General features: G+C 45.6%; 1 protein-coding gene across 1 annotated transcript; it reads left to right on the forward strand.

Moving 5' to 3' along the window:
* Positions 1-18,869: 18,869 nt before the first annotated feature.
* TBX22 (T-box transcription factor 22) lies at positions 18,870-38,494 on the forward strand. The gene is made up of 8 exons (XM_053274233.1): positions 18,870-19,008; positions 20,253-20,406; positions 25,512-25,613; positions 28,681-28,855; positions 30,218-30,382; positions 32,307-32,371; positions 32,909-32,994; positions 37,425-38,494. Exons 1-8 carry the CDS (start codon positions 18,870-18,872, stop codon positions 38,036-38,038), a joined length of 1,500 nt encoding a protein of 499 aa, XP_053130208.1. The 3' UTR covers positions 38,039-38,494.
* The last annotated feature ends 33,595 nt before the right edge of the window (positions 38,495-72,089 follow it).

Raw genomic sequence — 72,089 nt, forward strand, 5'->3', positions numbered from 1 at the left:
AAGGATCCTCTGCAAGGATCAACTCATTTTAATCCATTATTGGAACATGGTCAGATCTCCCCACCCTCTCCCACCCAGGTACAAAGAAATCTAGGGGCAAGGCTCTAACCTGATTTGAAATGGTGTCGATCCATAATAACACAGAAGAACAGCCTCTCTGTTCCAGCATCCTGCTTCCCACAGTGGCCCACCAGATACCTCTGGGGAGCCCACAGGCAAGAGGTGAAGGCAGGTGCGGCCCCGCCCAGCAGCCCCTCTGACGACATGTGATGTCACGCACACAGGGTGTGCCTGAGCCCCGAGATAAATCCCCTCCCCGCCCACGAGCAAGCTCTTGCCCATTCTTCAGGCAGTGTTTGCTGCCTGAAAGCATCTATTCCCCTTTCTCTCCAGGGAGAATAGATGCTTTCAGGCAGCAAGTGCTGCCTGAAATGACAGGGAAGCGCTCACTCAGGCTCTTTGGAGCTCAAGGCCACAACACCTTTGCACATGATGAGAATAGATGCTTTCAGGCAGCAAATGAATAAATATAAAATAAATAAATATAAGTCCGCCCCTTTGCTGCCTGAAAAGGACAGGCAAGCGCTGGCTCAGAGCCCAGGCATGGGCCTGCAGAGTTTGTTTGGGGCTTTCCTGGAGCCCAAGCCACACACCCCTGGGGGCTTCAGTGGCCCCTACCATTGGTGACCCGAGTTCTTTGAACCCATTTGCATAATGGTGGCTACACCCCTGGGTGAGGGCATGCCCTCTCTCCTGCTGTTGCTCCCCTGCGACTGGTATTGAGAGGAATCCTACCTTTGAGGCTGGAGATGACCCACTGGCACCAGATGGGTAGTAGCCACTGATAGACCTGTCCTCCATGAATCTGTAAAAGCCCCTTTTAAAGCCATCCAGTCCTGTTGGCCATAGCCACATCCTGTGGCAGAGAATTCCATAGATTAATTATGTGCTGTGCATGGAAAAATACTTCCTTTTGCCAGTCCTAAATTTCATTGGTCGACCTCTGGATGTCAATCCACATTGACCCAATTTATTGTATGTGTTTATCTATCTATGTATCTATCTATCTTTATTGTTTACTGTCCCAAACATCTGTCTCTGGGTGGAATATAAAACAATATAAAACAAGTTAAAACCACAGCGGGGGGACACACACCTTAAAACAATGTAAAACCACAATCAAATTAAAAAGCTTGGGTGAAGAGAAAAGATGTAAAGTACTTTTTTTAAAGTTGTCAGAGCCAATTTCAGGAGCCCATTTCAGTTAGAGAAAGTAGCATGGATTTACACCAGAGTAACAGAGCCAGCAGAGGCGCTGTTACCCCTGGACCTCCGGGCCAAAGTTCAGGGCCTCCACACTCCCTGGGGCCCCCCAAATTCTCTTTAGTCTGTCCCAGGTGGTGTAGTCACCGTATGTATGTATTGGGGGGGGGGGATACTATGAGATTTTCCTGGCCGCTAACCTGGACACCTGACAGATTTCCCCTTCATTACATGTGACAAGTAGAAACCCACCCCACCCCCGTCAAATGGCCTTCAAGATACTTTTCATTTGCACAGAGAGAGTTTGCATTCACTTACATCACACAGGACTGTAATCTGTTGCTCCCAGTTCATACACTCCCCCCAGGGTAAACTTTGATAGAGCACATTAAAATGTCATTCAAAAACCCTTTTTTCATCCCCTCCATTTTATCCATATGAGTTAATTTTGCTCTCTCTAATTCCCCTATTATTACACAAGCATTTTTTAAAGTATTCTGAGAAGATTCAGCACATGTTGAGGATTTTCTCATTCAATTAATGGGGGGAGAGAGGCTGTGAGGGTTCTTTTCATTACTAGAAAGGAAAGTTTTTGGAGAGAGAGAACGATTCCTTTATAGAGGCTAGCAATCTTACTGCAGAGGTCAACAGGAAAAATGTAAAACATTGGGATTTGTCTTACTGAAAGATGACATCCAGGAAGAGTCCAGAAATCCTCTGCGGTCAAAAATAAAACTACAGATGAAAATTGTGTTTCGGGGAGGGGGGAATGTAGAACTGTTTTCTGAAAATTCCTTTGAATGCTTGTAAGAATATTCACCTGCTTTCTTTCTTGTTCAACTTCATTTTTCCACCATCTCGTTCTGCACCATGTTTTCATTCTGGTTTATCTTCCTAGATCAGCCACATGGGCAAACCTAACCAATTGGAGATTGCACAGTCTTGAGGCTATGTAGCCAATCAGATTTGACAATGCCAGGCAGGGATGTGCAAATCAATTTGAATTCAAATTGATTTGACTCGAATCTGGGTGATTCAAGTGATTCAATTTCAATTCGAATCACCTCTTAAAAGGGCAATTTGATTAGAATTTGAATCAAATTTTCAAAATTCGATTTATATTCTATTGGAGAGCCGTTTGGCATCTTTAAAAAACTATTCAGACCCCCTGGTTGGTTAAAAAGGCACCCAAACAGGGTTGAATAAATTTGAATTCAATTTGAATTCACATCAATTTTTCAGACCAAATTTTGATTTGATTTGAATTTAAAATGAATTTTTGGAATTTGATTTGCATTCAAAACTCTTTTTTAAAAGAAATATAAATCATTTTTGCACATCTCTAATACTGGGTTCATGCTTAACGCACAACCTGAGGTTCCTTCAGCCCGAGATATGGAGGGGAACCTAAAGGTGGCAGATCAGAAGACCACATACCTTGGTTTGTTGGAAGTAGCTGATTTGAGCTAGTTACATCCCTTGGCCAGGCCTCCCAGTGAAGTAACATGCTACCCCTACCTGCCTTGCACTGACCTTCAACTGGCAAGCCTTCCCTTCGCAGCCATTGGTGCAGATGGCAAAGGGGGTGGGCTCACCTGGATCAAACCAGAGATTCATGACCAGCATGGGTTCAGACATAACATGTAGCAGCACTTGGTCTGGCAAGCCAACTTCCCAATCTTTGTTACATATCTTGGTTCACTCTGGCTGTTATTCCCCTGCAACTTGTATTGAGAGGCATTCTGCCTCTGAGGCTGGAGGTGGCCTTTAGCCCTCAGACTAGTAGCCACTGATGGACCTAATTTATCCAAAACCATCTTCAAGCCATCCAGGTTATTGGCTGTCACCACATCTTGTGGCAGAGAATTCCACAAGTTGATTATGTGTTGTGTGAGAAAGTACTTCATTTTGTCGGTCATATTCTTGACAATCAGTTTCATGGGATGACTGCTGGTTCTAGTGTTATGCCATGGGGAAAATTTTTCTCCATCCACTTTCTCCACCCCATGCATGATTTTCTAGACCTCTATCATGTCTCCCCGCAGTCATCTTTTTTCTAAACTAAATAGCCCCAGGAGTTGTAGCCTTGACTCATAAGAAAGGTGCTCTAGGCCCCTGATCATCTTGGTTGCCCTCTTCTGCACTTTTTCAAAACATCAGTGAGGGCAATCAGAGTAAATTGAGAGTCAATTGACTGTTACCTGGTTCAGTCTCACATGGAAAATCCCAACCAATCAGGGACCCCAGAGTGAACGAGATGCCGTCACAACACAATTTGGTTATGTGACTACAACTCCAAGGACAAATGTAGACAAGTCAGGAAAAGGAAAAAGAGTTGGAACAATAGAGCGCAAATATAACTAACGAGGCAGCCATTTTTATCAAAGGGGAGGGGGAACTTTTCAAGACTGTCAAAATGCTCCCCAAAAGTGGCGAGTCATTTTGGCACAACCTTAATTATAATGTTTGTGAATTTAAGACAGGGGGCTTATTAAAATTCTCGATGAGGCAAATAAGATGGAGAGTGAAATTATAGCTATGCTATGGGATGACTTTTGAGCACATCGTGGAAAATCACTTGGGCATGACTAACAATGGGCTACTTGGGATAATTTCTGCCAAATTTGTACTACTTTTAAAAAAGATTTTATTAAAGCAAGGCCAGAATCCAAACAACCACCCAATGGGTTCGGTGCACCAACGCCCCCACGCCAAACCACCCTTTAGAATAAATGCATCCTTCAACAGTGAGACAACATGTTATTTTGTATTAGAATCAATTCACACACACACACACACACACACACACACATGCAATAATTGGTACTTTGATTCATAGCTTAAAATCCAGTGCACATTTCCACAATAAGTGGTGCTAATATTACCAACAGCCAAATCCTAGATATGTTTACTAGGAAGTAAGCCCTGTTGATTTCAGTGATGTTTCCTTCCTAGAAGCATGCATAGCACTGTAGTCCAAACTCCAGCTAGAATTCCTATAAACAATCATAATTGCATATGGCAATACAGGGTACCACAGTGAAACCAACCTTTTTCAAATGGCAAAAACAGACCTGAAATGTTTGCTGGCTCAGAGTTCTCCAAATTGGGAGGAAACGATTTCTGAAAGTTCCACCTTAGAACTGAAAGTTCATATCTAATTTATATCTGTAATGCTGTATACATCCAGGGTATTATATCGGGGATGATAGAAAAGATAAAGGTGTACTGTGACCCAAGTTATACATAAATGCTCTTTCTTTCTTTTCTCTTTCTTTCTTCTTAATGGAAAGAAAGAAAGGAAGGAAGGAAGGAAGGAAGGAAGGAAGAAAGAAAGAAAGAAAGAAAGGAGGGAGGGAGGAAGGAAAGAAGGAAGGAAGGAAAGAATGAATGAAGGGAGAGAGAGAGAGAAACAAAGAAAAACAAAGAAAGAAACAAAGAAGGGAAGGAGGGAGGGAAACAAGGAAAGAAAGAATTAAGGGAGGGAAAGAAGGAAGGAGGGAAGGGGGTGGGAAAGAAGGAAGGAAGGAAGGAATAAAGGGAGAGAGAGAGGGAGGGAGGGAGGGAGGGAGGAAAACAAGAGAGGAAAGAAAGAATTAAGGGAGGGAGGGAAAGGGAGGGAGGGAGGCGGGAAGGAAGGAAGGAAGAAGAGAGAGAGGGAGGGGAAAGAAAGAGTGCTTTAGTCAGCCAAATGCTCCTCAAACAAAATTAAGAGTGCCATTATTCAGATGCTACTGCTGGATAACCTGCATTCATTTTTATCAGACTTGTGTATTGCATCTAATTGTTGCAATTCACAATAAAAAGGACAAAACCAGGCCCAGGATTTTTGGAATACTAGATGAAGTTTGATTTCGGTGCCTCCTGTTGCCACCTGCCAAGCCGAGAAGTGCACAATCCCAGCTTTCACCTGAGCTGTGAGGTCAAATGACCAGTCTGCATGGATGGCCAGTAATGGTTTCCAGTCTGTTATGGGGATAAAACTCTAACCCTTCAGAGATGTAAAGATGCTGCTGTTTGTTTGGAAATCCAGTCCGAGACCATTTCTTTTGGAAAATGAATGTGGAGGCAAGCAATTCAGATGAGAGAGAGAGAGAGAGAGAGAGAGAGAGAGAGAGAGAGAGAGAGAGGTTTATGAAACTAGCTATTTCTAGGGGGCTGAGGGGCAATGAGCAAACAAGACTGTGGATTTTGGGGTGCAGAATTTGCAGGCCTTTTGGGGAGCAGGCTGCAGCATTCTATCTGACATTCTTGCACCCTGTGCAGGACTTCAGGGGTGCGATACAAGAGGGAGAGAGAGGATAATGGGCCACCACTGTATCCTGGCACTGTTTATGTACCCCGTCAAGAACTGGTTCCCGAGATGACTGTCTAGGTCTGCCTAGTGGATGGGTCAGCCCTGCATGTTCATAAACCCAACACCAAAGCTATCTTGATATAACTGAATGCCCAATCACGGCAGGTTTGCTTTTGTGCAGTGTTTTATCGATATGCACATGAGCAATATAAAAGGGAGGAAAGACACGAAGGAACTGCGTGATATAAAGGGGAGGCAAACTGCATGCTATAACTGCATGATATGAACTGCATGATATAAAGGAGAGGAAATACATGAAGAACTGCCGCAAAGTATGTATGCCCAGTAGTCTAAAATCTGGAAACCAAAAATAGAACCATGGAGAATTCCTAATGCACCAGTTACACTTTGGAAACAAAACCCAAAAGTTCAGAATTCCAAAGATACAGGGGGGAAATTGAACGTGAAGAATTGGGGGGTGGGATTCGATGTATGATGCAAATATTTTTATGCAGCAATCCTACACTTAGAGATTATTCACACAGTCCAAAACTGTTCTACCTGGGTTTGGGAGCTGTATGTGTTCCCAATTTTTGATTGTGTGGAAACAAGGTAGGAGGAAAACCCAGGTAGAAGTGATTATGTGGAAGCAAGCTAGGGGCAAAACCTGGGTAGCTTCTCCTACTGTGCTTCCACACAATCACTTCTACCCAGGTTTTCCTCTTTCCTTGCTTCTTCACAACTGAAAATTGGGAGCACATACAACTCCCAAACCCAAGTAGAACACAGTTTTGGATTGTGTGAATGATCTCAGTATCATAGATAATATTACCTATTGGTATATTGTGGACTGATAACAGAGTGTGTAGTTAGGCCCAAAAATTGTTAATTTGCGGGGAGAAGCCAGGACTCCTCCCCCCCCCACAAACCCATTAACACCCCCAAGAAGAAGAGAGCATGTACACAGCCATGGAATGACTGGATGATGATTCTGAAAGGAGGTTATTCTTCTTCCTGTCAATCAACAGGCCACAGCCAATAGCATGAGTTGTTTAGAGTGAGAAGCATGAAAAAAAGCACTGGGAAAAATGCGTGAGGGAGGAATTTCAACTCAGATGCAACATTATGAATGAGATTTCTGACCTGACACAACATTTTTGCTGTGGGTCCCACTCACAAACCCTATTGAACAAGTTTAGGATTGGAGAATTGTCCTATAAAATTTTGCCCTTTAAAAAAACCCACAATTTTTTTTATTATTTTCAACCAGCACAGCACATGTGTTAAAACTCTATAGCAACGGACAAGAACAAACAACAAGAACCCAAATATAAGCTAGCAATTGAGAGACATTTGAGACAATATGCAAGTCCAATATTGAGAAAAGACCGTTGGTTGTTGAGAATTGCTCTAACCCAAAGATCTCTTAATTTCAGGATTCCAGTTAACACAAAACCCTGCCGTCTGCAAGGCTGGTTTCCCTGTGGTGCCATTTATTGCAATATGTAATTAATATTTGTTTATGGGATTTGCAGTTCAGTACCTCAACATATCAAGGGTATTAAAACCATCACATTCCATTTTAACAGGAAAACCAAGTTCAACAGAGGAATTGAGACTGTCTGTAAATTCTGTAAATTGAAAGATAAAGGCCACAATCCATGCACACCTTCCTGGGAATAAACCCCATTGAACAAGTGGAACTTGCATCCAAGTAAACATACCTAGAAACTGGACTCCAGTTGGATGATTTGTCTGTTTCATGATGACAGAGGACATACCATCAAACCATTTGCTAAAGATCACAGAAGGAGGTTCAATGATCAGTCTATGAGGATTGAGGCTGCCTGTATCCATTGGAATAATTAAAAAGAAGAACAATAATGCATTAATATGACCTAAGCTTCTAAACCATTCCTGATTATATCATCCCCAACTATGTTTTGCTTTTGTTTAATTCTTCACCGTAGGAAATTTAAAAAGTTTGCTTGATCCTCGGCCAAGTCCCCCCCACCCCCCAAATGTGTTGCAGTGGTAAGGAAATAAAAGATTACCCAAATAATTTTTTTTAAAAAAAAATAACATGTCATCTCAGCAGAGATAACAGTTTCTTCAGAATGTCCTCAGCTGGCTTTAATCAGTATAAGAGAAGAAAGGAAGACAGCAAGTGTGTAAGCTCTTTAAAAACCCATATTTCGTCTTTTAATCGTTACAGTCCATCATCACCAAAACGATGACCACATTTCTGAAATTCTACTCTGAAGTTGGAGAGAAACTCATAATCCTGGGAATGACACTGTCAGGGCTACAAGTGTCATGGCGATGCTATGCACGCCCTATGCTTGTTTCACAAAGTGTGGTCTTCAACAGCCTGAGAATCTCCGCTTGCCTCATTTTTAGAAAGTAAGTTGCTAGTCCTTATGAATGTGAGCATTCACTTGAAAACATGTGGCAGTATTTCGTGACATCCCAGAAGAATAAGCAGAACTTTTAGTGCACAGAGAGTGAGGGTTACATAGCTCCTAACACCTAAAGGTGCAGCGCAGAAATGACTTGACTAGCAAGCCAGAGGCTGCCATCGTACTGGCAAAACCCAGGCTATCCCAGTGAAGAGCACCAGGATTGGGACCTATCCTGGCACGCCACATGAGCAACCCTCAGGTGGGGCTGCTCGTATGAACTCATTTATTTATTTATTTACCTATCTATTTAAAACTTATGTTTATACTGCCCAAAACTTACGTCTCTGGGCAGTTTACGTCTCTGGGTGGTTCATTATCTTCAACACATGTACATACAGCCCATCCGGGTCCATCGTTAGAGTGGACACATATATAGTCATTCACACAAAAATATGTGCATGTGTATAAACACCTGTATGCACATGCAACATAGCGTCTGAATGGGCTGTTCATTCGCCATCGACCCCCCTCACAGAAGCCTTGCCTGGCTTTTAAGATATTTGGGCTGATTCCTACAAATGAGTCTGGATGTCTGATCCAGATGTGTTCCCAGAAATATATTTGGTGGTAAGCCAAGTCTGCCCTGGAATGGAGTTCCTAGGCAAATGTCCCATTTATGGAAGAGCCTCCCCAGTAAAGTTCAACTGGCACCATCACTTTGTTCTTTTCAATGCCAGGTAAAGGCTTTTCTGTTCACTCGGGCTTTTAAAATTTGATTATTATTTTTTTTAATCGACTAATAAAAACTAGTTATAAATCATTTTATTTACTTACTTATATTTATAAACCACCCCATTCAGAGGCTCTGGGCAGTTTTGTACTGTTTTCTTTCTTTCTTTCTTTCTTTCTTTCTTTCTTTCTTTCTTTCTTTCTTTCTTTTTGGTGTGTTGTGATTGGAAGTGTTTTATATGTTTTCACTGGATGTTTTAATGTTGTGTTGTGAGCTGCCCAGAGAACAATTTGTTATAAGGCAACTAACAAAAGAATAAAAAGAAGGAGGAGGAGGAGAGGAAGACGAGAAGAAGAGGAAGAGGAGACCATCTCTTGATGGGTCTTCATTTGCCCCCAGTCCATAAAAGCTTGGCTCCAGTACTGCAGGCTGGGATGGTGGTTGTTGTTGTTGTTGTTGTTATTTTGTTGTTATCTTTGCATTTCAATCTTTCCACACCATATGCTTTACACCCTGGCTTGTGGGTACATGCTATAACCAAGCCTTGCTTTTAAAAAGAAAAGACGACCAATACCTTGGAATACAAATAGGACGAGTATTTATATGCTGCTTTTCAACAAAAGTTCGCAAAGCAGTTTACATAGAAAAATACATAGATAAGGTAGTCCCCTGTCCCCAAAGGGCTCACAGTCTAAAAAGAAACACAAGATAGACGCCAGCAACAGCCACTGAAGGGATGCTGTTCTGGGGCTGGATAGGGCCAGTTGCTCTCCCCCTGCTCAACTACTTTTAAAAGGTGCCTCTTTGCTCATTTAGCAGGGATTGACTGTTCTTCAGATATCCCAGACTCTTTGGGAATCCCCTTCCACTTGGCGCAACCTGAGGACATAAATTCAGTCAGGCGAAGGCCTTACTTTGTGCAGAACCTCGATCCCCTCACTGGGGATTCCAACCCCCCCCCCTTGGGCAGTTTGGCTGATCAGCAGAAATAGGATATGTAAAATCTCTGTGTGCGCTCTCCCTCCTTCTCCCTCTCTCCCCGAAATACATCAACAATGGTATCATCATTGGGAATAATGAAACCTAATTGGCATCCATACATGGGCATATTTTATATATTTATGTTTACATTAATCTCCCGCCCTTCCTCCAAGGAGCCCCCAGCTGTGTACATGGTTATTTTTATCCTCACAACAACCCTGTGGGGTGGGTTAGACTGGTCCTGCCCAATTTATCCCCTCTGCAATAAAGCTCTTTTCGGCTAAAGTATGAATACAGCTCCAATATGGAGCTCAACTTGCTCCTTGTCTAGACAACTTGCTGGTGTCTATCTTATGTTTCTCTTAGATTGTTAGCCCTTTGGGGACAGGGATCCATCTTGTTTGTTTATTATTTCTCTGTAAACCACCCTGAGCCATTTTTGGAAGGGCGGTATAGAAATCGAATACACAAACAAACAAACTTGGCATGTGCACTAACTTCTCTGAGGTAGAAGCCATGCAATCTAAGTTCCTGAGGAACATTTTCCAGGTGTGTGCCCAGTGCTGTCCGAATAGAAGCAGAACTATTCAAAGCAGAGGCTGCAGGCCTAGCTCCACTTGTGCTAAAGGATAGCTATCACTCCAGGTGGGAAAGAGAGCTGGATGAAGGACTGCACCAACATGGTTTCTCCCCTCTTGCATTAATAACTCTGGGGTATGAAAATGCCAGGCTCAAACTCAGACAAAGAATGTATGATGTGGAGCATCAAATTGATCAGGGGTCAATTCCCGTTGATGTCCATTTGGGCAACCAAGTTCTGAGTTTCAGCCCTGCCAGATACCTAAACCAGATAATCATGCCAAAATACCACAGAGCTCTGAAACAGGCGTGATGCAATGCCTTGCAATCAACAGTCCTGGAAGGGAGATATCAGAAAATCTCCTACAAAGAATGTCCTTGCCTCTGCAAATCGGGTGATATTGAAACAACAGCTCATGTGTTCCTCCATTGCCAATTTTACCAAGATAGATGGCATATATCTATAACCCCTTTTATTAATTGCCACCCAGGTTGTACAGACTCTTTTAATCTTGATTATCTTTTAAACGACCAGTATGACCTGAGGTCTTATAATGCGGCTAAGTTCTGTTTGATAGCCAGTAAAATTCGCCAGGAGTTGGTTCAGAATCATAGTTAATTGGTCTATACGCTTAAGTATGTGTTTAACCACTGTATTATAAATCTGTCGGTTATGTAGGTTTTTGTTTGACTTCTGTTTGTAAACTGTGCTGGTCTGTGATTGTAATAAAGGAATTGAATTGAGAGAATGGTCCAGAATCACTCAGTGAGTTTCATGACTGAGCGGGGATTTGAACTCAGGTCTCCACAGTTCTAGTCCAACACTCTAACCAATTTATGCTGACATAAAGCTGCAGGTTTCAAAAATTGGCTAAATGAATCCATTTAACTTGACTAGATAAATTTATTTATTATTTTATTTTATTTTTTACATTTCTATCCCACTCTTCCTTTGAGGAGCTCAGAGCTATATACATGGTTATTTTTATCCTCACAACAACCCTGTGAAGTAGGTTAGGCTGAGAGATACATGGCTGGCCCAGAGTCACCCAGCAAGTATCATGGTTGAATGGGGATTAGAACTTGGGTCTTCCCAGTCCTAGTCCAACACACTAAAAGAGTCCTTTATTAATTGGGCAATGTGGTTGAATGTGTATTTTATATATGTATGTATCTAACACAAGTACTTCTAAAAACTGCAGCCACTTAAAAAGAGGCTTTCCCATTCCTTTCACACACAAGAAAGAATACCTCTTCTCAACTGATGGCTCCTCTTTCTAGGGATAACCTACCGCAGGGGGTCTCAAACTTGGGTCCCTCGAGGTTGTTGGATTACAGTTCTCATCATGCCCACCCAAGTTTGAAGACTACTGACCTATGGAATTCAGATTGTTGCTTGTGACCTATGCTGAAGGACAGCACATACATTTGCAAAAGAAATAAGATGAAAGCATGTTTCCCCCCTTGAAAATGACTGATAAACTATTTATGCAAATATGGCCAACATGGAAGTTGACTAATTTACTAAAACTCATGCAATTGAGTGGCTAAGAATTCTTTAACTGAGTAACTGACCTGAAAAGGAGAGTTACAGTATTACTATGGATATTGAAATACCACCCTTCAACCAAAGCTCTCAAAGCAGTTTATCTTGAAAAAGAAACAGTACATCAATAAGATGGTCCCCTGTCCCCAAAGGGCTCAAAGGTGTTGGGGGGTGGGGACTGGGAAAGGCTTTGACAAAATGTCAAAAACCATTAAAGAAAGAAGGAAAGAAAGAAAGAAAGACCAGCAACAGCCACTGGAGGGATGCTGTGCTGGGGTTGGAGAGGGCCAGTTACTCTCCCCCTGCTAAATATAAGAGAATCACCTTTATCTTCATTTGCTTTCGGTATTAGTTTGCTGGAAACCTTGGCTTCCGTTAACTTGCAGGATGGGTTGAGTGTGGGGAGGGTTTCACACCTGAGTTCCTCCTCCCTGTCGGATCATTTATACTATTGGTATAAAAAATGCATCTCTCCTTCCCACGAGGAATGTGACCAGCTATTTCTGGAAGAGAGGACGCTTTCCTAAAGGGACAGCGACATTTTTTGAACTGGGGGTGGGAGGAAATCCTCTCCAACTGCGAACCCCACCGCGAGCTGCTAAGCTCGAATCGCGCGCTTTTGCAAAGGCAGGCAGAGGGAAAGGAGAGTAACGGAGGAGCAGAAAGAATCGGCGCAAGTGCCTCGTCTCGGACAGAACAAGATCGGCCAGAGGCGTAACTAGGGAAAACAGCGCCCGGGGCAAGCACTGAAATGGCGCCCCCCCCGCGCCCACCGCCCCCCCAACATACTACATTATACTTAGGTTTTTCCTCACAAGCGCCCGCCGCCACTGCCAAGCCAGGCCACTGACTGGCCGCCAGGCGCCAGCAAAGCAATGGGTGTGTGTGCAGGCAGCACAGAAGGGACTGCTAGTGGGGAAGGGGGCACCGATGTGCTCCCTTGACTGCTGCAGTGCTGCTGCACTGAGCAGGAAACATTTGTATTAACAAAAAAATAAATTTAAAAAAAAAAGAATTTGGTCATGGCGGCGCCCCCCCATGTGACCAGAAAAGATGGCGCCCGGGGCACGTGCCCCCCCTGCCCCCCCTATAGTTACGCCTCTGAGATCGGCTCGTGGTGGCCTCCAGCGGGAGGAAGGTGCTGCTGGGGACCGGGGTCAGGGGTCTCCCGCCCAGTGCCCACCCACCATTGGGGGTCGTCGGGGAGGGACGGAGTCTGATCACTGCAAGCCTTGGGAGATTCGTGCTGAGAAGAGGAACCGAGAATCAGTTCCCTTTAGCCCTAAGAGAGTTCTGACACAGGGATAGCGAATCTCTCTCTCTCTCTCTCTCTCTCTCTCTCTCTCTCTCTCTCTCTCTCTCTCTCCCTTTTGCTTCCTCCTCCCCCTTTTCCTTCCTTTCCTTCCTGCTTTCTCCTTTTCCTTCCATTCTTCCTTTCCCCTTCTATTTCTTCTCTTCCTCCCTTCCTTTCCTTCCTGCTTTCTCCTTTTCCTTCCTTCCTCCCCTCTTCTTTTCCTTCTCCTCCTTTTCCTTCCTTCCTCTTTCTCTCTCTTCCTTTCCTTCCTGCTTTCTCCTTTTCCTTCCTTCCTCCCCTCTTCTTTTTCTTCTCCTCCTTTTCCTTCCTTTTTTCCTTTTCGTGCCCTCCCCCATTTTCTCCTTTTGCTTCCTTCCCTTTCCTCCTCTCTCTGCTCTTCTTCCTTCTTCCTTTCTCCTTTTCCTTCCTTCCTCACCTCTTCTTTTTCTTTTTCTCCTTTTCCTTCCTTCCCATCCTCTTCCTTCCTTCCTTCTTTCCTCCCTCCTCCTTTTCCTTTCTCCTTTTTTCTCCTCTTCCTCGAGGAAAGCTCTCCCCCAGACCTCCTTATCTCGTGCTGCCAGTGAATTCCCCCCCCCCCCGCCCCGCGACCCTCGCTGTTGCGTCCTCCGCCGAGGTGCCTCCTGCGTTGACGTTTGCAGCTTGGGCGGGTGGCTGCTGGCGAGCAGCAACGGAGAAATCTGGTTCGAATTGATCTCTCCGTCTGCTGTCTATCAGCTGCTTCCCACGTACACAGCGTCTGATCACCATCCAATGCCGATTTGGTCTGGGCGGAGATGAGCCATCACAGGTCAAATGGATGCCACAAACAGAACTTTCCGATCCCCTCAAGAAGCCGGGACACAATGCGGATGAATGGAGTGCGTTCGCACATCCAGTTATTATTACCCATCATCTGATGAGCAATCCAGTGATATATGTGCTGCACGTGTAAACCAGCTGTCTGTATTCATCGATAATAAATGAAAAACAGATTTTATTTTTATTTAAAAAAATTATTTTTGTTTATTGGAAGGTTGCATACACACACACACACACACACCCCCCTCACTGTCCAACCAACTTCACCAAAACCCTATACAAATGCTGAAGTCCTGATATTTTGAAAAATATGAAAGTTTTAATGGATTGCTTTTTTTCATTTTGGTTAATTCCAAAGTAAAAATCGCCGGTTAAAATGTATACTGTATATATTGGCTGACACGATGTGGAAAATTACTCGGAGTAGTCCCATTGAAATTAAAAGGACAAACTAGGCGACTCGACAACACTGAATAATTTTCCTTATGTCAGCCATCATGTGTGAAAGATAGATAGATAGATAGATAGATAGATAGATAGGACATAACATCACTTTTTGGAAAGATATAAAACGTTCAGTATTTTTTGCAGTACTTGTTTGCATGGTTGAATGATTACAACACACTTTTGACTGTTTTTGCTGGTCGAATGACCGTAAAAATAAAGATTTGATTTTGACTGTGGACAAATCAAGATTTAAAATTATTTTCTAATTTAAATAATGCGTTCTTGGGCCTAAAAGGTTGCATATTCTCCCAATTCGAATGTGAAGAAGCATATGAGAATAGATGGGGTCTCCCACCCTAGCTGGAAGGAAATATCAGGAGACGTCTCACGTGTGAGTAGAAGCATTTGAAACCAGGATATATAAAGGTATTTTCATACCACTCCTGGAAATGGCCTTGGTTTCGAAGACTGGCTTTCCCATTTCTTTTCTACACTAGCCGCATTCACAAAACATCCACATCCAAGACGAAAAGGCCTTCTTCCTGAATGCCACAGATATCACTGCAGGTAGGCCGTCCGCTCAGCCCGACATTTAGGGATGAAAGCAAAGCATCCAAATTGTGGTTCTTTCTGGCAGCACGTGGTTAAAAAAATGAAGAGACATTCAATAATGAACGATTTGCCACTTTTCCACGGCACTAAAATGCGCTACCTCATAATAGAACCAGCTCTGTTTTTCTACACTGAGGAGGGGGGGGGTCATGAATTGTCCCCTTTACTAAGCAGGGTCTACCCTGGTTTGCATTTGAATGGGAGACTACATGTGTGAGCACTGTAAGATATTCGCCTCAGGGGGTGGAGCCGCTCTGGGAAGCGTATCTGCATGCTTGCAGGCAGAAGGTTCAAAGTTCCTTCCCTGGCATCTCCAGATGGGGCTGAGAGAGATTCCTGCCTGCAACCTTGGAGAAGCCGCTGCCAGTCTGGGTAGACAATGCTGAGCTAGATGGACCAAGGGTCTGACTCGGTGTATGGCAGCTTCTTTCCAATTCTATGATTCTATATAAAGGGCTTGAAAGTCCCCAGACAGGGAAATAAAGCGGTGTAAAAAGCATTATTGTAATGTGAGTATTGTAAGTAGTGCATACATGTAATGTAATAAGTGGTGTAAATAGTGCATTCTACACTAAAGTGTTGTTTTTTTAAGGGGGGGGGAGAAAGAAATGGTCCTTCTTTCTTTCCTTTTTCTTTGTAAACCGCCTAGAGGCTCGGAGTCAGGCGGTATATAAATAAATAAAAAATTAAAAACCAGCCAACCACCGATTCAGGTGATTAGTCCCTAGAGGAATCTAGTGTTTACTTCTAGAAAAAAAAGAAAAAAAAGAAAAAGCCGCCTTCTGCAGTGGTATACAAAGAGCGCCCTCAAAATAGTTTATACTGCATAGTTTAACAAATCAAACCTTTTATCAAGGAAAAACACCACCGCAACGCAATCTGGGTCTCCATCGCTATCCCTGAGTGAACGATCGTTTATAAAGCAAGGGTAAAACTAAATTCAATTGCGCAGCTATTTCCGATTAGGGACAAACCGAGGAAGACTGGTTTATCACTTCCAAACACGAAATATATTTAACTAAAACCGCACATAGAGTTTTAGTGATCGGAATCTATGTCTAAAACGGTTCTGCAGGCTAGCCAAATTTGCTCCAACAACATTATTCCTAGATAGATTGTTCTGAATGCAATGATTGGTTTATATATTGATGTAAATAACACACTGATAATGTATTACTAGGATCTGTTTCTGTTCTTGCCATATTTTGTCAGTCTACAGCCCGAAACACGTAGAGAGTAGGAAATAAATCACCTTAAACTCAGATGGATTTTACTACCTAAATACACTTCAGGTGAGGCTCTTATTAAGTTATTTCGACAGACCCAAGGTCTTGAGAGGAGCATCTGAAATTAGCAATCCCAATTGAATTATCTACAGGCAATATTTTGGTGTCCACTTCTCTCCTAATCTGCTCCAGACAGTGGTTTCTGGGTGGTTCTGCAAACATATGCCTGGTTTTAAAACGAAAGGGTGGAACGATTCTTAGCGTCGAATGGGAGCCTAACAGCGCTCAATCAAGAATTTGCACAAACGGGTTTTTACTCTATAGCATTTATTTGGAGAAACTCGGCCGTGGGGCGGGGAGGGGGGATGGTACTGGAAATGTTTGGAAGTTACCTACTTCCAAATATCCCCTCTATTTCTCTCACTCCTCAAAATATAACACCCTGCTAAATTCAGGACAAAATACTTGGAAGAAATACAATCCAAGGGATACAATATAGTAACAGTATTGTATTATCATTGCTTCAATAAAATAATCTTAATATTATCCTTTGATCTCCTTTCTCCCTCACTTTCCTCTGTCGTCTTCTTCTCTGTGGAACGTTAGGGCAAGATCCGGCCAGACTGTAACTGCCTCGCGACAGAGACCAGTCTTTTGATGTCTATTTCTCTGTAAAGAGCTATCACACAACATTAAACCTCGACACAATCTCCAAGCCGTCCGCCCCTACTGTCGGCTGTATTGGTCGCTCTCCCCGAGTCATTTAAAAATCCTTTTTACCTTCCAACACTACAGGATAAGACTGCTGTATTATTTTCTAGGAGGAACTCCTAAAAACATACCAGACAACTTTATTAGACAATGGGTCCCTGTGGAACAACTAATGTCCAGTAGACGCCCTATCAAGTCACACGGGCATCGCCGGCGCAGTGCATATTTACTCAAAAGTAAGTCCTACTGCAGTCAATGGCAGTTACTCCCAAATAAATGCGCACAAGTTTGCAGCTTTAAATGGGTTTTGCAGGCCTGTAACCAGCCTCAAGGTTTAGGGAGGGGCAGTTTATCTGCCCCCCACCAGTCCTACGTGAAAACATTGTTATTTTGTAAATGTTTGCAAATAAATAAATAAGTAGGGGGACAGAGGAAAAAAATTAGGGGAAAGGCCCGCCCTGTCCCCCCCCCCCAGGTCTGTTTCGAATTGCTGAGACTGGAAATTGATCTTCATAATCATCAACAACAACGTTACCATCATTATTGTGGATTTACGAATTACTGGGTGATTAAAATAAAATACACAATATAATATGTTATTACTATAATTATTAATAAAATAAAACAACAACAACAACAACAACAACAACATAATAATAATAATAATAATAATAATATAGAAACTTTATTTGTTAGCCAGCCCATAACAAATTGTTCTCTGAATGTCTCACAACACACACAGCAAAACAAAAAACAAAAAATACCATCACAATTATTGTAATAGTAAAGGTAAAGGTAAAGTGTGCCGTCAAGTCGATTTCGACTCCTGGCGACCACAGAGCCCTGTGGTTGTCTTTGGTAGAATACAGGAGGGTTTAGCATAGTAAATAAATACATCAGTAATAAAACAAAAACAACAATATAATTTTTTTTAAAACATTTATATCCCATTCTTCCTCCAAAGAGCCCAGAGTATATGGTTATGTTTATCCTCACAACAACCCTGTGAGGTAGGTTAGGCTGAGTTTTAAGTGACTGGCCCAGAGTCACCCAGTGGGTTTCAAGGCTGAGTTGGGATCGGGTCTCCCCAGTCCTGGTCCAACACTCTATAATAATTGTCATACACATAATTTTATCTGAAAATAATTATAAAATAAAGGATGAGGATGAGGATGAGGATGAGGATGATGGAGGAAGGAGAAAACTTCTTGAATAGGAACCCACCCACCCCCAACCTGCAAGCGCACCCCCGCCCTGTTTTCACGGGAAGAGTCCAGGGGTCGCACCAAGGGCCCCTCCCTCGTTGAAGAAGCCCCCGCCCTCCTCCTATAGTTGCTTTGGCAAACTGACTCCCTCCGCCCCGCGCAGTTCTGTCGAGCTCCCTTTGCTTCAGCCAGCTGCACCGAGCGCAGCGCCTTCATCCCACAAGGAGGGGCCAATCGCGCCCACCCCCTTGGCCAAGCCCTCCCCTCCCCTCCCTCTCCCCCCTCCCCGGTTCCTTCCCCCTCCCGGTCCTCCCCAAAGCCACGCTTTCGCTTTTTGCGTCTCAGCGCGCTCCGCAGTTTCCCAAACAGTCGAGCCTGCTGCCGGCCAGATCCCGCGGAGGGCGCGTCTCTCTCCCTCTCCCACCCGCAGATCCGTGCTGCTTCTCCCCGCTAATTAGCCCGATCTTGCCGTTCTTCTGTTTCTCCCCACCTTTCGGGGAGGCAAATATATAGATACGCCTTCTCTTTCCGCGCCCCCTTGCCTTGGGGAGGCATGCGGAGCCCGAGAGGTCTGCTCCCGCTTTAGGATGCTGCGCAAGGCGACGGAAGAGGGTTGAGCTGGCCGGGCACCTTCGAGCTGGGCTACGATTTGGAGGGGGGGGGTTTGTGGGGTGGGGGCAGAGGAGGGGGATTCCCTCCGATTTTCTTTTTTTCTTTTTAATTATTATTAAAAGCATCGCAGTCTGGCCGGGGGGTCATGGCTCTCAGCTCCAGGGCGCACGCTTTCTCTGTGGAAGTTTTGGTCGGCAGTTCTGCAAAACATAAACTCCGAGACCTGGAAGAGGAGCGCTCCGAGAAGGAAGCCGAGGGCACTGTCCGCAGAAGCCAGGCGCCAGGTAGGGATGCCACCAGCCACCCCACCTTCCGCCTCTCTCTTGCCTTTTAAATTCTAGCCGGACGCCGTAGTCCGAGCCTGACCCGCGGAGCGATTGGCGTTGCCGGTGCCAAAGGCAAGCTTTGGGATCACACAGGGCTCTTCCGTGCACGGAAGGGGGAGTCCCACTGAGGTCAGTGGAGCCTTCTCCCGAGGAAGCCTGCGTAAGAGGGCAGTCGTTTGGGGCCTCCTCCTGTGTTTTCTTCCTCGGAATTCAGTCCCACTAAGTTCGATGGGATTTACTCCCAGTTACCGTGCATTAAAATGAATATTCAAGAAGGACGTGAGGAGAGGGGGAAAAACATTTTATCTGGCAGGGGGATTTACTTACTTATTCCTGTTATTTATATAATGGTATATTATATAAATATAAGAGAAGCACTACTTTGAAAGGTGCTTCTGACTTCCCCTTCTGTTTTGGCACACCCTGAAGAAGAATCATGTGTAACCCCAAAGCTTGCCGCTTTGCGTATTCAGCCCCTGGCTGGGTCCAAAGCGCGCTGAGAACCAGAGAGGTTACTTTTCAGCCAGTTTGGGGCCAAAATGCAGGGCAAGAAGCATTTCTAGAGGGGTCGGGCCAGAGAGGCCCATCTTCCTCGGAGTGGTCTCTAGAAATAGAAACGGGATTCCAGGGCGGCCTTTTCTGGGTCTGGCATAATTCTACAAGCATGAAATTCAACGAAATTCAGTGGAAGAGAATTCCAGGAAAATCATCCCAAAGAAGTCGTTTCAGCAGAACTTAAGGTTAGATTTACACCATTGCGGATTTACACATTACACCGTTTACACATCCCAGCTTCTTTCCCTTCCCCATTTTCTCTTGGAAACAAGTGATGAGAACGGAAGTAATGCCAGCTGCACGTGTGAACTCGCCCTTTGCTACTTTCCAGGACTGAGAAACGGACAAATAGATATATACGATAGGCAGCAGACCGCCCCTGTCTTCTAATTCAGGAGGATGTTGTCGGACTACAAGGCCCATCATCCCCTTCAGCCATGGCCTTTGTGGCAGGGGGATGATGGGAGTTGTAGTCCGACAACATCTGGGGAGACTCAGAATTCGGTGCCCCTGTTCTAGACTAATCGCTAGAGCTATTGACACAGAATTTCTTTGCCTAGACGTCTTGTAAATGCTTCTAGTGTGCGTATCTTTGGCGCCTTCTCAAAAGCCTGAGCCCGAGTGGCCCTGTATTGCTTTCTCCGCAGAAAAGAAACGCAAAGGGGAAATGCCGGCGGCGGCTTCTCTCTCCGAGGAAACCAGAGAGGCAGCTGGCGAGATCCAGGTGGACTTGCAAGGGTCGGAACTCTGGAAGAGGTTTCACGAGATCGGCACCGAGATGATCATTACCAAAGCCGGGAGGTAAGAGACGGGATACGGGAGAAGCGCGTGGAACGGGAAGCCACGTGGCGCGAATTCGGGCTGTCTGTTCCTGGAGACCAGCAATATTGGCTCCAAAGAGAGCTGCGGAGTGTGACTTTTCCACTAGCTTACTGGGGTTTGTGTCTGCCTGTGAGTTAACCAGTTGTGGTAGAAATGATGGCGATAGATACCAGAGAGACCAAAATTTTTTTAAAAATAAAGTGCAGAGAAAGTGTGTGGGGGGGAGAGAAATGGGGTGGAGAAGAGAGAGAAGAACACAGGAAGGAGAGTAAGATGAGGAAGATGGATGGATAGATGGATACCAGTGGTTTGGATGGATACCAGTGGTTTCTCCAGCGATCGCACCTTTACATTCACGGTTCTGTCTTTTATTCTCCCTGGGAAACGATCCAGGCGGAGTACTTTTTATTAACAGGGATAACCAAAAATCCCACCCTACCTTTATTTATTGGCTGTGCTGCCCCATAACGATTGCTCTCTACTTTTTCGTTCCAGTGGGAGAGATTTAAGCGTCTTCTTAACTCTCCCATGGACACCAGCATGACCTCCCGGACTGGGAGATCACGTGATTTTTCGAGCCTTAGGTGACCTTCGGAGATCAGGATTCCCCAAGATCGAAGGCAGATTTTCCGGTCATCATCGCTAACCACGAGTTAAATCATCGGGGGTTCAACTGGACCAGTTCAGTTTCCGATCGATCTACCCATTTAAACTGGGTGCGGGACCCCAAATTCGTTCTTAGTTTCTTTTATAATTGAACCGATGGCTATAATCGGGAAACCAAACCTTTGGGCTTCAAAACCCAGCCCAAATGGTTCCATATAGGACGCGGTATGGCTTTGATAGAGAAAAACCGGATTAACTAGTAAGAATTCGAATTAAAGGACTTGGAAGTATACATGCCACGCTAGCATTCCGACATAACAGAAACCTCAAATCGGATGCCGGTTAATTCCCCTCCGCCCCAACATTCAGGTTTTTTCTTTAGAAAGCCCATTCATTTGAAATTAAATCTTTAAAATGTAAACGCGAACCTCCTAGTACCGTCCCGGCTCCAGGTTTCAAGAACGTCCTCAGAGATGCGGCTGATCGCGAGACTTTTCCGCCCCTCCTTCCATCCACAAATCCCTTCTGTTCCCAAATGCATGACTTTGAATACTAAATAAAACTTCCGGGACTTAATTTGCATATGGATCGCGCTATAGTCAAAGAGCTAAGGTGCAATCCGGTGTGGGATTTAACTTTCGTGCAAATCTGCACGGGATCCGCCGGTCACTGAGAAAGGGAGAAAGCATTACAGAAGTACGCTGTTTCTGTCGCCAGAGATGTATATTGTGGGGATTCTAAAATATCTTTCAAATACACTTATTCCAACAGGAATTATTCTCAAGGAGGCGTTTAGGATCCCGGGGGGGGGGGGATCCTACAGGATCGACTTACTCCCGTGTGAGCGTGTAGGAACTTTCTCCCAAGTAGGCGCGTAAGATTCTATTCTAAAATAGTACCTTTTAAATACACGATTCCGATGGAATTTACTCGCAAGCAGGCGTGTGTTTAGGGTAGCAGTCTTAACTAGGAAAGGAACCGAGGTCATGGATCAGCCTGTTTACCTTAGTTTCTGAGGAGTCCAGGTCAGACTGAGATATATCCCTTTGACGGATTAACATTACTTGTCTCAGAAGAGCTCTGTGTAACCCTTAAGCGTGCATTTTGGAGATCTGTTGGCCTGGGGCAGACAGGCGGGCCTTCATTTATTTAGCTTCTATTAGATCGACTATTTGCTTTTAACGAATGAGATCTGCCTGTTAAAGGTTAACACTCTCGGTCAAAGCAGGACTCAACCTCGATTTATTTTTAACGCGGATTTCAGTTGGGTTCCAAAACAGCCTCGCTGGAGAACTGATGAGAAGAAAACTGACCCCTGACCAGTTATAGATTCGGTGATTTAAAACTCCCAACTTCGTTACACCCACTTTGAAAACCTACTTTTACTTTTCTCCATTTCCGTCCCTTCCGGGATGTTTAATTTTTTTTGTAAATGGTTTTGTTTTAGGTAAGGGATGAATCTGCCCCAGACATATGCCTGATTCATTCACCAAACTTGGTGAACCCAAAATCCAAGTTTGGTCCTATCCTTTATTAGCTTTAACCTACTGTTAATGTATCAGGTCTTCCAAGTGATGTGTCAGGGATTCTCAAACATGAGTAATCAGATGTTGCTGGACTACAACTCCCATCATCCCCTGCCATTATGGCCCTCTGGGTGATGGGTGCTGTAGTTCAACATCTGAGAACCCAAGTTTGGTTCTCAACCCATTAGGATATAGAACATTTTGAAAAGCAAATCCATGTAAAATGACTGCCACCCTGCTTTTAAGAACTTTTAACTGGGTCTACCACAATATTCATTTTAACACAAATCCTCGAATCTGTTGTTGTTCCTCCTAGTTGTAGGTTGAGTAGCACTACACCTAACAGCAGCTGCAACTAGGTACATTGGCTGACATGAGGAACATTACTCCACATAGTCCCACTGAAATTAAAAGGACAGATTAGGCAATGCCTAACTTAATTTCAGTGGGACGACTCTGAGTAATTTTCCCCAACATGGCAGCTGTTATTACTACCAAGCATGGTTTGGGGGTTCTTGTTACTCAGTATATTTATATAGTGCTTTTCAACATCAGCAGAACAGATTCTCAAGGCCTTTAGATACCATGTGCAGGCACACACTTGATGATACACAACCCTTTACATCCTGCTTACATAAGAACCGCCCTGCTGGATCAGGCCCAAGGAGGCCCATCTAGTCCAGCATCCTGTTTCACACAGTGGCTCACCAGATGCCGCTGGAAGCCACAGGCAGGAGTTGAGGGCATGCTCTCCCTCAGGATCCAGCATCCTGCCTTGGAGGCTGGAGGTGGCCTAGAGCCCTCCGACTAGTAGCCATTGAGAGACCTCTCCTCCATGAAGTTATCCAAGACCCTCTTGAAGCCATCCAGGTTGTTGGCTGTCACCACATCTTGTGACATCCTGCTCATACTACTACTACCACCACCACACACATTTTCTCAGGAGTAGTGATAACTTTTGTTTTCCATGCGGGTGGAGGTGTTAATCATCTCCTTCTTCAGGTACTGTCTCCTTCTGGAAGTTAGCTATCATTAAGGCTATTCTGACTTTAGATGCCTCTGCTCTAAAAAGTCGTAAGGATGTGCATCCAAACCATTCCCACCAATTTTTTCAGCCAGGATGTTCTTTGTCATCCGACACTACTTCTTCCTTTAATCTTCCCCTGCGTGATTAAGTGCAGTAAGGAGTATTTCCTCCCTCTAATAACATTTATTATTATTATTATTATTATTATTATTAGTAGTAGTAGTATTAATTTACATTTATATCCCACTTTTCCTCCGAGGAGCTCAGTACATGGTTATGTTTATCATCACAACCACCCTGTGAGGTAGGTTAGACTGAGAGATACATGACAGGCCCAGAGTCACCCAGTGAGTTTCATGGTTGAATGGGGATTCGAACTCGGGTCTTCCCAGTCCTAGTCCAACTCTTTAACCGCTGCTCAAGTTTTCTTCTCTTAATGATGTTAATTTGCTCTTTCTCTTTTGTCATTCTTCTCAAAATCTCCTCCTTGGTAATTCTATCTACCTGTGAGGTTCTTATACTGGATATATCCAGAACTGCAATCTGCAACACGTTAATTACAATTACTAGTAGCAGTAAATAATGTGTTGCAGAAAATTAGGCTTCCTGAGAAAGGTGTAGCTATAATTGAGCGAATGGGTTCAAAGACCCTGGGTCCCCTAGGTCCTGAGGGCCCCCAAGCTCCACCCCTCTCTCTTTTATTCATTATCTCCCTCACTCCGAGGGATCTCTGGGAAGACTATCTATGCTGGATTGGGCAACAGAATCTTCTCTCAGAACTTCCATAGTATTAGGAGTAAAGTAAATGACTCACGACCACAGAGCCCTGTGGTTGTCTTTGGTAGAATACAGGAAGGGTTGACCATTGCCTCCTCCTGAGCAGTATGAGATGATGCCTTTCAGCATCTTCCTATATCACTGATGCCCGATATAGGTACAAGTGGGGATTCCAGCCGGCAAACTCTTGCTTGCTAATCAAGTCATTTTCATCCCTGCACCATTAGCCTGATAATTAGGAACATAGCCCTATCCTGAGTCAGACAATTGGTCCATCTAGCTCAGTATTGTCTTCACAGACTGGCAACCGCTTCTCCAAGGTTTTGGGCAGGCATTGATCTCAGCCCTGTCTTGGAGATGCTGCCAGGGAGGGAACTTAGAACCTTCTGATGCTCTTCCCAGAGCGGCTCCATCCCCTGAGGGGAATCTCTTACAGTGCTCACACTTCTAGTCTCCCTTTCATATGCTACCAGGGCAGACCCTGCTTAGCTAAGGGGACCAGTCAGGCTTGCTACCACCAGACCAGCTCTCCTCTCCTCCCCTAAGCAAGAACCAAGGAAGTGTCTATAGGGTCCGGATGGACGGTCACAAGCTAGCAGCCTTGCGCAGCGCAATCCTATTCACAATCACAAACCTTCCTTACTCGCAAGTAAGCCCCACTGTACCCAGTGGGGCAGACTCCCAAAGGGGGTTCAGAATCGCAACCGTCAAGATCCCCACTGATCCCCACATGGATTGTAGCGTCCACCCATGGAGGCTTCAGTGCAAAATCGCTATGTGCCACCCCACATAGGGGTCTTGCACTGAAGTCCCCTTGGATGGACGCTACAATCCACACGAGGGGGGATCCCGCGAGGGGTGGTGCTAGCTTGCACTGAGCTAGGGGCTCTTCCTTTCGGAATCCGCCTTGAGCCCCCGACAGGGCGGACTCAGACCCATCGGCATGGATGGGATTTTCTTGGGAATAAATCTGTTTTGGGTGGCGGCATCTGTTTTTGGTTTTTTTGCAGGAGGAGGGCTAGTAGGTAGCGCATATTCCTTGCCTGTTAAAGACCCGCCTTAAGCCCCAGGGATAGCGTGGGAAAGGGATGGCCGCAAAGCCCACGCCTGCCTACCAATGAAATCCTGCTTGCTTCCCATCCCCGCAGGAGGATGTTTCCCTCGGTCAGAGTGAAAGTGAAAGGGCTGGACCCCCTGAAGCAGTATTACATCGCCATCGACGTGGTCCCCGTGGACTCCAAAAGATACAGGTAAACGCGGGCGCTTCTCTGCTGCTTGAAGGACCGCCGGAGCGTCCCTCCCCAGACGGTGATTTCACTTTCCTTCTTCACGGGAAGGGCAGGTGTGCGTCCACAGATCCTCCAGATTTACCCCGAAGTCGCTGCGAGCTATTTGGAGCATTCTCAAACACTATTCGAGTTTTTCTTTGCGGTTAGAGCTGGTTCGGATCGGATTCCATTTTTTGCATCGGGTTTTTTGGGGGGGCAATTCGAACTCGCAGTAAAGCCTGGTAGTAAGCCTGTGGTGTCTGGGAAAGCTCCAGGCTAAGTTACTCACGAGTAGTCTCACTGACATGAAAGAGACTAGTTATTGCCCCGGGAGGGACGATCCAGCTTCAGTTAGGCACGTTTGATTGCCGGTGATGTCAGATGGGAAATGTTTAAGCAGGCATTTCTCTCCCCACCTTCCCCAAAATCAAAATCAAAAGTGCTTTCTTTTAGCTGAATGGTGCCTGGGGTGTGTATTCTGTTTCTCAGGTCTCTTCCCCTCCCCACCCACTCTCCGATTCAGTTATGAAATGACCTTTCTTTCTTTCTTTCTTTCTTTCTTTCTTTCTTTCTTTCTTTCTCATATTTTTATACCACCTGATATGTACATCTCTAGGTGGTGTACAAAATTTAAAATATTTAAAAATCCTGTCAAAAAGTCAATCATGACCAAGATTGACTTTGGAAACAGTATAATGTGTGAACTTGTATCTTCTGTGAACTGAAAAGAATAGCCCGTTTTTCCTGCGCTTTGCAGCCCTCCTGGGGTTGCTTTAAAAAACACTAAAAAACACCCCAGAAGTGACAGAAGGGGGGGGGAATATACAGATTAATCTCTCTTTTAAAAAAAAAAGGAAGTTGGGCATTGGAGAAAACTTTCTCAGGACCCAACTTTCCCACCCTTGAGTAATTCGTCATTTTTTAAAAAAATTAATCTTGCAAGCTGTGTTGTTATTGTTATTTTATTTTACATTTATATCCTGCTCTTCCTCCAAGGAGCCCAGAGTGGTGTACTACATACTTGAGTTTCTCTTTCACAACAACCCTGTGAAGTAGGTTAGGCTGAGAGAGAAGTGACTGGCCCAGAGTCACCCAGCTAGTTTCATGGCTGAATGGGGATTTGAACTCGGGTCTCCTCGGTCCTAGTCCAATACTCTAACCACTACACCACGCTGGCTTATAAAGCAGGCTTCTCACCCTTGGGTGCCCAGATGTAGCTGGACTACAAGTCCCATCATGCTCAGCCTGGCGGGGGATGATGGGACTTGTAGTCCAACTACATCTGGGCACCCAAGGGTGGGAAGCCCTGTTTTAAACAACTGCTTTGGAGAAGAAGCAGAGACTGAGGGGAGGGAATGGAGCTCTGAGCTCTGTAAAGCAAGAATACTGAAAGGGATCAAAGAGGCTTCAAAACGAAGCATGCCCCATTTCTGCAGGTTCTGGTTTGGCACAACTGTTAAAGAAATGACCAAGCAGCCACGATGTCTCAAATTATTTACAAATTCTGCAGAGCCTAGAATGACAACAATAAATAGTATTTTAGAGGCAAGGGAGAAGCATAAAGTTAGAGTTAGACAGGGGCCTTCAGTTCCACCAGTTGTAAGTTGACAGAGGTGTTACACAGGGTCAGGGAGTTATTCACACACAGCTTTGTGCTGTGGGGTAAATGTTGAGCGAAGCCACTTTGAATCACACTCGTGGCATTGAGGGAAGCAGCCCCTCCCCTCTGCTCTGGGGTTTTGTTTTGATGTAAGTTCACATGGCATACCTCTGTGTTTTCCTTCTAGCCAATGGGGTGGGGAGATTTCTAAAGCCTATATCTGCATTCCTAAAAGAGTGTATCCCTCTTATCATGTTAATGATTCAACGTCAGTGCCTCTCCCTAATTGCTCCGGCGTTTTCAGAAAAAGTCGCTTAAAACCAGCATTTTAAAAACCCGGAAATACAACAAGATAAGCTAGAATTCAGAAGACAAAGCCCGATTTGTGTGTGGAGTGCTTCCAGGGATCTCGAATGGACTTCGGGGTAAGTTTGGCTGGTGTGTGAATGCACACACTCTCTTCCAGAGGAGATTCAGGGTAACAGCCCAGTCTGTAAAGCCTCCTGGTGAGGTAAAGTAGGCTGCTATCCTATGCTCACTTATCTGTATTTATATATTATTGATTTATTTAGCACATTTCTATACCATCCCATATAAAAATCTCCGGGTGGCTTACTATTTAAAACATGACAATAAATAACCAAATTAAAACCATTTAAAACCATTCTAAAACTTAAAACTTGAAAACGACGGACCGAAAGCCTGATTAAACAGGTATGGCTTGAGATTTAAAATGGAAGTTGGGCATGGGAGAAAACCTTCGCAAGACCCAACTTTCCCATCCCCGAGTGACCCCTTGGTGATTTGTACCAAACAGGTATGTCTTCAGATTACTTGGGAGTAAGCCCCACTGATTGCAGTGGGTTTCCTTTCTGAATAAAAATGCAAAGGCTTGGCACCCATGTGTGTGAAAGGGATCTCAGAAAAAAGCTTGGTTTGGAGACTAAAATAAAGCAAGGAAGACCACCCTCCCTTCTCTGTGTGTATTCCACTGTCCTTCCAATCAGATCAGTTTTGCTCTGAAACGGAAACTTTATTTTAGTACATGACCAGAAAGAAGAAAGAAAATACAATTTTGCCCTCTTTTAGGAAGCTGCCTTATACTGAGTCAGACCATTGGTCCCTCTAGCTCAGGATTGTCTACCCAGACAGGCAGCGGCTTCTTCAAAGTTGCAGACAGGAATCTCTCTCGGCCCTATCTGGGAGATGCCAGGGAGGGAACTTGGAAGCATCTGCATGCAAGTAGGCAGATGCTCTTCCCAGAGTGACCCCATCCCCTGAGGGGAATATTACAGTACTCAAACATCTAGTGTCCCATTCAAATACGAAACAGGCTGGAGCCTGCTTAGCAAAGGGGACAATTCTTGCACCCAAGCCAATGTCCACCTAGTCCTCAGCTGGAGATCCTCCTCCTCTCACCATCTGTCCGTCTCCTGCTTTGGTTTGAAGGTACGTCTACCACAGTTCCCAGTGGATGGTGGCTGGGAACACGGACCACTCCTGCATCACTCCCCGCCTCTACATCCACCCGGATTCTCCTTGCTCCGGAGAGACCTGGATGCGGCAGATCATCAGCTTCGATCGGGTGAAACTGACCAACAATGAGATGGACGACAAAGGGCATGTAGGTGTGGATTTGGGGAAGCCCTTTTGGGACGGTGAGGTGCTGGAGGGGAGGGGGTAGCTGAGAGGCAAGAGGCAACTGCACCCAAGAGGCATTTGAACTCAGGGCCCAGCTGCTGCATTTTCCCAGCCTGGGATCCTCCATGGAATGGAAAAGAGAGAGGGGTCTCTGTGCATGTGCAGAGTGTCCTTCATCCACTGTTAAATGCAGGGGTTCAACTATGAAGTGCACTAGTGCCAAGGGAGGGGGGATATTGCTTGGAGGTAGAGCGTCTGCTTTGCATGCAGAAGGTCTCAGGTTCAATCCCTGACAGAGACTGGGAGAGACTCCTGCCTGAAACCTTGGAGAGCGGCTGCCAGTCAGTGTAGACAATTCAGTAATTTAAAAAACCCAGTTGAAGATGAGAGTTAAGATGGACTTACATTTTCACTCATGCTCTAAAAAGCACGGAAATTCTAAGTTAAGGTTCCCATCTTAACTTCCACGCCATAGATGCTTCGAAGACGTTGTCCAATCTCATATATCATGCTGACTTTAGAAATGAGGCTCCATGTATCCACACTTTGCCTTGGTCCTTCAGCTGGACTTTGGGCTGGGGTTGCATCCAGACAGACATTCAACAGGTGCAGCATCCCCAATTACTTCCTAGAGATGCCCCTGATGCATTTCTGCCTGGTGCACCTCTACAAGGCACAGTGCTACCCCAAACGGCCACCTATTTACCTGCAGTCCTAAAATAATCTGCAATAGATTATAAATAGGCTGTTTCAGTCCTGGAAACTTGTCCTGGCTGCCCCCAGGAAAACTCCTGGGAAAATGTGGGTTCATGGAGCCTCAGTTCTAAAGCCAACATGGTATAGAAAGCTGTACAAAGTCTTTTCAGTTTCTGTGGTGTGGAAGTGAAGATGGGGACCTTAACTTGGAATTTCCATGCTGTTTTGAACATGAGTGAAAATGTAAGCAATTCATGCTAGCTACCACAAGACCAGCTCTCCTCTGGGGTGTTAAAGCTGTGTGGTTGTTGTTGTTTTTTTAAGGGGGGCATAGTCTGCTAACTCTCACACACACCAGTGACTGCATAACTTTCCCCATTTGCAATGATGGCGCTCTCACTCAATTTTTCAATTTTCCACCTAGAAATCCGCCCTTCCCAAAATTCACAGCTTAAAAACCCAAAGGCTAGGACATTATCAGACATTTTGCATCTCTCCTAAACTGCAAACATAAGCAATTTTGTTGGATGTAAATCCCACTGGGCTCAGTGAAATGTACTTCTGAGCAAGAAGGCATAGGATCAGGCTTTCTGTTTGTTTTTCTTTGGAGATAAGGCTACCTCGGGGTTTTGATTTCTCTGTTTTGCAGATCATTCTCCAGTCCATGCACAAATACAAGCCCAGAGTCCATGTCATTGTCCAGGATTCCCGATTTGATCTTTCCCAGATCCAGTCTCTGCCAGCAGCAGGAGTCCAGACCTTCTCCTTCAAAGAAACTGAATTCACAACTGTCACAGCTTATCAGAACCAGCAGGTGAGCCAGGCTCGACCACCAAACCTGTAAACCATGTCAAGGTGCAACTGTCAAATGCCGCCCAGTAACGGAGAGAAATCTGGAGTTCACATCCTAACTCCGTGGGCTAGGGCAGCGGAGAACTAGGAGAGGAGAGCTGGTCTTGTGATAGCAAGCATGACTTGTCCCTTTAGCTAAGCAGGGTCCACCCTGGTTGCATATGAATGGGAGACTAAAAGTGTGAGCACTGGAAGATATTCCCCTCAGGGGATGGAGCCACTCTGGGAAGAGCAGAAGGTTCCAAGTTCCCTCCCTGGCAGCATCTCCAAGATAGGGCTGAGAGAGATTCCTGCCTGCAACCTTGGAGAAGCCGCTGCCAATCTATGAAGACAATACTGAGCTAGATAGACCAACGGTCTGATTCAGTATCTGGCAGCTTCCCATGTCCCCAGAACTAGTCTTGTGGAAGCGAGCATGAATTGTCCCCTTTGCTAAGCAGGGTATGGGAGACTAAATGTGAGTACTGTAAGATATTCCCCTTAGGGATGGGATTGTGGTTCAGTTGTAGGGCATCTGCTTTGCATGCAGAAGGTCTCAGGTTCACTCCCTGGCATCTCCAGAAAAGGCTGGGGTCCTCATCCCATTAAGCTAATAGTCATCTGAATCACCACATCTCAGAGTAGTGAATTCTGTAAGTTAATGATGCCTGGTGTGAAGGCCCTTTCTTGAGTTCTGTCCTACATTTACCTGAAGGGTAGGAGGGGTGGTTTGTGGTGATGTCATCCACCCCAGTTCAAGATGGCGGACACATGAACCTTTGGCACAATTGGGCTAACTTGTGAACTGCCTTACCGATTTGAATCAAATTTGCTACAGGTGTAGGGACACATAGGGGCGGTTCCAAGGCATAGTGATGCCATCCACCCCCATTCAAGATGGCAGACATGTGAATGTTTGAGGTGCAAGTGGGAATCAATTTGGACTAAATTTGGTACAGTTGTAGGGACACCTCATACACATAGAGGCTATTCCCAGGATCGATGGAAAGCGAGTTAGCCCACTTTCCATCGATCGTGGGAACCACCAGGTTCCAAAGTGGCTAGCCCACCTAAAACAGCCTCCCCTTAAATGAGGTTAACAGAGAGAGTGCTCCGCTAACCTCATTTTGTTGCACATTTGTTGCCGCAGCGTGCAACGACACATGAGTAGACCCCCGACCGGGAGGCTGCAAGCAGACCCTGGTCTCGGGGGTCTCTCCAGGGTGCCCCATGCACTTGCACAGGGCATCCCAGAACTCCTGGGGGCCAGTCAGCCCCCGATCCCCACCACCCCTGCCGGTTCCGTGACGGAACTGGCAGTCATGTGGGCAGCCAATCCAGCCACCCAGGGCTGCACTTTGATCGTCTGCGGGGAGAGCAGGCTTAGTCTTCTCTCCCCTTAGACCCAACAGAAGCTCTTCTCACCGATCGCGAGAAGAGCTTCATAGTTGGTGATGATGTTATCCACCCCATTTCAAGATGGTGGACGCTTGAATATTTGAGGTGCAAGTGGGCTAACCTGTGAAGTGCTTAACCGATTTGGCCCAATTTAGTCCAGTTGTAGGGTTAATAAAGAAAAGTAGGCAGATTAGTTCTTACTAGAAGACTTTGTTCCTCATTATCAGTGCCCTTAAAGAATTTCTCCAAGCTGATGCCTAAAAGTGAGATTGTAATATTCTTGAAATGCAAAGATTCTGAATGTTGCTCAATTATGAATGTGTCTAATTGAGGACAAGGGAGTCATCTGACTGTGCAGTGTAAATTATCAATAAAGACTGATAATTAATTAGAAACTCATTCATGAATATGTCTGGGTGGTATTATACCTCAAATCTTTCTCTTTTTACCATTCTAGAATTGTTCTCCTATAATAATTTTTTTTTTGCTTGGTTACAAAATATCCATAGATTACTAAACTGAAAATAGACCGGAATCCCTTTGCTAAAGGATTTAGAGACCCTGGAAGAAACAGGTAAATGGTTGTTCTTTGGGGGTGGGGTAGGGTCATCGGTCAATTGAAGCAATCTTAGTTGATCAACCATAACAGTTGATTAACTGTTTAAACATGCATACAAGTACAACCAGCCTTCTGAAAAGTGTATTTTGTTTTAGGATGATGCGTATATGCATTGTAGCAGGAACCAACGGGGTGAAACCATAATTTATGCCCAAAGGTTCCCAGCCTTTGGGTACTTGGATGCTATTGGACTAAAACTCCCATCACATACCTCTCCCACCACAATAGCCAAAGGCAGTTCTTTTCAAACTGGACTTCTTCTAGAGGAGAGATCACGGGAGGTTTATGGTGTCCTTGTAATATTTGATTTGACACCCTGCATAAAGGAGTGGAAGGAAAAGTGATGTGTCCTATGTGCCGTTGAGCGCAGGCACATTTATGAGATCTGGGTCCACCCATCAGCAGGTGTCCTAAATTACTGCATTTCTCAACATCTCAACCAGCTTTCAGAAAATAGTCCCACTTGTCTAATTTCCAAGTTTCTCTTTGTAGAGGAGTATTGGACGGACTTCTGGAATCATATCCGTGGCGACCATCGCTTACTCTGGATTTTAAGCCTTTTGGTGCAGAAACTCAGGGTGAGTACTGAATTTTCACTCTAACGTGCAGGGGGGGAACCCAAGTTGTGTGTGAACTGCTCCCCGAAAACTCACAGGGACTTCAGGGGAAATCTGCCAATATGGGAATGCACCCCCTCCGTTCCGGAGGAGATGCAAATTAAAGGGCTTTAAAAGCCCAGTGTGGAAAACTTCCTGGTGAGCATGAGTGTGATGTCCATTGGACAACGGGGAACATTCGTCTCCAGGCCCGGAGGGTCAGGGGGCCCACAAGGCTTGGGGTGTGCCAGGCACTCGTGCTCTGCAGCTGGTGCATGCACGTGCAATGTGAAGAAGCATGCTGGGGCTTTCTTTTTTCTCCTCCCCCACCCCAACACTTCCTCCTCCCCGGAGGAGGGCCACGGCCGACCGCCCCTTGCCACCCTTGCCGCGGCTCTGCCCTCTGGCCACAGCAGCCATGCAGGAGCCACCGGAGGAGGGGTTGCTTGACCCTTATCCACTGCTGCCTACAGCGGAGGAAGACGGTAGTCCTCGTGCCCGACTCTGGGCAATTGAGCCAACAATGCCGCTGGCCACAGTGGCAGCCACCCTGCAGATCTCTCTCTGCACCGAGCCTCAACAGGCCCCACCAGTAACGGCGTGGCAGCAGCCATCATGACGGTGGCGGCTGCGAGAACAGGACCAGCCCTGAGCAGCAAACTGGCCTCTTAGTGAGAAATGGGGAGGGGAAGGAAAGGAGAGTTGGTCTTGTGGCCACAAGCATGACTTGTCCCCTTAGCTAAGCAGGGTCCGCCCTGGCTGCATAGGAATGGGAGACTTGATGTGTGAGCACTGTAAAATATAAAATATATAAAATATTTCCCCCATGGGGAGTGGAGCTGCTCTGGGAAGAGCAGAAGGTTCCAAGTTCCCTCCCTGGCAGGAGCTCCAAGATCGGGCTGAGAGAGATTCCTGCCTGTAACCTTGGAGGAGCCGCTGCCAGTCTGGGTAGACAATACTGAGCTAGATAGACCAAGGGTCTGACTCAGTATATGGCAGCTTCCTATGTTCCTATGAAGGTTTGGGTGGGTTAGGTTGCCCCCCTACATCTGATGTTTTGGGGGCATGCTTGGAAGCCCCCTGGCTGCACTTTGTTCCCCGGCCGTCGGGAAGCTCACTGTGCCCCTGCTGGTGAGCCTTACTAGGGCGGCTGTCCCAGAAACAGGGAGCAGCCACTGCAACAGCCCTCTCCCTAGTAGCCAACCACCTCACCTCACTGGGCAGTGACACTCGGAGCAGGGCCTCCGAAGATCTTAAGGTCTGCGTTGGGACATATGGGGCAATGTGCTTTCTCAGGTCACTGGTCCCAAGCATTAGTGAAGTGGAGAGATGCATTCTGTTCCCTGCTTTTAAAGAAAAGGTGAGGGAGGGGCACACAAGAAGGGTGACATTTAACCCCCTGCTTCAAGGGCACAGAGGCTACGAGCCACACCTCCATTACACGCCTGTTCACAGCTCCATTTCGTGTAGCCAGCATTTACCCGGAAGTAAGTACAGCTGAGTTCAACATTGAGGAGCACTGGTCTTGTGGTCGCAAGCATGAATGGTCCCCTTTGCTAAGAAGGGTCTGCCCTGGTTTGCATTTGAATGGGAGACTATGTGTGAACACTGTAAGAAATTCCCCTTAAGGGATGGGGCCGCTCTGGAAAGAGTACCTGCATGTTTGCATGCAGAAAGTTCCAAGTTCCCTCCCTGGCATCATCTCCAAGATAGGGCTGAGAGAGACTCCTGCCTGCAACCTTGGAGAAGCCGCTGCCAGTCTGTGAAGACAATACTGAGCTAGATAGACCAAGGGTCTGACTCGGTAATAGGCAGATACCTCTCTTCCTATGAGTGAGTTAGGATTGCAGTCTTGGCTAGGATGCTGTGTTGGCGCTGATTTCAGGGAGGCATTGCCCACTTTCTGTGGTTCTTTCTGTCAGAAGGAAAAGCGGAAGGAAGGAAAGCGGTCATCATTTCATCCTGGAAGTTGATTTCCATACCGCTGACTTTGGATATGAACCGGAGGGTTTTACAGTTCTGTGCTCATCAGCACAGTAAAGAGGGAGTCGTTGTGTCTGTGGGGCCTGCGGGCTGTTTTGCCCATTGAGAATCCAGAGTCTTTGCTTGTTCTCACTCTGATTAATCAAAGGGGAATTTCATTTTCCTCTCTGCAAGCTTTAGTTCATTAATCTATCAATTAAATTGTCCAGGGCTTGCAGCTGGGATAAATACCAAGGTTCACATTCTGGGGAGACAATTACTGAACACTTGATTACAAGGAACAATCCACTTTAAACTCTTTCCAAAGAGTGCAGAAATGGCATAATGGGCATTTTAACATGGTCAACCAGGCCCACAAGAATTAATTCCAGCAACACCCCCCCCTCCAGGAATGACAGTATAAGTTAATTGCAGAATATAATTCTCGCTGGAATCGGTGTGCATTTATCACATTCGTTTAAGCTTTTTTTTTTTTACATGTCACAGAACCATTTCATAGAAGCTAATTCCAATTAAGCTAATAAATTTCATGCCAGTAGCGTACGGAGGCTGATGGCGGCCCACATGCGGCTGCCACCACCCCCTAGCCCCGCCCCCATGTCTGACATCAGATGCAGGGGCCGGGCTAGCCACACCCCCAAGTCTGACATCAGACGCGGAGGCATGGTCTCCCTCCCAAACGGGGCTGTGTGGCCTCATTTGGAAGGGAGATTGGCCCATGCTGCATTGGGCAGTGCGGGCCAGAGTGATTCTCCCTGCCTTAAAGGCAGGGAGAGCCGTTCTGGGCATTCTGCCAATGCAGAACGGGCTGATCACTTTTCTAAACAGGGCCGCGCAGCCCCGTTTGGGAGGGAGATCAATCGGCCCTGCTGCAATGGCAGCGAGACCAGAAGCGGCTCTCCCTGCCTTTAAAGCAGGGAGAGTCACTCTAGCCACACTCCCAATGCAGCGCAGGCTGATTTCGGTTCCATATAGGGCCATGCAGCCCTGTTTGGGACTGAAACAACGTCCTGCACATCTGACATTGGACATGGGGTGTGTGTCTGGGGCCGCGCTTGCGGCCCCTGATTGGTGGTGGCCTGGGTTCTTTGAACCCGTTCACCCAATGGTAGCTCCGCCCCCGTTTCATGCCTTTTCAGCTCTTTCAGATGTACTGTAGCTCAGTGGTAGAACAAGGTTTTGCATGCAGGCAGTCCCAGGTTCAATCGCAGCAGCATCTCCAGGTTGGGCTGGGAAAGACCTCTGCCTGAAACCTTGGAAAAGCTGCTCCCAGTCAGTGTAGACAATACTGAGCTGGATGGACCAAAGGTCTGACTCATAAGGCAGCTTACTGTGTTCCTAAGTTGAGGATAGCTGTAACTTGCTCTGAATCTGGTTCTGCTTTAAAAAAAAACAAACACCCACATGTTTTATTAGTATATATTACTTATGTGCTTTGATTTGTAGAACAAATGGTTTATGAAGTGGTCCACTGAGACCCCAAGCAATTTGCAAGTGGTCAGTGGGGAAAAACACTGGAGAACCTCTGATTTGGGTTGTATATGTGGGAGGAAGAGAAGAGTATCTCAGGCTTCCAGGGTCAGTGTGCAAAAAGCATCCAATTCTTTAAACAAAATCTCCCACAGAGCAGGACTGAAATGAATGGGGTGGAGAATTGGTGGCGGCGGTGGGGATTCTTCCAGCAATTACTTGCAAAAATTCATGCTCACACACCTATTTACACACACACACCCCTACCTATTTACATTTCCAATCAAAAATAAGATAGAAGGATGGCTTTCAACAGGTTGATATCTAACATTACTACTTCAAAATCCATCTGCAAAACTGTAAGGCTTCTTTAAAATATATCCTCCAAAATCAGCCTTCGAAAGTGACTTTTTAAATGGTTTAACATTCATTTAACTTCTGCCACCTAATGGCGCAGAGGGGAAATGACTTGTCTAGCAAGCCAGAGGTCGCTGGATTGAATCCCCACTGGTACGTTTCCCGTAACGGGCAGCAGTGATATAGGAAGATGCTGAAAGGCATCATCTCATACTGCGCGGGAGGAGGGAATGATAAACCCCTCCTGTATTCCACCAAAGACAACCACAGGGCTCTGTGGGCACCAGGAGTCGACACTGACTCAACGGCACACTTTACCTTTACCCTTATGTTGCCAAACTGCGTTACTGCAAGATTTCAGTTTGGCTCTAATGTGTGGATGTCCCCATAGGGCATGTTCAGAAAGAGAGGAGAGTTTGAGAGCACCGAGTCTGCTGCTGAGGACCCACTTCCAAAGTGGGAAGGTTCCTTTGAATGGGCAGCACCCAAAACTGGGTGCCCCTGAATTATAGTCTTATGAAGGAGGCGAAACACCTCTCTGTTTCCATCGTTTTGCTTTGATTCACTGTCTCCGATATCATTTCTTGCTTGCTTTATTGTAGGCAGAAGTCCTGGCTCGTCCCCTGTGACCCCCAACGGGGGGACCCCCTCTCCACTCAACGCCCTCCTTTCCCCATCTTGTTCTCCTCCAACATTCCACCTGTCGGCATCCAACCTTGGAGTCACCTGCCCGGACGCTTACCTCCACCATCTCAGTCTTCCCATCTGCTACAAGCTTTGTCCCACCGGCCTCCTGAGGCCGCCCTCGTTGATGTTCCCGAGCCACGAGAAACTGGGGAGTGCCACTAGCCCTCACCTTTTGCCTCACTTCATGGTGGAGATGCCCACCCTCTCCTCCCTGAGCATTGCTAGCGTCAAACATGGGAAAGTGGACGACTTGAATGGACAGAACCTGCAGAGACCCAGCTCTGCTGGCCATATGTTATACGGCTTGCACGCATCTGGAAATATTTTCCCATCCGGCCCCATTACCCGGGATGCCCTTAATTGTGCTCTGCATCCTCCCTATGGTTTCTATGGCTATAACTTGTCTGTGCCTTCGAGACTGATGAACACGGCAGGCCATTTCAAAGCAAACGACAGCATTCCGTCCCCGATCCGAGAAAGCAGGTGCCACCACCCACATTGGCCTTCTACAATGAACCACTGCCTCTGATGGGACTCCTAACCCTTCGAAAACCATGATGTATAAAAGCCTACGCACATCCTCTCTTTGATTCGTCCCCCAAGACTGATGGATTGTTGACCCTGGATCTCTTCACAACATGAGGGTTGCCTGTCTCATTGACCTGGGGGGTCACTTTTGTCCAATAATTGCACAGAATGCAGAGGACCGCAGAACCGCCCAAAGCAGAAAGGCTTTGTGTGTGTGTCACCGCTGCTAATTTATTCTGTTGTTTTCAGGACTCGAGTTCCTAGTCAATCTCTCCTTTTGATATTTGCACTTTGCAACAGAACTTAAGCATCTCAAGATTACTGAAATGTAAAGCGATCTGAATATTATTCTTGTGAGACTCTGTATCCCTCTCTTTCCTCTAAAGTTTTCTTTAGAGACCTTTTGCATACCTAAATGGATGCCACTGATCTTTGAGAGGACTATGTCCTGTCCCTACTTCCAACCATTCACCACTGAGTAAAGCACTTCAGCAATATTCCTGTCTTCCCATATTCTTTGCTATCATAAGGCTCCAGATAAGTTTTCATTGATCATATACACATCCTTGGTAATGAGTGTGAGGACAAATAATCTTTTCATTGCTTCTCTGCCTTACAGGGAAATATCACATTAATTGGATAAGACAGGGTTTCTTAACCTTGGGCCCCCAGATGTTGTTGGACTACAACTCCCATAATCCCCAAGCAAAAGCCATTGCAGCTGAGGATTCTGGGAGTTTTAGTCCAACAACATTTGGGTGCCCAAGCTTAAGAAACCCTAGGATAAGGTATTCCCTTTAGGGAGTGTGGCCATAGCTCAGTGGAACAGCATCTGCATGCAGAAGGTCCCAGGTTCACTCCCTGGCAGCATCTCCAGGTAGGGCAGGGAGAAACTCCTGCCTGTAACCTTGGAGAGCCATTAAGGAAGCATCCTGGACCATTAAAGAATATACGCTTGTTTGGGTCAATCCCAAATTTTGAGCAGGTACTACTCTGGACAACCAAGTTCCGACCATATTACAATTGCTATCTATACCATTAATACTACTGCTGCTCAGTTTTTTTGTATGTTTTCAACATATTTGTATGTTTTCAACAGTTTGCCATTTCCTATGACTGTTTAAAAACAGAATATAGCCCAGAGTGATATGCCCAAGTATTTTTAAAAACTGTCAAGCAAATATAATGCAGGATTTACACGCCTCTAAGGCTGAAATCCTACAGATTCTGACTTAGGGGGAAGCCCATTGAACTCAATGGAGCTTTGAGTAACCAGTGAGAATAATGTTGCACATTTAGTTTCCGCAATAAAGTTTTTGCCAGAAAGTGAATTTTTGGGCATAGATTGCTGGCAGTCTGTGCCTCTAAACGGTTAAGTGAAGTTCTACACCTGAAACTTATCTAAAGCAGTACACAACATTCATCACTCATGGTCATTCCTTGGGAATCAGAGGAGAAACACATCAACGTTCATGTGTCCAATTTACAGGCTCCAGAACAAGTGAGTGTTGTGATTAAAAGGCCAAGGACCCTTCAGATTGAATTCAGGGTGGAGGATAGTCTTAATATATGCATGGTTCAGTGTCCTCGTTCCTTCTCAATATAAAACAACCTATGGCTGCATCTGTACATAACCTGAAACCGGAGGTAAGGAGACCTCTGGTTTCAGAAACTGGACTTCTGAATCCAGGCAATCGCAGTTTCATCAAGAAACTGACCTTCAGTTTCCCTCCCCGGACAGAGATTTGTACCTTCAGTTAGTAGTGAGGTCCGTCGCCTGAACTTCCATTTCAGCAGTGACAGCGTTACATCCTAACACTGGTACTGCATTCTGGTTGGTTTGCAATCAGAGCTGAGAGTGGAGGCTCCTCCCTCAATGTGGTTGCTATTGGCTGCCGGGACTGTCCTTGAGTAAAGAAAGAAGCCCCAGCAACCAGTTTACCCTCCTCTCTGCAGTCAGCAAGGCTGCAGAGATGGAGCCTTCCTGAATGGATGGGAGAGCTGGGGGAGAAAGGCACAGAACCACAGGGCTATTGGACCCACGGTTCCATGTTATGCCCGAAGGCGGCCTATATCTTTCCTTCTAGAAGTTGTGTTGCCTTTCTAATCTGAGTTCAGCTATGAGGTACAGGTCACAACAGGTCTGGGCCAACAGAGTCAATGGAAGCATAGAAGGGAAGAAAGAGCAGGGAGCAGGGTGGAGTCAAGGAGGAGAGCTGGTCTTGTGGTAGCAAGCATGATTTAGCCCCTTAGCTAAGCAGGGTCCACCCTGGTTGCATATGAATGGGAGACTAGAAGTCTGAGCACTGTAAGATATTCCCTTCAGGGGATGGAGCTGCTCTGGGAAGAGCATCTAGGTCCCAAGTTCCCTCCCTGGCAGCATCTCCAAGATAGGGCTGAGAGGGATTCCTGCCTGCAGCCTTAGAGAAGCCTCTGCCAGTCTGGGTTGACAATACTGAGCTAGATAAACCAGCAGCCTGACTCAGTATATGGCAGCTTCCTATATTCCTATGTAAACCTGGAGCAGGAACTCAGAGACAGAGATGAAAGAGCAAAGACTGAGAGGACTCTAGTACCAGCACTGGAAGGTTGCAGTGGAAGTCTTGAAGTAGGATTTAGGGAGGCCTTCACCCTCTTTCTGTAGGGGTGTGCACAGAACTGACTAGTCTGGTCCGGTTCAAGTCTGAACCGGACCAGAACTGGACAGTACCAGTTCAGACTGTCATCCCCTCAACCACCACCCCCAGTCCAGTCCAGTAAACTTTTTAGGCAATTAAAAAAAAAAAAAACTTATCCCCTCACCCCCTCCAGGAGGGTTCTCTGAGGTGGCGGTGGGGGGTGGAGTCCGCGGAGGTTCCTCCTCCCCTGCCGGCCTCCCCTCCTTCAAAAACGGCCCCATTCAGCTTTCCCCCACTGGTGCAGTGGCCATTTTGGAGGCTGCTGCACCTGCGCAATCGGCCTCTGAGTGGCCTGGTTCGGCTTGATTCCAAGCCTTCGAGCTGAACTGGTTCGACTTCAAACCGGTTCGGTTCCAAACCTATTTGCACATCCCTGTCTCCCTGGTCCTCCTACTCAGTTTCAGCTGCACAGGCATATGTGTCCTTCTCCCAAGGTGACCCCTCTGTCTCTCAAGGAGTCCTCTCCCAAAGCAGGCTGCTAGCCTCAGGCTCTGCTGCCACTGCTGCATCAGGGCCCTGATTGAGGGAGGAGAGCTGGTCTTGTGGGAACAAGCATGAATTGCTAAAATATATAACTTATCCCTGCAATCAGGCTCTGTACCAGAGGACTGGAAAGTAGCAAATGTAACACCGATTTCCAAAAAGGGATCCAGGGGCGATCCGGGAAATTACAGGCCAGTTAGCTTAACGTCCATTCCAGGCAAATTTATGGAAAGCATCCTCAAGGATAAAAGTGTAAAGCACATAGAACCAAGGCCTATCTAGTCCAGCATCCTGTTTCACACAGTGGCCCACCAGATGCCTCCGAGAAGCCTACAGGCAAGAGGTGAGGGCATGCCCTCTCTCCTGCTGTTGCTCCCCTGCTACTGGTATTGAGAGGCATTGTGCCTCAGAGGCTGGAGGTGGCCCATAGCCACCAGACTGGTAGCCTTTGATAGACCTGTCCTCCGTGAATTTGTCTCATCCCCTTTTAAAGCCTTCCAAGCTGGTGGCCATCACCACGTTACGTGGCAGAGAATTCCATATATTAATTATGTGCAAAAGTACTTCCCTTTATCAATCCTAAATTTCCCTGCCTTCAGTTTCATGGGATGACCCTTGGTTCTAGCGTTGTGTGTGAGAGAGAGAAATGTATCTCTGTCCATTCGCTCTACTTTACCATGTTTTACTTTCTGTTACCTGTTTTAATAAATATGTTGACCCACCTCAAGTAAAGCATAACTAACTTCTGCCATGTATAAAATGCCACAGTTTCATATGAGCACTGCCATGCAATAGACACAGAATTCTTCTTTCTCCTTGCCAGTGAAATATGCAAAAGAAAAACAGGTCTGATGATAATGAATGCCCCAAATGCTGATTTCTGGAAGACTGGTTCAGCTGCTATAAACAACGGTTCTACAGTGCTGCACACTGATCAAAACGCACCGTTCCAAACTTATTGCAGGCAATAAATACATACTGCCATTGTGTGAGCATTGGAGCAAATCATCAAAAATGAACATTCAAAAAGCCTCAAAAGAGCTTAATATAAGACAGATTGGTTCTGTCTCTGCAAAAAAGTGCTCTAGAAAACATCCTTTAGGGTGTACGAATGGGAACAGATAGTTCAATCGTGAGGGCAGGTGACTGTCGCTAGCATATGGATGCCAAACCACCTCACTCTTTTGGCCCCGGGACCCTTTTTAAAAATCCAAATCTATTCAGATTTGGATTTGGAAAATTCGGGTACAAATTGAATGGGACGGGGAGCAGATTTGGACCCAAAACAAATCAGGGTGATTTGATTTGGATACAAATCGAATCAAAAAAATTGATTCGTGCACATACCTACAATCCATTAATCTGACCTGCAATAATTATTGGGGATCAAGTAGGAGGAAGTGCTTGACTGAATGCAGATTCCTTGGTTTAAGCAACTAAATATTCTGGATGGCTGGTTTTGGAATAAAATGGATTATTTGGATCCTTTCCAGTCTGGTTTCAGATCCATGGTGGGCAGTACAGTCGGAGTGGGGGAGTGATGAACAAGCCAAGCCTCAGGTGAGTTTCTGTACCTGACAAATGACCAGCTTGTGTGCAACAGGTTCACAAACGGCCAGGTGTGGCGAGGGAGACCAAGGCACCTGGGACCCAGCAGGAGGAGTGAGAACACGAGTATCACCACCCCAATCCTCCCATACTGGCCACCACTGCTTCTGACCCTAAATGGAGACAGAGACTGTCTTGGTTGTCTTCTTGGATAGCCTCCATTGTGTCACAGAAAAGGGATTTCAATGACCCCCATTACAGCAGAGCAAGCATGTATGAGAAGAACCATGCCCATTAAGATCCTCTTGACTCAGGCATTTAAGGTCCAAAAACTCGTAAAGGTTTATTAAGGAAGTTACATACTTGGATAGAAGGCCTGTGTCCCTGAGCTGTGTGTCTTCTTAGTGCGAGAGCAGAATAAGGAAGGAGGAAAGGTAAACATGCAACAAACAGGTATGGAGAGGAAGGGGAGACCTGAGGCCATCAGCCGACCAATCAGAAGAAGCTGGGCGGTGGGGCGGGGGGAGAGAGAACAAAGGTTGGGAAACAAAGAGGAAGACCCTTGCTTACTATCTCTATTCCCAATGCCCCTAGCGGTCAATAGGATATAATATGTAAAAGAAGAATTGATGCCACTGGGACTGTATCTCCACTCCAACACATTGAAGGACAGAGAGAGAACGTTGCCCTCATGGATTCTCCTGGGCCTTTTCTTTCAGTATTCTCAGCCATAGCATTCTTGCGGGCCAACTTGCATGGTTGAGACATGGGGAGTCACCATGTTGTGGTGGCTCTGGTCTAGGGATGTGCACAAACTGAGATTTGTGCATTGGTTTGTCACTTAACCGGTTCAGACGAGGTGCGAACCGGTTTGGCGCTGCAGGGAGGGGAGTGGCGAATGGGATCTTCTAAAAAGAGATTTGAAGCATGGCGTTTCTGACCACACAAATGGCACCTGTGCATGTGGGGACACCATGTGTGTTCTGGCACCATGCACAGGTTCTTGGGGGCAGAGTTGTCACAGCAGCAAGCTGCATGTAGCAGCAGAGAGCATGTAGGACCTGCTCTCTTCTTTTATAAAAAATCCCACTCGCCACTCGCTGCTTCCCACTCCCTGCTCTCCGCTCCCCGCTCCCCTCCCTGTGGCACTGAACCGGTTCAGAACTTGTCCAAACTGGTTCGGCACCGAACCAGTGCGCGAACTTCTATTCATGCACACCCCGACTCTGGTCCTTCACTGTCCATCATTCCCAGACATTGGTGTTGGGAGACTTCTGTTCCACCCACTGACTTATGGGCCCCTAGGGGCCCATGTTGTCCCCAGGCTATACATGAAGCCACAGAGAGAGGTCACCTGGACACACAATGCCACCAGTATGTTGATGATACCCAGCTCTACTGCTTGTTTCCAAAATCTAATCCCAGAAGGCAGATGAAATCCTCAACCAGTGTTTATTCCCATGCTCAGAAAAGTAATCATCATTATTAAAAAGTCTTCTGTACATTACAGGAAAACTGTTTCAAGGCTTTTGGTTCTGCAGGAGTGAATCATCTTGGTCATACAAAACTACTAGTTTCTCTGCCCTTCTCCTATTTTATTTTTCTGCAAAGCTCTTTCGGAGTGTTGGGCTTTTGAAATGTTTATGGTGAGGATGGCAAAAATTGGCCTGACCTCCTGAAAACCTTCTAGATCTCCCAGGAAAAGGGGGAAAAAATATCCCGTGTCACCGAGTTTGGAGGAATATTTTGGACGTCAGGTCTGTTTTGTTTACAAGCTAGACTTAAAGCAGATGGACCTGTCAAAGATCACTCATACAGGTGAGGCAAATTGGGCTGATTAGTTGCTAAGTGTTAACAGCTGTGAGGCTGGGCAGGGAGGGAATTGCTGCAGAGATTGTGGCCTGCTCAAAGAAAGAATCTGAATCGGAACATTAGGAAGGAAAACAGAACAGATTGGCAAAGTCATTTGGCTGAAATCGGCCTTTACACAATGTCATAGAACTTTCTTTCTTTCTTTCTTTCTTTCTTTCTTTCTTTCTTTCTTTCTTTCTTTCTTTCTTTTTAACTGGTAGGTGGTTTTATTTACACACATCACGGGAGGAGAGCTGGTCTTGTGGTAGCAATCATTTTGCTTTGCTTTTGCTTTGCTAAGCAGGATTTGCCCTGATTTGCACTTGAATGGGAGATGACATGTGTCAGCACTGTCAGATATTCCCCTTAGGGAGGGGGCCGCTCTGGGAAGAGCATCTGCATGCTTGCATGCAGGTTCCTTCCAAGTTCCCTCCCTGGCATCTCCAACATAGGGCTACTGCCTGTAACCCTGGAGAAGCCTCTGCCAGTCTGAGTAGACAATACTGAGCGAGATGGACCAAGATGGAGCTAGAAGGACACAGTATATGGCAGCTTCCTATGTTCCTATGGCAGCCCATTTAGTACAAGATGGTCAACAGGATCTGTTCACCGCTCATCCTTTAATAAGAGGAGGGAGAGGGAAATGGCATATATTCATCCTGCGAGATGTGTAGGAGTGAGTCCTGGGATAGAAAGTGAGGATGGGACACTGGGCCCCCTGCCTTCTTCACCTTCTACTAAAACTACTACTCCTACTACTAGTAGTAGTAGTAGTAGTAGTACTAGTAGTAGTAGTTATAGCTTTTCAACAAAAATTTCCACAAGTGGTTTGCATAGAAATAATAAATAATCAAATCCGAATCTGATCTGAAAAATTCAATTCGAATTTGAATCAAATCCGAATAGATTAAGCCCTGTTTTGGAACCTTTTTTTAACCAACCAGGGGGCCTGAATAGTTTTTAAAAGGTGCCAAATGGTTCTCAAATTGAATTGAATTGCCCTTTTAAGGGGTGATTCAATTTGAATTTTAATCACTTGAATCACCCAGATTCAAGAGAAATTGATTCAAATTTGAATCGATTTGCACTTCCCTACAAGCTAGTCCAGGAGGGTTGGCTTCCCTACCTAGAGTGCTTTTCTTTTCTTTCTTTTCTAGTGTTTCTTTTGTAACTTCTTAACAACAAAAGTGCCCTGTTTACTTCAAGGTATGTGTACACTGAGTTCTGTTAATAGCTTACATGTGCACTTGACCTAATTGTTTATCATCCTTGAAAATCCTTTAAAAGCTTTTATTTTTTAAAAAAAGAAGTATGCAGAATCCTTTACAGAATCGGAAAGACTGACTCCCCTACAACTGCACCAATCATTTCAAAGGTGGAATTTTACTGAGGACATTTTGTATGACTTATGGAAATCAATTGGAGGCTGTTTCAAAGAAGGGCAAGGCAGATAAAATGGCTTGTGAAACATGAGGTGCATTATGAGAAATCAGCTGCATGGTGTAGGAGCCGGAAGCCAGAAAGCCATGATGTAATCCTTAACATCTGTAAAAACTCTACCAGTCAATATTGCTCCCCATAATATATGGAGGACTGAAATCCACTGTACCAACTGAACTCCATTTACTTCGGTCTAAGCAATTCCATCTGTAATATGCATTTCCTTGGCTGATCAATTGGGGCGCATACTTGGGGAAACCAATGGAAAGGCATCACTTTCTGCAATCATACTTTATATAATGCCTATACTGGCTTTTGATGCTGGTTTTCCCCCACGGCCCATTAGGCCTACAAAAGGATATCTTGCTGGCCAGCTTTTCATCGGAATCAATGAATTTTCTTGACAGTAGAGCATACTAAAAGCAGATCTGCTTCTTTCTCTCCATCCCTGTCAGGTATTGAATTTTAATTCCGTCTTCAGTTTTTCCTAGAACAAGAAAGAATGACTTCTCCCCTTTCCTAAGCAAAGTCTGCCCCGGTTGCATATGAATGGGATACTACATGGGAGCATTGTTCGATATTCCCTTAAGGAATGGGGCCACACTGAGAAGCGCATCTGCATGCTTGCATGCAGGGGGTTCCAAGTTCCCTCCCTGGCATCTCCAGATCCAAGAGAGACTCCTGCCTGCAACCTTGGAGAAGCTGCTGCCGGTCTGTGTAGACAATACTAGGGATGTGCAAACAGGTTCAGAACTGAATCTGTTCGACATTGAACCGGTTTGGTTCGATGGCTCAATATCGGACCAACCCCAACCCCCTGCATGCAATTCTGGTCACCACATCTAAAAAAGGACATTGTTGAACTGGAAAAGGTGCAGAAGAGGGCAACCAAGATGATCAGGGCCCTAGAGCACCTTTCTTATGAGGCAAGGCTATAACATCTGGGGCTATTTTGTTTAGAAAAAAGACAACTGCGGGGAGACATGATAGAGCTCTATAAAATCATGCATGGTGTGGAGAAAGTGGAGAGAGAGAAATTCTCCTCCCTCTCACATAACACTAGAACCAGGGGTCATCTCATGAAATTGATTGCCGGGAAATTTAGGACCAGCAAATGGAAGGATTTTTTCACACAATGCATAATCAATTTGTGGAATTCTCTGCCACAAGATGTGGTGACAGCCAACTATGTGGAAAGCTTTAAGAGAGGTTTGGATAACTTCATGGAGGAGAGGTCTATCATCGGCTACTAGTCTGAGGGCTATAGGCCACCTCCAGCCTCAAAAGCAGGATGCCTCTCAATACCAGTTGCAGGGGAACAACAGCAGGAGAGAGGGCCTGCCCTCAACTCCTGTCTGTAGGCTTCCAGCAGCATCTGGTGGGCCACTGTGCGAAACTGGATGCTGGACTAGATGGGCCTTGGGCCTGATCCAGCAGGGCTGTTCTTATGATATCAAACTGAACCCTGTCCCTGGCCTGTTGTGGGAGTCTAAGTTGGGGGAAAAGTTATTTGTGAACCCCGTCCCCTCCAGACCAAACCAAACCAGGAGGATTTCCAGGGTGGGGGGTGTTTGCCAAAACCAAACATGCCCGGTCCAGTTCGTGTCTGGTCCGGACCCGAACTGATCCAACCAACCTGGTTTTGTACACAATCCTAGACAATACTGAGCAAGATGGACCAATGGTCTGACTGTGGCAGCTTCCTGTGATCCTAACATCTATCTCCATCTAGCTCAGCACTGTCTACTTCAGGTCTGCACCACATAAGGCTTTTGGCCTGCATATGACCCTCTGGAGTTTTTTTGCTGGCCCCCCAGGCTCAGGGCTTCCTCTGCTGATGAACAGGAGCAGCTCAATGCAGTTGGGCGTTTGAGACCCAATGACATCCATGTGGCCAAGATGGACCGGTGAGCCAGTGAACCAGTTCCTACTGATGATGAGCAGCCGCAGTGATGGATGGAGTGGGCTGAAACAGTGGCGGCCGCAGAAGCATCAGGTGCACGCAGGTAGAGTGCACCCACAAGAGGCAGAGGGACTTTGGTCAGCTTCCTCTCCTCCATGGGAGACCATCATCTGGCCTCTCTGGGGACTGAATTACAATGCCACCCTAGGCATGCATAGGCGGATTACTGCAGAGGCAATAGAGGCAATTGCCTATGGTGGCAAATCTGGGGTGGGGAGTGGCACAAATCTCAGGGAGGGGGAAAATTTTATCTTTAAAAACTGCTGCTGCGTGGTGACGATGAGAGGTTAAGTCTTTTGCCGCTCCCACCACCGCAGCGAGGAGGGTAGGGGTGGCAGGAGGAAGGAAGTCTCCCCACTTTTCTTCTAGACGCTGCTGCAGCAGCAGGACAAGAGGTAGTGCCAGTGAAGGCCACACAGCGGCAGCTACAGGGAACAGGGGACAAAGGGAAAGTCCCCCCTGCCCTTTTACATTGAAACGCTGCTGCCTGCATGGCAGAATTGGGCTGCGGCGGCTGTAAGGGGGAGGGTTGTGTTGACCGAGGAAGTTCCCCCTTTTACCATAAAGCAGCATCCACTGCCTGCCGGGACGTGGAGGAACAGCAAGGGAGAGCTGATTCCAGATCTCCTCCTCCCTCCCTCTCAAATGAGTGCATGCCTGCGATGCAGCCAAGGTCCAAAACTCGAGCTGAACCCCCCACCAGGGGTTCTAATGGGAATTTCTTTTTAAACTCACTGCCTCAGAGGGGGTGCTGCCATGGTCATGGGGGGGGTGTCCTCTGGTGGTTCCCCATCCCCCTGCTGGCCTCCCCCTGGTCTCCAAGTGGCCCAGTTTGGGCAGTTTCATTTTTGGCCATTTGCAGGGGATCACACAGATGGCCAGTGCGCATGTGTGGCAGCCTCCAAAATGGCCGCTTCCAGCATGAAGACCCAGAATGGGCCAAAAAGGGCCCCCCAAAAGGGCCAGGAAACCACCGGAGCCCGGCCATTTAGAGACCTTGAGGAGGCCGGGAGGAGGCCAGGAGGGGGACCACCAGTGGACACACACACACACACACACACACACACACACACACACACACACACACACACTCCACAGCTGTGGCAGTGCCTCTGGAGGTGGTGAGGGTTTTTTTTAAATAAATGTTAGAACCCCCAGAACAGCTCAAATTCAATGCCCAGAGGGTCTGTTCAGGGGGAGAGGCACATAAAACTGAACATGCCTGGTTCCATTCGAATCCGCTTCTGATCCAAAACAAAGTGGGCACACCAGTTTCATGCATACCCCTAACATTTCCTATCCTTTCCCTTTATCTTGTACTCAGGGCCACTTTCTAAAATGAACATATCCAAAGTCATTCAAACAAAAACATGTATATATGTGCAAACACCTGTACAAGCACACAACATAATGTCTGATATATGGGTTATATGATTTTTGTTGGGTTTTTTTAAAGGAGCCAAAGAATATTGTGTATGTATACATCTGTTTCCAATCATATCTGTTTACATATTAGTGTGCAGTACAAATTTGTAAACATGAACATTTGAAACGTTTGAAGGAAATGATACCAGGTTTCCCCCTCCGCCCTTATTGAAATGGTGTGTCTGAAGTAGCTGAACCACATATGTAAATAGCTGTAATGGTGGACAGGTTTCCAACAGTGTGTGTGTACCTATTGGCCTGTTTCATATTGTCATCCAATCCAGGTTTGTTTATATAATTCGGATACCAATTATCATCTAATTGCAGACCAAACTACATCTCTCTCTCTCTTTCTCTGAAGAAACACATATCAAAGGCAGCGAGCACCACTGTTTCAGGCCCTGCTTTCGGTTTCTTTTAAATTTGTACCATAAACATGACTAAATTCTGAGGAAACCAGCTGGGAAACTGAGCACGGATACAAATGCGTTCCTTCAGTTTGGCTCCTGGAGGGATCAAAATGTAATACGTTTCAAGGAGTTGCAAAATCACAGGACTTCAAATACTGTCAAGTCCATTCACCCACTTCTATAAATGTAAGCAGACATTGCTAGGGCTCATGCAAAGTTGGAATAGTGATTATGAGGTAAGTTTTGGAGCAAGGGAAAGTGGAGGATTCTAGCCGTATCCTGGAAGTAGTCCAGCTGCAGCTGGAGGGATAGGCAGGCGGGCAAGGGGAACATACATCCTGAAACTGTGGCCGCATTCGGACATAATGCAGAACTGCGGTTCCAACGGTCCTACGGTTCCACCCTCTCCCCCAGCTCTCCCATCCGAATTTGGACATTCAGAAGAGCTCCCTCTCTGCAGTCTCGCTGACTGCAGAGAGGAGGGGGAACTGTCTGTCGGGGCTTCCTTCTTTACTGAAGGACAGCCCTGGCAGCCAATAGCAGCCAGAGTGAGGGAGGAGCTTCCTCTCTCAACTCCGGTTGCAGAAGGGGGTGACTGCGGTGCCAGTGTTCAGACGTAATGCTGCCACCGCAAAACTAGAGGTCCAGGTGGTGGACCTTACTACAAGCCAAAGATACAAAACACTGTTCAGGGAGGGAAAACGAAAGTCCATTTCTTGACGAACCTGTGGCTGCCCGCATTTGGCCATACAATTTCCAAAACTGGAGGTCCCGTCACCTCTGGTTTTGTGTTACATGTGAATGCAGCCAATGTATTCACAATTTAGGGGTGGGACAGTAACTCCGAAGTAGAGCATCTCCTTTTTCTTAAGTCTTAAGCTTTATAATTATAGTTCTTGGGATATATAATGCAGTAGATTCCACTATGAAGTCCAGAGTTCTTGAACAATTTTATTTTAAGTAGTTGCCATGTGGTATGTGCCTCGTGGAAGCTGTCCAACCTTACAACAAACTGGACAGTCTTAAACATTCCTTGAAATTAAACTTTCCTTTGAAATTCACATTTACATTTTCAACCTGTATTTGAAATACACTTTAAAGCTCTTTGAGGGTTTTTTTTTTTTAAAAGGGAAAGTATGGTTTCCCTCGCAAGATTTGACTCTGTCTTTTAGAAAAATGCTCTAAACCTACTCAGAGAGTGGGTTTGCACAATCTGCCAGAAAATAAGTAGGAGGACCCGCCTAAGTCCAGTTTCTGAGCCTTCTGCCTGGCATTCACCCAAAATTCTCCACCCAGTTTGAAATGGCAGGTAGAAATTGGCAGAGAAAGTCGGGTGAAGGTCAGGAAAAAGGATCAGGAATGGGACTCAGGCCATTTCAGATGACTAACCCACTGGGACCTCACACTCCCTAGGAACCTCCAACTCTTCTATTTACTTTCTGGCAGATTATGAGAATTATCCCCCCCCAACAACCCTGTGAGGTAGGTTAAGCTGAGGGAGAAGTGACTGGTCCAGAGTCATCCAATGAATTTTGTGGCTGAATGGGGACTTCTTATCGTCCTTCCTTACTGTCACTGACCAGAAAAGATATATAACCACAATTCAATCCATACGTATCAGATAATATGCTAACATAGTTATTACACTGGTTGGAAATTTAGCCAAGGAGTCAGCTCTACAAGTATTACAACTGGAAGATATAACACAGCTATCTAAGTACACATTTTTCTACCCCATTGATTTATAATCCTTATCAATTAAACCAATGGCAGCCATATCATCTTGTGCTGCCCAACCAATGCCCAAGCTTCAAACCACATATCACATGGGAGGAGTCACTGCATGATGAATTCTACTTGTGATGAGGCAAAACTTGGCTACAGTGATAGAAATCATTTCATTCTAGTTAGATAATTACATAAAAGGAATCCAATCGACCTAGAAGCCTAATTTAAAAAGGTGAATTATAATCATGATGGATATCTCCCCCTGTAGAAACTACAATACAGTAATACATGGGTCATTGTTTCTGTGGTCCCGCTGAACTCAAAGGACAAAGCTTCTCACCATATGGTTATTTTATATATCTCCCTTCCAGAACTAGAGTCAAAGTTCTGTGATATTTTGGAATCGTAATCTGACTGAGAGACCCAGCTGGCCAATAGGAAGGGAGTTGGAGACCTAAGAAGACATCCTTTGGAATAAGACTCGGATGGGTTTGGCAGTCCAGATCTAATATTCTCTGGGGGACTTGTACTTGGGTCTCCACAACACCTTCTCTCACAACACCAGAACCAGGGGTCATCCCATGAAACTGAAGGTCGGGAAATTCAGGACTGACAAAAGCAAGTACTTTTTCACACAGAACTTAATTAACCGATTGAGTTCTCTGCCATGTGATGTGGTGATGGCCACTAGCTTGGATAGCTTTAAAAGGGGCTTGGACAAAGTCATGGAGGACAGGTCTATCAATGTCTAGAGAGGAGAGCTGGTCTTGTGGTAGCAGGCATGACTTGTCCCCTTAGCTAAGCAGGGTCCATCCTGGTTGCATTTGGATGGTAGACCACATGTGAGCATTGTAAGCTACCAGTTGCTGGGGAGTGAGAGAGGGCACGCCCTCATCTCCTGCCTTTGGCTTCCAGCGGCATCTGGTGGGCCACTGTGCAAAACAGGATGCTGGACTAGATGGGCCTTCTTGGGCCTGATACAGCAGGGCTGTTCTTATGTTCTTATGTCCTCTCAGGGAACGGAGGTGCTCTGGGAAGAGCAGAAGGTTTCAAGTTCCTGGCTTCTCCAAGATAGGGCTGAGAGAGATTCCTGCCTGCAACCTCGGAGAAGCTGCTGCCAGTCTGTGTAGACAATACTGAGCTAGATAGACCAATGGTCTGACTCAGTATACAGCAGCTTCCTATGTTCCTAATGGTTACTAGTCTGGTGGCTATAGGCTTCTTCCAGCCTCAGAGGGACGATTCCTCTCAATACCAGTTGCAGGGGAGCAACAGCAGGAGAGAAGGCATGTACATACCTCTTGCCTGTGGCTTCCAGCGGCATCTGGTGGGCCACTGTGTGAAACAGGATGCTGGACTAAATAGGCCTTAGGCCTGATCCAGCAGAACTGTTCTTATGTCTCCTCAGTCCTAGGCCAGTGCTCTAACCACTACACCATGCTGGCATCATCTATAAGTAAGAAGCTGCTCTTTGTAGGTGAGATGGATGTAATTGCAGGCATATTTCCCCCGCAAAATAAAACCCTCTATCCCACATTTTGGCAAGACTGGAGTGGGGTGGGGTGGGGGAACAAGATGTGCTGGCTCCATATGCTTGACAGCCCAATTCTGCAGGTTCCCGTTAGCACTTAGCCACAGCTGTAGCCAATCAGTGGCCTGTCCTTGTTACTCTCCTCTGATATGACGTGAAAATGAACTGGAAATGTTTATGCTAGCGATGGTGTGCAGCATATTCAACAGATAATGCGAAGGCTACGACTTTCCTTCCAAAACACGGCGTCCGACAGAGCTGAACTATTGTAATCTAATCCAATGCTTTCCCCCGTTCCTTGCATAGCTGTCTGGCTCGGACGCACGACGACACCACAGATCTTGGCCGGAGACGGAGAGGAGGACTCCGATTCCATCTTGCTTCTCCCAGGATGCATTGCAAAAGAAAGCAGGCCTTCCCCACGGCCACTTGAGCTAAGCCACTGTGGTTTTTTCGCGGGCACTGGTGGATACTTCTCCCTCACGGAGAAGGGTTTGGATCACTTCATGGAGGAGAAGTCGATCAATGGCTACTAGTCAGAGGGCTGTGGGCCACCTCCAGCCTCAAAGGCAGGATGCCTCTGAGTACCAGTTGTAGGGGAGTAGCAGCAGGGGAGAGGGCATGCCCTCAACTCCTGCCTGTAGGCTTCCAGTGGCATCTGGTGGGCCACTGTGTGAAACAGGATGCTGGATTAGATGGGCCTCCTTGGGCCTGATCCAGCAGGGGTGTTCTGATTTTCTGATGTTGTTTAGGTCAATCTATGGGGAGAAAAATTGCTCCCTATTTTCTTTTGGGTTTTTTTTTTTTTACCCTTCCCCAGAGTGTGTTTATAAGCAGCGTATTAATTCGTTGGTCATGCTGTCGGTATTTTTGACTGTGCCGGGGATGGAGTGGGAGAAGTAGGCCCCATAACCGTTAATCACCTCAACTCAAGCATTCCAGGGTCTTGTTTGCACTCGTCCATCAATGGAGCTAAATCAAATTATTTAAGGTTGTTAATTCCCCCCGCGTTCCGAGTGCCCTCATTCCAACATGTGCACCTGACATGTATTTTCCTTGAAACGAGATCCTTCTCCCTCAACAGACACATGTCAATCAAGCCCACTCGACGAGGAAATACCACAAGGGCACGGAGAACGACTTGCTGACATTGCTTGCAAATTGCTCTTCAAGATGTTCGGAAACCCCCCCGGGGGAGGAAAAGGGCCATATGGAAAAAGCCAGAATGGCAGGAGCGAATGTTTGTTCATTTGATTTGAACCGCCGCCTGGAGAAGAAAGGTAGAGCCTAGGGAACTTGTTTGCTTTAGGCAGGCCCTAGAATGGCAGGTTTTCGTTGCAGGCCTGGAAATACTAGGTTCCCTTCTTGCTCCTGTGCCATGGAAGCCTTGTGCATTGGTTGATTTAGGAACACAGGAAGCTGCTTTCCACCGAGTCATACCATTGGTCTATCAAGCTCAGTATTGTCTACCCAGGCTGGCAGCAGATTCTACAAGGTGGCAGGCAGGAATTTCTCTCAGCCCTTTTTTGGAGCTGCTGCCAGGGAGGGAACTTGGAACCCAGATGCTCTTCCCAGTGTCCCCATCCCCTAAGGGTGCTATCTTGTAGTGCTCACACATCAAGTCTCCCTTTCATATGCAACTAGGGCAGACCCAGCTTAGCTAGGTGGACAAGTCATGCTTGCTACCGCAAGATGAGCTCTCCTGACCAAAAATAGGAACATAGGAAGCTGCCATATGCTGAGTCAAACCATGGCTCTATCTAGCTCAGTGTTGTCTTCACAGACTGGCAGCGGCTTCTCCAAGGCTGCAGGCAGGAGACGGAGTCTCTCTCAGCCCTATCTTGGAGATGCTGCCAGGGAGGGAACTGGGAACCTTCTGCAGGCAAGCACAGAGATGCTCTTCCACTGAGCTACGACTCCATCCAATGTTCCAATGTTCCCTCTACCAGGGATTCCCAGATGTTATTGACAACACTCTTGTGCTGGTCTATGACCGTAATAGAGATTGATTGATTGACAACACTCATTTATTTATTTATTTATTTATTTTATTTCTATACTGCCCTTCCAAAAATGGCTCAGGGCGGTTTACGCAGAGAAATAATAAATAAAATAAGATGGATCCCTGTCCCCAAAGGGCTCACAATCTAAAAAGAAACGTAAGATAGATACCAGCAACAGTCACTGGAGGTGACTGTTCACCCCCAAGCAAAGGCTATTGCAACTGGGGATGCTGGGAGTAGTTGTAGTCAACAACATCTGGGAATCCCTGTTACAGGGAACACTGACCCCATGCCCCCATCCCCTAAGGCAGGACTGCTCAACTTTGCCACACACACCCTGCTGTTTTTGGATGACGACTCCCATAATCCCCAGCCACAGTGGCCAATAGCCAGGGATTATGGGATTCATTGGCCAACATCTGCAGGAGGGCCAAAGTTGAGCAGCCCTGCCCTAAGGGGAATATCCTCCCATGCGCACACATGTAGTCTCCCATTCAAATGCAAACCAGGGTGGATCGTGCTTAGCAAGGGGGACAATTCATGCTTGCCACCACAAGACCAGCTCTCCTATCTCTCTATCTGCATCTTTCTATCTGCTATATTTGCATACTGCCTTCCTGCCAATAGCCATGGGATGTTAAAGCTTGAAGGGACCTTTGAGATCTTCTAGGCCAACCCCCCTTGCTCTCTGCAGGAAATGGCTATAGCCGTGTTCTTCATCATCAGGCTCAGGGAGGGTGCAGGTCAGCACGGTGGGGAATGGATCTTGCAGGGGCTCTTTCAGCCCCCGCTTGAAAAGTCGCGAAGATCACAATGCGATGGCATCCTTTCCCCTGGTCTTTTCTTTCAAACGAGGCATAAGAGTTGATTTGATTTGGAGCGCCCACCGGAGAAGAAACTCCTCTGCTTTAGGCAGAGCCTGGCTTCATCACTTTGTTCTTTTAGACATCAGGAGCTGAAGACCTTTTTGTTCACTCAGGCCTTTTAAATTTTGATCAGATTTTCACTGCTTTTTTTTTTTTAAAGGTCTTTTGCATTGTTTAGTATTTTGTATTTTCTCTCCCTCCCATTTTATTTTTTGTCTGTTATGATTTTATCTGTTGTGAGTTTTTAATCTCATGTTTTCATGTTGTGTTGTAAGCTGCCCAGAAAAAGAATTGTTATGGGGCAGCTAACAAATAAAGATGATGATGATTTTATTTTTATTATTTTTATCATTTGTTGTTGTTTAGCATCACCAACAATGATTATTATTATTTTATTTTATTATAAAATAACAGTATAATAAAAAATAACAGAAAATCCTATAACTTTTATTAATTATATTATATTATATTTATATTAACTAATATAATCAACCCTAAGTTCACCCCACCCCCACCGACTGTTTATTGGGCCTGTGTGAAGCTTTCGGCAATGTGAATGCTCTGCACAGTCCCCCCGGCACCATGTGGAGACAGCCATTCCTGCAGTGCAGTGCTCAGTTTTGCCCAGCATCAGGGGTCAAGGGGTGGGGCTCCTTTAAGGGAAATGGGCTGGGGCCCCCTTGAACCCTTGCACCATCTTGGAATGTGCGAGTGAGTCTTGGGAAGCGCAGCCCTTCCCAGGGCTTTCCCCACAGAGCTCTTAAGAGAGGGCTTCATCGTCATGAGTCAGGCTGTTCCACTGTCCAACAGCTTTTATATTTATTATAAGTATTTATTACATTTCTAAATCAAAGGCTCTGGGTGGTGTGCAACCAATTTAAAAAGACATAAAAACACACACCATTTAAAACACAGTGCTAAAAACAATATAAAAACCATTCAAAACCATTTAAAATTAATTATAATACTTTTTAAAAAACCACGATTTTATAGTCAGGAAATCTTCCTGGTATTGAACCCAAATCTGCTTCCTTGTCATTTTAACCCAGTGATTCTAATCCTGCCCTCAAGAGCAACAGAGAACAGGTCTGCTCTTTCTTTAAAGGGACAGCCCTTCAGATATTTCAAGACAACCTCCGATCTAGATATTGTTGAAGAATTGATTTTATTTTATTAGCTTATCTTATATGAAAAATGTATTTTATTTCTGATAGGATACATATTTATAATTACAGTGCCCGTCTGGATTAGGCAGTGGTGCTGGCACAGGGGAATGAATGAATGAATGAATGAATTTTACTTAGATTTATTTATTTATTTATTTATTTGACATATTTGTAGACGGCCCAAAACTTACATCTCTGGGCAGTTTACAATAAAACAGTTCAAACAAAACAAAATAAAAAGGATAAGAACATCACAATTATTTAAAATGTAAAGCAAACAATGTTAAGAACTATTACAGCAGTATCTAATCAAAAGCCTGGGTGAACAGATGTGTCTTAATTTAATCCCTTCCCTAGCACCATTTCCTTGATTTAAATTGCCCTCTCCCAAATCTGCTATTAGCTGTGAATGAGAATTTATTGTTCACATTTATTATGTGAATAACAACTCATAATGTGACCACTTTTATTAGGAGTAACCTCATCAAAACAAACGATAAACATATGTAGTGTCTAGTGATTTGTAGGTTTTATTCAGTCATTTAAAAAAAAGCAACTCATTGTCTTATAAAACTGTTTGCACTGTGTCTACTAGGCTTTGGTCTGAACGTAGTTTGCTAATGTAGATATGTCATAATCAAGTGCTGTGTTATCCTATTCCTTTCCTGATGGAATCTATTTAAATCGGCAGTCTTGGCAAATATTTGTACGGCTGCCCGAATCATATGAGCTCACAGCACTGAATGCATTTTGCTCTCTTTTTAAAAAATGGGTGAGTAAGAACATGACAAGGTCAAATTTGATGGGGTTTTTTTTAACCCAGTGATTTCTCATTATTTTCAGTCCGTATAAAAGACTGAGGCTTTTCTGTGGTTGCACAGACAACCATAAATACCGTCCCATATGCTTACATGATCACTTTCATCTGATGTCAAAATAAGCCCCCTTTGGATGATGGAGACGCCACCTGGATATCTACAAGGAGAGTTTGGTGACTTAAGAATCCATACGGAATTAGCAAATAAAGAAGAAGGTTTACAGAAAGCACCTCTAGAAGCATAACAGCTGTTTGTGCTACGGTCCTTTTAACATGTGGGGAAAAATAGAAGGTGGAGAAATTGGATTCCGTTTGGGACTCTTTTGTTTTCATAAAGCATAATCCCGCGTGAAATACATTTCCTATTTGTGACAGGGGAGCGCTTTGACTATTTCCACATGTAAGCCCCTCCCTTGACATGGGCACGGTGTGTTTTACGTGCCTTGCAAAAAGGTCATCTGTATGGTTGTTTGCAAAAGAACATTTTATTTTTCCAAAGAAAGGGCCCAGAGCAGGGATGGGCAAACTTGGGCCCCCAGCTGTTGTGGAACTACAACACCCATCACTCCCAGACACTCCCATCCCCTGCTAATGGAGCATAGAGGCACCTTTTCAAAGTGGGGGTTCTCTTTATTGAGCAGGGGGAGAGCAACTGGCCCTATCCATCCCCAGCACAGCATCCCTCCAGTGGCTGTTGCTGGTGGCTGTCTTAGGTGTTTTGTTTTTTTCAGACTGTGAGCCCTTTGGGGACAGGGAGCAATTTTCAAATTTTTATTTATTTCTGTGGGTATACCGCTTTGATAACTTTGGTTGAAAAGCGGTATATAAATATTTGTTGTCTTCATCATTGTCGTAAGCCTGGATCTTTCCTAGGGAAGAGAGTTGGTCTTGTGGTAGCAAGCATGGCTGTCCCCTTAGCTAAGCAGGGTCTGCCCTAGTTGCATATGAAAGGGAGACAAGAAGTGTGAAGACTGTAAGATATTCCCCTTAGGGGATGGAGCTGCTCTGGGAAGAGCAGAAGGTTCCAAGTTCCCTCCCTGGCATCTCCAAGATAGGGCTGAGAGAGATTCCTGCATATAACTTTGGAGAAGCCGCTGCCAGTCTGTGAAGACAATACTGAGCTAGATAGACCAATAGACTATCTACTGACTCAGTAGAAGGCAGGTCCCTATGTTCCTATCACAGTTACAGGCAGAGTTTGCCTCTTCAGACAAACACCGCTGTGAGGATAAACAACGAGGCAGAGGGTGAGTATTGCACCGGGCAGAAGTGAACGTAGGTGATTTTGGAACCTGGACCTAAAGAGGCTCCCCCAGCCCTAAACACAGTGTGTTAAACACATTCTTAATGTGACCACACCACCTGGGACGACAAAAAAAAAAAAAAAAAAAAAAAAAAAAAGATTTGGAGGCCCCCAGCGAGGTGGATGTAGGCCCTGGACTTTGGCCCGGAAGTCCAGGCGTAAAACCACACCTCTGGCACTGGGGTAGGACTTCCGATGCTGTGGGCTCTGTTAAACTGGATGCTTGCAGCCTCAATGTGTTGCAATCCGCCCCTGCATAGAGAAGGAATAACCCTGTGTATGTCGAGCCTGAACGCACCAGAAAAAGCGGGCGAAAAATGCTGGATGGCAGGCAGACAGACGGACAGATTGGAGTCATCAGCAAAGCAGAGGTTAATTAGCACCTCCAGAACTGCACCATAAATCTCAGCCGTGTGCTAAGGAAGTAAGCTGTGGAAGAATCTGTCAGCAGCTCCCTATGATTTGACAGAGCCCTCCAAAGCCATTCCACATTCTGACCCCAGCTGTCAATCAGCACACATTTCTCTCCCCCTCCCCACCCCGCTCCCCCCATAACTGTCATCTGTTCTGCAGACCTCGGCATTTGGAGATGCCTTTTTTTTACTAGCTTGTTGGCTAACATTATTCTGGATAGGAAAAGAGTCCGCAACGGAGCATTCTCCAAACTGGTCGGATATGCCTCTGCTGCTTGGATTTCAGTCTCACCTCTTTCATCAGGATGTATTACAATTAATTATGAGAGGACCTTTGGAAAATGTGGACGTAGAGACGGGCAGCGTCTCTCTCTCTCTCCTGGTGCTTGTCCGGAATATTAAGCATTCAGCAGTAGATTCAGTGCTGGATTAAACAAGCTCCAGTTTTAGGATCTCACGTTATGATTAAGTGCGGTCAAGCGGGTGTCGACTCTTAGCTACCACATAGATAGATTCTCTCCAGGATGATCTGTCTTCAACTTGGCCTTTCAGGTCTCTCAGTGGTGCATTTGTGGCTGTCATCATCGAGTCCATCCACCTTGCTGCTGGTTGTCCTGTTCTTCCCTTTCCTTGAATTTTTCCCAGCATTATGGATTTCTCAAGGGTTTTCCCATAATGTGTCCAAAGTATGATAGTTTGAGCCTGGTCATTTGTGCCTCGAGTGAAAATCCTGGATTGATTTCACATTATGGTGGATTGATTTCACATTATGAAGGGCCCCTGAATATATATTTAAAAGGACTAAATTTAAAGTTTTACATCATTGATTGAAAAATAAAGGGCGGGGGAGACCCTAAAACAGACATTATCATTCTGATAAGACAAAAATATATGTATATGGCTGCACAATTATTTATCATATTGAGTTTATAAATCTGTGCAGAAATAACAACAAGTCTATTTTATTAGACCAAGGCTTGGGTTAGACCAGGGATTCTCAAACTTGTGTCCTCAGATGTTTTTGGACTTCAACTCCCATAATCCCCAACCAAAGGCCACTGGGACTGGGGATTATGGGAGTTGAAGTCCAAAAACATCTGAGGACCCAAGTTTGAGAATCCCTGGGTTAGACCAATGCCTTCCATTAGACCAGGGCTGCTCAACTTCGGTCCTCCTGCAGATGTTGGCCTACAATTCCCATAATCTCTAGCTATTGGCCACTGTGGTTGGCTGGGGATTATGGGAGTTGTAGTTCAAAAACAGCTGGTGGGGCTAAATTGACTGGGCCTGCATTAGATGAATGCTGCTGTAATCTCAAGCAGCACAGTGTGTGTGGGGGGGTGGTGTTGGGGTGGGACGTCTCACCCCACTTGCAATGCTATGGGGCCTTTTAAGCTTCACATAGCTTAAGGCCTCAACATGTCTTAATGAGGGCCTGGGTAGCTTGCTCCTGGATTGGAGACTCCATTTTGCTTTAATGATTAACCGCTTGAGAGATCTCTATCTTCCATGAATGGAGAGAGCAAATCCATGCACATATTTATTTAGTTATTGGTTGTTGTTCTTAAAAAGTATACTCTCTGCCCTTTGGCTGATATGATGAGGAGAATTACTCAAAAGACGCCCCATTGAAACTAAAGGGACAGGTTAGGCAATGTCCCTTTACCCCTGCTAACTGGGCAAAGAGGCACCTTTTAACGTGGTGATTCTCTTTCTTTAGCAGGGGGAGAGTAACTGGCCCTATCCACCCCCGGCACAGGACTTCCAGTAACTCCTTGCTGGTGTCTATCTGGTGTTTCTTTTTAGGCTGTGAGCCCTTTGGGGACAGGGATCCATCTTATTTATTTATTATTTCTCTGTGTAAACCGCCCTGAGCCATTTTTGGAAGGGCGGTATAGAAATTGAATAAATAAATAAATAAAATAAAGTTTTCAAGACAGCTAACAAAGAAAAACCAAAGGGCTCTCGAGTCGCCAGGAGTCGACATCGACTCGGCGGCACACTTACCCTTTAACAGCAGCAAACCTTTTAAAAGATCCTGTAAAACCATTTGTTCTCTCCATTTTTGCTGGTAGGAGGGCTGTGAGCTGAACTCATAATTCCTGCATCCATTGAAAAACAACAATGGATCAGAGCAGGGCTGTACAACTTTGCCCCTCCTGAAGATGTTGGACTACAACTCCCAGGCCACTGTGGCTGGGGATGATGGGAGTTGTAGTCCAAAACCAGCTGGTGGGCCAAAGTTGTGCAGCCCTGGGTTAGAGCAAAGGTCCCAGATGTTGTTGGTCCCCAACCTTGGGTCCCCAGATGTTGCTGGACTACAACTCCCATCATACCCAGCCATGCGGAAAAGGTGAAGACTTTCCTTGAAGGGCTTCAGTTGCCAGAGATCTCCTCTAATCCAGTTGGCTAGCCCATCAAAAGGCACAAGTCGCTGAGTGCAAAACTGCTTCGCCTTCTTGGTAAATGAGCAGTAGGAAGAGGTGACACAAAGAAGCTTCTTGGTACAAGGCATGATATGCAAATCTCTTCTAATTAAAAAGTCAAGAAAGAACCCCCACCACTACTTTCGGAGGTGGCCATGCCAATAATATCTTCATTAGGGCAGGCTTCTCAGGCTGGGGTACCCAGATGATGCTGGACTACATCTCCCATCACCCCCCTGCCTCAATAGCCAAGTGGCAGGCAGTGATGGAAGCTTTAGTCCATCAATGATTGGAGACCCACATTTGTGACGCCCATCGTTATGGGCATCACAAATTATGTGACGGGACATTGTTATGGGCATGCAATGCACTGCTGCGCCTGGGGAAATTTAAATCTCCTCCATGTTTGCACCAGAGCAATCATTCTGACTGTGCATGGCTCATCTCCCATTAAAATGAGGCTATGATTGTGCAAACCAAAGGACAATCTATCAATATCTTAAGCCAAGGGTTCTCAGACTTGAGTCCCCAGATGTTATGGGGCTACAACTGCCACCATCCCCAGGCTCAATGGTCAAAGGTCCATGTGGCTGGAGATGATGGGTGTTGTAGTCCAAGTGTAAAAACCCTTGCCTTGATCGGGGTAAGCAACCTTGGTGCTCCAGCTGTTGCTGAACTACAAATCCAATCAGCCCCAGCCACAATAAATTGCAGTGGGGTTGCCAGTCCTGTTTTAAGACTTAAGTTAGTCAACCCCCAAACAACCTGTTATATAAATGATTGCAGTTTAGCTACATAATCCCAGAAATGGCAGAGAGAGGAAGGAAGGAAGGAAGGAAGGAAGGAAAAGAGAGAGGAAGCAAGAGAGAGGGAGGGGAGAGAGAGAGGGAGAGGGAGAGGAAAGAGAAGGGGAAGAAGGAAGAAGAGACAGAGCAAGAACGAAAGAAAGAGAGTGAGAGAAGGGAAAGAAGGAAGAGAGAGAGAGCAAAAGAGAGAGAGAAGAAAGAAAGAGGGGAGAAGGAAGGAAGGGAAAGAGAAAGGAAGGAAAAGAGAGAGAAAAAAGAAAGCAAATGGAAAGAAGGAAGAGAGAGAAAGAGCAAGAGAGAGAGGAAGGAAGGGAGAGGAAGAGAGAAGGGAAAGAAGGAAAGAGAGAGAGCAAAAAAGAGAGAGAAGAAAGGGGGAAGGAAGGAAGGAACAGAAAGAGGAAGGAAGCAAGAGAGAGGAAGGAAGAGAGAGAGAGAGAGAGAGAGAGAAGAAAGAGAAGGAAATGAAGGAAGAGGAAGAGAAAGAAAGAGAGAGAGGAAGGAAGGGAGAGAGAGCAAAGAAAGAAAGAAAGAAAGAAAGAAAGAAAGAAAGAAAGAAAGAAAGAAAGAATCCTTGAATTGACCTATTTCCTGTGAAATATCAGCCCAATTGGATGAAATGGGCAGCTCTCCTTTTTGCTTCAGGCTGCTGCTTCGTTTATGAATTCCTACCAACCTTCACCAGCTCATTATATGCCCACTTACGCCCCTTTTAATCCAAACATATGGCTGTAAGCAATTCCCTTCAAGTGGCTTTGGCATAAGATCACAACAGCTGGGCTGATGCCGTTGCCATGAGAAGGGCCGGCCAAAGGCATGTGCTTGATTGAAGAGGAAGAGGGCTATGTAGAGTTGATGGCAGAAACGCCTCCATCAGTGGTGCACCCCGTCGTTTGTGCGCCCACCACCCTCACGAGGGTCAACCTGCATTCTCCCACTGAACTCTAGGATTCCGTTCTAGAATTCTGCTGCCTTGCCTCCATTTCCGACACTCGCCAGAATAGAAGTCAAATATTTCTTGTCTGTTCTGATCTGTTCCTTGTTGTAAAGAGGGTCATCTTTATCTCCTGGTGAGAGAGAAGGGTGCAAACAGGAGGAAAAACCAAATGGGCAAATTCTCTTTCTGTGCAACCCACCCACCCCCGCCGCCGCCGCCATATTCTTAAAGAATGTCTCAGTTATGGATTTTGCTAGATTTTGAAGTTGTTAAAAGAAGTTGAAGTTGAAGTTAAAAGAAAAACAAGGTCAATTTGTCAAATTATCCAACATTACTGCCTTAGAATTTTCATAAAGAAATCATTCATAGGAAGCGGCTTTCTACCGAGTCAGACCATTGGTCCATCTAGCTCAGCATTGTCGACACAGACTGGCAACGGCTTCCTCAAGGTTACAAGCAGGAGTCTCTCACAACCCTATCTGGAGATGCTGCCAGGCAGGGAACTTGGAACCTAGATGCTCTTTCCAGAGCAGTCCGATCCTTAAGGGGAACCAGGGCAGACCCTGCTTAGCAAAGGGACAATTCATGCTTGCTACCACAAGCCCAGTTCTCCTCCCATAAACCCTTAGGGCTTTTAAAAAAAACAACTAGCTGGGCCGGGCACAGAGCATCTGAGCCTCTAGTTTGCCACTGCTTTTTTGCCCGACCACCTTCTTTCCTGCCCACCCACTGGCCGCCTTCTTCTCCGCCCACCATCTTCTTCCCCCGCATGCCCCACCTCACTGTTTTCATCATCATCTTCTGCCCGTGTGCCCGCCACCACCACTTTCTTTGGCCACCGGCCAACTGCCACCACCATTTTCTCCCCCGTCCCTGTCGCTATCCAGGCAGCCGCTTGTGAACTCTCGCGAGAGCTGCCACACATGGGATTAGCGACGGGTATGCCTAAGATATATATATATATATATATATATATATATATATATATATATTCCTAAAAGAACATTTTTTAAACTGTGAGAATTGCAAAATGCAATATTTTCATACTTAAATATTTATAAGTGCATAACTACACCATTTCTACTACCAGTAGCAGTAAGAATATTTATTCACCACTCTTCAACCAAAGTCCTCAAAGCGGTTTACACAGAAAAATAAATATTACATAAATAAGATGATCTCCTGTCCCCAAAGGGCTCACAATCTGAAAAGAAACTCAAGGTAAACACCAGAAATAGCCACTGGGGTTGGATAGGGCCAGTTGCTCTCCCACTGCTAAATATCAGAGAATCACCACTTTAAAAGCTGTCTCTTAACTAAGTGTTGAAGGGAATTATTGTACTGCAACATTTTCAAATGAGTACAAAATTATAAACAAACTGTGTGCCAAACAGGTAATGCACAGAAGGTCTCACTTCACTCAGCTACCTACCTGCAAATAGTTTGTGGTCACAATCCTGTGGCTCAGTTATGACTGGCTGAAATCAATGGTTTTAAGCAGGGTGGCACAACTTCTGCTATCCAGCTGTTGTTGGACTACAACTCCCATCATCCCCAGACAGTGACTAATAGAGATGATGGGAGTTGTAGTCCAACAATCACTGGAGGGCCGAGGTTGTGCAACTCTGGTTTAAAGCACATTTAATGCTTTGTGGAATATGTGCATTTGATTTATGCAATGGATACAACTGGAGTTTCCAACTCTGGCTGAATCTATTCCTGGAGATTTCTCCCCCACCCACCCCAGCTCCGATTCCCCCCACCAATATTTTTCACAATATCAAGAAATTCAGATTTCCAGGATTGCTTCCAATAGCCACCTGGAAAATGATCCCCATTCCTGGGGACTCCAGGCCTAGCCTGAAAGGTTGCTCAACTAAATCAACCACACATGTCCCAATCCAAGGAGAAGGGTGTACAAATCAATTCAAATTTGAATTGATTCAACCCAAATAGGTATGATTTGAGGATTCAAATTCAAATCGAATCACCTCTTAAAAGGGCAATTCGATTTGAATTCAAAACGAATTTTTAAATTCAATTCTAATTTGATTCGAGAGCCCTTTGGCACCTTTTAAAAACCATTCAGGCCCCCTTATTGGGCCATCTTATTTATTTATTATTTCTCTATGTAAACCGCTTTGAACACTTTTGTTAAAGAGCGGTATATAAATATTTGTTGTTGTTATAGATTTTTAAAAAGGCACCAAAACAGGGTCGAATTGATTCGAATTCTATTTGAATTCAAATCGCATTTTTGGACCAAATTCTAATCCGATTCAAATGCAAAACAATGTTTTGGAATTCGATTCAAAACGAATACAAAAAAATATTTTGTGCACATCTCTACTTAGGCTCCATCCTGGGATCCCAACACTCAAATGTAGATAAATATCTGCATCTGATATCGAACTGCAATACCTTGAGGTCATTTTTGGACAGGGGCCTGTCTATTTTAGATGGCATGCAACAAAGTATTTGAAAATACTTTCGAAACAGTTTTGAAACCTTATATTGTGTCTTTGCAGAGACAAATCCTTTGGACCAATTTCATTTAAGCCAGCCAAAACATTTCAGCTCTTGCATGGAGTGAAGTGCCAGGCATACCATCTGTGGACCAGCCGTGATCTTCCTTCTGGGTCATGGTGCTTGTCTAATGTTGCCCTCAGTGGCAAAGAATTCATCCATGCCTGTGGACAAAATCCATCTGAGAGCTGGCTATCAGATGGTTGATTCCACAGGATGTTCCGCTTACCTGCCTATCTCTCTATAAAAGTGAGCAGATGTTCCTGCTTATACCTTGGACATGGAGCTTCAAAAGTTTGCCGGGATCCTCCTCCTAATATACTGCCCAGCATTAATCAAGCTCTTTTGGAAGCATCCGGAATAATCTCAGCCAAAGTGGATCTCAAATGACTTTCTGCTCTAGTTTTTCAGCTCCCGTTGACTCCTGTTTTGCTTTCATGTTCAGGAGCAGGGGTCAGCAGCAGTAGGAGGTGTTGCTTTCTTTCCCTTGGTCTCCCATTTGCTGCTGTCATTCTTGGTCTGTTTCGGGTCCTACTAAACAACAGGATGTGCTTCTGCCCCTGGTCTTATATGCTAATTGATTTTGGGGAACCCATTCATCAAATGAATTTAGGAGATCACCCACCAGGTTGGCTGCTGGCTGTCAAAGGTAATTCAATTAAAACTCCAGAAGTGTGACTAACTACCCCACAGTTAAATATGTTTACCAGCTGCCTCTCAGAATTTCTCCATCCCAGCCTGTCCATCAGGCCGTCTTACCATAATATACGGCCACGTCGTGGGATGTAGTCGACGAACATATGCAGCTGCATTTACAACTCTGCTGGAGAATCAGGCCCTGTGCTTTCTGCAGGTTGCGAAATACAAATATTACAGTACTATGAAATTAAAGCTTTGGAAGCATTAAACATCAACAGGTTTTACCTACATGGCACTGGCTGTGAGATCGCTGTTGAATTTGCTGCGGGTTACAGGCTCCCTAAACTGAACACGCAAAGGCATATTTTTAAAATATGGAGGAAAGAGAGGCTGACATTCAGACTAAATTACTTCATAGTCGTTCTGTTGAAATTAAGTAGTCCTTTAGAGTAACTCTTAAGTATCAAGTAACTTCGTCTGGATGTCAGCCGTAGTAATTTCTGGTAATTGCTGGTACACTTTTTAAAATAAAAAATGATGCTCTATGAAATTTGCCCCAAAGCTTCAAAATCAGGAAACCAGTGGGTAAATACAATCATACAGCCTGATCCTGTACAGGTTTACGCAGAAGGACATGTCAGTGAGTTCAGCAGTATTGACTCCCAAGTCAAAGCCATAGGATTGTAGCCTAAGCAAAATAAATGAAATGCAAAGCTCATGTTTTCTTGAATAAAGAGGACACAGTTACCAAGTGTTTTATTCCCTTGCATTTCGTTCCATTTTTGTACAAGCGCAGCAGGGAAGTAACTTGCTAGGGAGCAAGAGGTTGCCAGTTTGAATCCCCACTGGTATATTTCGCAGACTATGGGAAACACCTATATCGGGCAGCAGCAATAAAGGAAGATGCTGAAAGGCATCATCTCATACTGCGCGGGAGATGGCAATGGCAAACCCCTCCTGTATTCTACCAAAGAAAACCACAGGGCTCTGTGGTCACCAGGATTCGACACCAACTGGAATACAAATACAACTAATATTTTATATACCGCTTTTCAACCAAAGTTCCCAAAGAGGTTTACATACAGAAATCAATCAATCAATCAATTAATTGAATGGCTGCCTGTCCCCAAAGGGCTCACAATCTAAAAAAGAAACATTAGAAAGAGACCAGCAACAGCCACTGGAGGGATGCTGTGCTGGGGATGGATAGGGCCAGTTGCTCTCCCCCTGCTAAATAAAGAGAATCACCACTTTTTAAAGGTGCCTCTTTGCTCAGTTAGCAGGGGTGTAGACAATACTGAGCTAGAGAGACCAATGGTCTGACTCAGTATACGGCAACTTCCTATGTTCCTGTGCTAATTAAAGAGAATCACCACGTTAAAAAGGTGCCTCTTTGCCCAGTCTAGATTGCCGCACTCCCTACATTCTGTAGCAAAATATGACTTTGTGAAGAGCACCACAAAACACAAGCAGATAATGCTTCTTGATGTTAAACATCTGTTTAAACATGGGAGTTGCTGCCAAGGACGCTCCACCGCTAAGAAAAGGGACTATAAAAGGCAACTCAAGACTGAGAGGTAACCATTTCCACCCAAACAAGGTGGGGAGAGACAGACCAAAGAGCCTACATCTGTTGGGAAACTAATTAGAAATGGTTGCCATGGTGCTAATAGTTGGTTGAAACTGAAGATCGCTGGACCGAAGGAGAGAAGCACTTCTGTAATACTCGTAATGAAATTACAAGGCGGGGAGACAGTTTCACGGCCTGGAGAGAATCATCTTGACTCTTGGCTCCTTGTTATTGAAACCGAAGAGGAAGAATGTCCGTGGATTGGGACTGGATGCTGTTGGGTGGGTTATCTAAAAATAATATTGAATGGAAGGTATCTGTGACAGCTATATTCTTCTACCCTGCAATTTAACTGGTTTGCTACCTGCAGGATGGAAAACTGGCATCATGATCCCCAATTATATATTTTTAAAAGACGATAGGTAAAGAGCTGGTCTGGAGCTACTTGGAGAAGAGTCCAAGAAAAACATTGAATTTCTACTTGCTGGTTTTAACTCTTTGCCACAGCTGCAGCCAAACAACATCAGAATTTTTTTGAAATAATATACTTGATTGTTGCCGTGATAGATCTATGACAGGGAGTGTTGTGTCAGTTTTTTAAATAAATTGTTTAAGGAAAGGATTGCAGTGCTCTTTTGTTTCTTGTTATGATCTACACTTTTGACAATATGGTTGGAGGGATTGAGACAGCTCGGGTTCTCTCTCCAAGACCCAGAAAAAGGGCCAAAGTGTATAACAGGAGGAGATTTGGCCAAAGATTTGGCCTCTCTGTTCTTCATACGGAGGGAGGAGGACTTTAAAAGAAGACTTCAAAAGTCTCCTACTTCTCAGCATTGCTGTTCTGTGATGTTAAGCTTCACCTCTGCCACCAAGTAGACTTATATATTTTCTGTGGCTGAGTCTACAGAAACAGCCTTCCATTCAAAGCTGGGTAGTGTGGAAAGGCTTCTAAGTGTGGGGTGGGGAAAACGGACAGAAGCTACAGATTGCTGAATGCAAAAAGGGAAATATTACCCTAAAACAGTTCAATGCAAAACTGTAGTTCTTTTGGGAAATTTAGTAGAAAGCAACAGCAGCCATTTGAGCCTAAAGGAACAAATGAAATTGGAGAAAAACAGATCCAATCTAACCTGCACCTAATAGAAAGGAAAGACTGTGCCATCAGGTCAACTCCTGGAGATCACAGAGCCATGTGGTTGACTCTGGTAGAATACAGGAGGGGTTTACCATTGCCATATCAAGTGTGAGATAATGCCTTTCAGCATCTTCCTATATCGCTGCTGCCCGATAGAGGTGTTTCCCATAGTCTGGGAAACATGCCGATATAGGTGACTATAATTATATTTACTAGGCACAGTCTGAAAAGCACACCGGTGGGGATTCGAACTAACAGCCTCTTTCTCCCTAGGCTCTAATCAGCTTCTGCAGCGAGCCTGGCTTTTCCCCCTTGCTCAGGTCTGGCTCTTCCTTTCCAGTACTGGAGGTTCAGTTCCAGACTGTTCCTTCAGCTGCTTTGAGGGTGATTAAGATTTCAAGAGAGTTTTCAGTTTAACTCTCCCAGTGATTTCTCCGCTCTTAATTTCAGCAGCTCTTCTCTCCTGGCTCTCCAAGACTCCAACTCCAACTAACTTGAACTAACCCTCTGCTGCAGGCAGGCAAGCCTTCTTTTATTCTCTCCCCCGTCCCTTCAATTTTTTCTAAACAAACCAGTCAGGACAACTCAAGTTCCCGCCATTAGGGATGTGCGGACCGGTCCGGCGGTCTGGTCTAGGGTTGAACCGAACCACACACACACACACCCCGGTTCCGTCAGACCGGAATCGGACCTGGCCAGTCCGTGAATTTTTTTTAAAAAAATAAGTAGATTTTAAGTACCTTTAGCCCCTTCAGGGGGCTTGCTGAAGCCGTGGGGGGGCTGGTCTGTGCAGGTTCCCTCACCCCACGCCGGCCTTCCTCATCACCGCCGCGGACCGCCGCGGCCGGGTGACTGAGCATTTTCGGCCCTTTGGGGCCTCCGTACGAGCACACAGCCGCCATTTTGGCAGCCGCCACGCATGCACCAATGCCCTCTGTGTAGCGGCCTTGCAGAGGGCATTGGTGCATGTGCGGCGGCCACCAAAATGGCGGCCGCACACTCATACGGAGGCCCAAAAGGGCCAAAAAAGCTCAGTTACCTGGCCATGGCGGTGATAAGGAAGGCACAATCTTCCCTCTCCCCCCATGGCGGGGGGGAGAGGGAACCCGCATGGACCCCCACCCCCTGCAGCTTCAGCAAGCCCCCCGAAGGGGCTAAAGGTACTTAAAATATATTAATTTTTTTAAAAAACCCAAAAAATTCATGGACTGGTCCGAGACCGGACCGGACAGGTTCGATGGGGGCTGGACCGAACTGGCCCGGTTCCATGCACACCCCTACCCTCCATTATTTTAAAACATACCCAGTCAAATCAAACCCTCTCTTCCCTCCAAAGATTACCCAGGAAAACTATTTCCCCTTACAGTCCAATCGTAGAACAGGAGCTGTGAATTTTTGACCCCTACACACAGGGGACAAGCAAATACATATGCAGTATAGAAACCTGTGACACAAAAAGAGGAGGTTCAGGCCTCATTACTTCACATGCATGAATCCAGGGTTCCACACTCAGGACCCCTGGGGAGAATTCTTTATCGAGAGATTATGGGAGTTGTAGTCAACAACATCTGGGAATCCCTGTTAGAGAGAACACTGATGAGGATGGCTTGTCAAGATTCTGCTCAAAATCTGGAGCTGGTCGTGGGTGGTGAGAGCTAGTACTGTTTGGACTTTCAAAGAGTGCAGTCCAGATCTGCAAGCACTGGCAAAATGTGATTTCTTCTTCACTTCAAAATATTGCATTTTCTTGACCTGTAGAGCCAATCACTTCTCACCAGTGCTTGCAGATCTGTGCAGGTTGCTGACTTGTTTCTGAGCAGAACTCAGGGGCTGGCTTCGTATTTTAAAATCCTCAATGGGCAGGAACCAGGTGATCAAAACCTGGCCTGTCTCATATGAACTTGCCTATGTGTTAAGGTCTTTTGCTGTGGTCCAGATCTGGTTGCCCAGAGGTGCACTTAGGGAGCCTTGGACCTAAAGGCCTTTGGAGACCCCTCCCCCCCCCACTGCAAATTAAACATCATCCCCCCCCCACACACACAGCACACACCCAGTATTTTTAACACATGGGTTCTTGGCACAAACAACAGCAACTGAACTCACAAGAATGCAAGAATATAAAACAGGTCTATTTATGCAAACAGTCACTTTAAGTCACACAGCGGGGAAATGTTTGACTAACAATCAAAAGGTTGCTGGTTCGAATCCCCACTGGTATGTTTCCCAGACTATGGGAAACACCTATATCGGGCAGCAACGATCTGGGAAGGTGCTGAAAGGCATAATCTCATACTGCACGGGAGATGGCAATGGTAAACCCCTCCAGTATTCTGCCAAAAGAAAACCACAGGGCTCTGTGGGCACCAGGAGTCGAAATCAACTTGATGGCAC

The sequence above is a fragment of the Hemicordylus capensis genome, chromosome 11, assembly GCF_027244095.1.
Source record: "Hemicordylus capensis ecotype Gifberg chromosome 11, rHemCap1.1.pri, whole genome shotgun sequence".
Lineage (NCBI taxonomy): Eukaryota > Metazoa > Chordata > Lepidosauria > Squamata > Cordylidae > Hemicordylus > Hemicordylus capensis.

What these genes read in the sequence shown, in the direction of transcription:
- TBX22 (XM_053274233.1), top strand. Translation starts at nt 18,870, where the DNA reads ATGGCTCTCAGCTCCAGGGCGCACGCTTTCTCTGTGGAAGTTTTGGTC. An exon ending in AGAGACCCTGGAAGAAACAG is followed by an intron (nt 32,372 to 32,908) that starts GTAAATGGTTGT and finishes TTCTCTTTGTAG; the next exon opens with AGGAGTATTGGACGGACTTC. An exon ending in TTTTGGTGCAGAAACTCAGG is followed by an intron (nt 32,995 to 37,424) that starts GTGAGTACTGAA and finishes GCTTTATTGTAG; the next exon opens with GCAGAAGTCCTGGCTCGTCC.